Source organism: Scyliorhinus torazame, chromosome 8, assembly GCF_047496885.1.
Source record: "Scyliorhinus torazame isolate Kashiwa2021f chromosome 8, sScyTor2.1, whole genome shotgun sequence".
NCBI classification, from domain to species: Eukaryota; Metazoa; Chordata; class Chondrichthyes; order Carcharhiniformes; family Scyliorhinidae; genus Scyliorhinus; species Scyliorhinus torazame.
In genome coordinates, this window is record NC_092714.1 from 211,936,748 (window position 1) to 211,997,695 (window position 60,948).

The 60,948-nt window shown below is 47.6% G+C and overlaps 1 protein-coding gene across 1 annotated transcript; it reads left to right on the plus strand.

The window, feature by feature from the left end:
• Positions 1–13,674: 13,674 nt before the first annotated feature.
• LOC140428361 (plasmanylethanolamine desaturase 1-like) lies at positions 13,675–47,156 on the plus strand. Its single transcript, XM_072514742.1, has 6 exons — positions 13,675–13,853; positions 25,999–26,118; positions 38,759–38,850; positions 40,723–40,867; positions 44,977–45,189; positions 45,943–47,156. Exons 1-6 carry the CDS (start codon positions 13,709–13,711, stop codon positions 46,062–46,064), a joined length of 837 nt encoding a protein of 278 aa, XP_072370843.1. The 5' UTR covers positions 13,675–13,708; the 3' UTR covers positions 46,065–47,156.
• The last annotated feature ends 13,792 nt before the right edge of the window (positions 47,157–60,948 follow it).

The following is a 60,948-nucleotide window of genomic DNA, read 5'->3' on the forward strand; positions in this document are numbered from 1 at the left end:
GTTTCTCCTTGATCTTCACCACCTGCTCGCCTCCCTGCTCTCCCAGCCACTTATATATATCCCCAATTCTTTCCTCCCCTTCCATTCCGGAAGCAGCAGTCGCTCCAGCAGGGTATATCCCGGCAATCTAGGGAACCCCTTCCAGACCTTTCGTGCAAAACCCTAACCTGTAGATACCTGAACTCTCTACCCCTCGGCAGCTGTACCCTCTCCCTGAGCTCCTCCAGACTGGCGAACCCCTCCTCCAAATACAAATCCCTCACCTTGACCAGTCTCACTTCCCTCCACCTCCTGTATACACTATCCATCCCCCCCCCGGCTCAAACCCATGATTATCGCACAGCGGCGTAGCACCGACATCCCATCCACCCTAAAATGCCTCCTCAGCTGATTCCATATCTTCACCGTGGACTGCACCACTGGGCTCCCTGAATACCTACTCGGAACCGTTGGCAATGCTGCCTAAAAAATACATTTTAAGTGCTCTGACTGAAAATTGAAATGCTACGTTTTGACTATTACATCCAGAGATTCTAAAAATATGTCTACAAATATATATTTTAACCATAGCCTACAAAATACTACTGTTAATATTAGCAGATGTATGCTTACAAAATTCAGAATGACTTTCCTTTCTCTGTTATTTCAGCGAACATTCATCCGTAGTATACTAGGAGTCTACATTCATGGAATGAAACCAGTCAGCTAGCTCAACATGGCTCTGCTGGCAGTTCCCTAGAAATCCTAAACTTATCTTACTGCTCTGCTCCATAGCCCTATAACCTCTTCTCCTCCAAATGTGTATCCACTATGTCCTTAAAGCATACAATGGTAGAGGTGAGTTTACAGTTTATGGGGCCCCACGCTCACCTTTATTTCTGCACCCCGCAATCTCATCCCCCCCCCCCCTCCCCCTCTCCCCGGACCCAAAGGCAGAAGCCACAAAAGTACACAAATTGATCACTGCTTCTTAACTTGTCAAAACATGCCTGTATAAATAATTGATGAATTGAAATCCGAGCTTACCTCTTGTCAGAATGACGGTAAAGATGGCCAATCTTGCAATGTCAATCATGAGGCAAGTAAACGTGGAACTTGCTGATGAACAACACGATGGAAAAATTAGCCAATGCCATCACTGCAGCACAGGCCAGTGCAGGACAGAAAGGGCCAGTTCAGTACAGGAGTAAATCCAAACAACTCCAATCAACAACATGCATACACCGCCATTCAGTATATCTCACAGAGTCTCGTTCAGTCAAAAATAAAGGTTAACTTCCTTACTTCCTCTCACAAAATCAAAGAAATTATTGCCATTAATTCACATGAGTGGAGTGCCCAGTGAGTCCAATATCAGTGGTTTTGTCTGTTCTTTGTCGAAGACTTTCCGAAGGCCTGACTTGATAGCGATGGTGGTTTGAATGATCAGCATATGACCAGCTGCAGCCATTATTTCAGACCAATAACGGCCTATTTTGAAAAACAGAATTCAAACAAAAGATAACCATAAAATAAATGAAATGGGAAATAAGGGAATCAACAGTAAGGGCCCTTACACACTTAATCTTCAAAAATATTTGTGACTATACCCTCCCAGTAAAATTCATTAATTTCTTACTGCAACGGCATTTAGCATTCCTATCCAATCCAAACCTCTGCTGAAAAAAACGCAAAATAAATCAAGTTTCCTTCAGAGATTCACTTCTACTCTGCATTTGCACCTTTAATATGTCAGAAAAACACTGACAGTCTCAACGATGATTTTCTCTTTCTTTTTAAAGTGATTTCATTGTCTTTAGTTTCATCATAAAATAACTTCCTGAGCCTTGTTTGTTTTTCATCATCAGAGGGAACTATATTTGTTGTTAATTTTAGTGCCTCTGCTTCCATCAAGCTATTGTTATTTCGAACATCCATGTCAAAACTTTTAACGGGGCGGCATGTGGCACAGTGGTAGCACTGGGACTGCGGCGCTGAAGACCCGGGTTCGAATCCCGGCCCTGGGTTACTGTCCGTGTGGAGTTTGCACATTTTCCCCATGTCTGTTTGGGTTTCATCCCCACAATCCAAAGTTGTGCAGGTTAGGTAGATTGGCCATGCTAAATTGCCTCTTAATTGGAAAAAAAAATAATTGGGTACTCTAAATTTATTTTTAAAACACTTTTAACTGAGGCTAACAATTGTGCAGCATGCAATAAAGTTGTATCAACATTTTACAGTGATTTGCTGATGGCATTATTTCTTTGAAGTAATGGTTCTACAAAGCATCAAAGACAGCAACTATGTACTTTTCAATCTTCTCTGCTAAGAGTTTTGCTTCAGCTTTCACACGTAGTTTTTCTAAATTTGATGCAACTATGTCTAATAAGGTTTCCTTTATATCAGCAAAGCTGATTCTCAAAGCCAAAGCAACATCTGCAAGAGTGGATTACTGGGGTCACAAATTCCTTTGACTGTCAAATACTTTCCACTTGCCCACTCCCAAGTGTGATTGCAATACATTCCACCGATGCATGGAAAACAAAATAAAAAGGCATAAATGTTTAGAACAAAGTCAAAAAATGTACATCTCCCTCACAGAATTCAGCTGCAGTGTTGCAGATTACATTCAAGGAGTCAGTGGGACATGGGATGAATAATGTGCAAGGGCTTGCATTGTTCAGTCTTGCTTGTAGACCTGAGCATTTTCTTGCCAAACTTGCGGCATTGTCACTGTGGCATTATCAAAACTCTACCCATGACAATTTTTGATGTCCAAACCTAAATTTGCAGTGATTTCCAAAACAGTTCTCTCCAGACATTCAGAAGTGTGGGATTGAAGCTGGACAAAACAAAGAAAACGCTCTGGTCGCATATCTTAAAATTAATGTTATCTACTTGTGAAAATAAGTGATTTTCATTTACATTTCATTTGGACCGCATGACTCACATTTGCTGTTGAATCAACTATTATAAACATAGAACATACAGTGCAGGAGGCCATTCGGCCCATCGAGTCTGCACTGACCCACTTACACCCTCACTTCCACCCTATCCCCGTAACCCAATAACCTCTCCTAATCTTTTTGGTCATTAAGGGCAATTTATTATGGCCAATCCACCTAACCTGCACATCTTTGGACTGTGGGAGGAAACCGGAGCACCTGGAGGAAACCCACGCAGACACGGGGAGAATGTGCAGACTCCACACAGACTGTGACCCAGCAGGGAATCGAACCTGGGATCCTGGTGCTGTGAAACCACAGTGCTATCCACTAGTGCTACCGTGTTGGTAGATTTCTTCCCCCGTTCAACAAAAGAATCAGCAATATTTGTAGTTCCATTGATATTTAAGAGTTCACTTCGTGTTCAACTTTTTCATGCGATATGGTATCTCTGGAAATCAGAAATTCGAAGTCATCAGATAAGTCACCCATACTTTTGGATGAGGAATACTGTGCTGATGGTGCACTGTTCAGTACCCTGACCTTCTTGAAATAAAATGACAAACTGTCTTTTTGCCTGGCTTTATCTTCTTGCCTCGCCTTCAATTTTGTGTTTTAGACTGCCAGATTGATAGTGTCGCTTCATATTGCTAAAAGAGCTGATCTTGGTTCTAATGAAGTGTCTGAAAGAGCTGGTTTGCAGTCAATCCACACATTTTCATCAGCTTCAATTTAACATCTGCAAAAATTGGATTCATCTTTTAATCATGAAGCTGTGATTCTGGATTTCAAACAACACTCACAATATTCTTCTCCTGCCCATTCCTCCCTCACAAAAAAACTCCTGCCTCGTGGACCCCCAACCACATCACAACCTCTCCTTCCCTCCAAAATGCAACCCCGCCCTCACATTCCCTCCCCGCAAGTCTGCAACCCTGCCTATCCCCTTCACACATTCTCCTTCTCCCACACTCAACAATGAGCCTACCAACAGGCAAAAAGAAAAATCAGACTATTAAATTGCATTTTAACTTTCTTTGCTGCAGTGGAAGTAGCCCGAGTACCTTAAGTCTCTCCTGAGAAGTAGCACATTTCCTGGATTTGGCATCCAAATGGCCACTAATCATCTGATCTGTTTTGCATCTGAATAATACTGCAGTTGAATCCCTTTGTGACTATTTGTGTAATTGCACATGACTGTGCCTGTAGGGGGCACAGTAATGTAAATTCAGGCACCTGAATATCATAAACATGTACACTTGGATTTCTGGGATAATTCAGGAGAAAATGGCTTTAAAATGAATCCGTCACTATATCTTCCAAAGATTTTTATATCCACTTTACATTGGGTATGAACATGGTAACTGCATCAACAACCACCTAGCGATGTCATTGTCAGACCTGGTCAATTTCCGTGGTTGCATCTAAGTTAAATAGCACAGACATACGGCCAGGTCTGATCGCACAACCTAAAACGTAGCTCATCAATAGGGAAGGTGGGAAGTCTAATAGAGTATGAACTGATGTGAATTGGAAACAACATCTGAAAAGATTCAAAGTCAATGCAGCCTTTAAGGTTGCAGTGCCCCAAATTTACACAGCAGCTTCTATCTCCTCTTCAGGTGCATGAACTGGACTATTCCAGTAGACATATCATTTTAACCTGCTTATGCCCCATGAAAAGTCTTTCCTCTTGGATTGACTACATCTTTTCATCCTTTACTGTACCCGCTTACACCTTTGGATTTTCTGATGCACTCTTTCCTTCACGTTAATTAATCCAGTTTCCTGATCTTAACTCTCTATCTCCATTTCATTAGGATGTTCAGTTGCTCTACGCCTCTTGAATGACTTTCTGGACCTTCGCTACATTCTTGAACAGCGGCCCAATCAGTCTGAACCTCCCACCACCCTCCATAGCTGACTGAATTTAACCTCCCCTTCAACAGCTTTTCCTTTATCACCATTCACTCTCCTAATGAAAAGGTGCTGCTTTGGAAACCGCCATAGGTTTCAGCAATGCTTTCTTTGTAGGACATGTCGAGCATTCTTTGTTTCATTGTTACTCTATGGTGCTGCTTCTGGTTTTAGCCCTGGTTAGAAAAGGGTCATTATTTTAGTTTTTAACCTTCACATCTCTCTTCCCTCCATGTGGTCCATCCCCATCTCGTCACTTAATTGTCTTGACTTCTCTACTTCTATCACTGATAATACTGTCCAGTGAATGTTAATGGGGCTGGCTGCTCCAAAGCCTCAGCATCTTCTATCGAGTGGGTGGGATGGGTGCCGTCAACATAGAGACACTCAGTAAGTTAGAGAAGGACCCCCAAGAGGGCTCCTCCCTCCCCTGTTGCTGTTCCTCACCCCTAGGTCTCAGTACACCTTCCACCTTGTGATTAAGAAGCAGGTGTGCTGCCACCTGAGCCACAGTTGACAGTCCAAAAGTAAAGTTAAATTACATCTACTGGTAGTAGCATTCATGGAATTTACAGTGCTGAAGGAGACCATTCAGCCCATATTGTCTGCCCTTGGAAAGAGAACCCTGCTCAAGCCACGCCTCCACCCTATCCCCATAACCCCACTTAACCTTTTTGGACACTAAGGGCAATTTAGCACAGCCAATCCACCGAACCAGCACATCTTTGGACGTGTGGGAGGAAACCGGAGGACCGGAGGAAACCCACGCAGACACGGGGTGAACGTGCGGACTCCACACAGACAGTGTCCCAGCCATGAATCAAACCTGGGACCCTGGAGCTGTGAAGCAACCGTGCTAACCACTGTGCTACTGTGCTGCATGATCTGCTACCTCCTCAGATAGTTGAACAAGGTGATGGCAGGCAGTGCTCCATGATGCAGAGCAGACTCCCGCTCCCAGTGCTGCTCTCCCCAGTACTGCCCTCCCCCAGTGCTGCCCTCAGCTCCCCCTCCCCCAGTGCTGACCTCCCCTCCCCCTCAGCCCCCTCCACCTGCCTCCCCTCCCCCTCCCACCCTCCTCTCCCCCACCCCCACTCCTCCTCCCCCTCCCATCCCCCCTTTTCCCCCTCCCCCTTTTCTCCCCCTTCCCCCTTCTGCCCCTCTCCCCCATCCCCCCTATCACCCCTCCACCCCTTTCCCTACCCACCCTTCCCCCCTGTCCCCACATTCCCCCCTCCCCCCCATCGCCCCCTCCCTCCCCTCCCACCTTCCCCCTCCCCCTCTCTCCCACCCCCCTTTCCCCCTTATTTCCCCACCCCTCCCCCCTTTCCCCCTCCCCACCTCCCTTCCCCTCCTCTCCCTTCCCGCCTTCCCCCTACCCCCCCGTTCCCCCCCATCCCCCTACCACCTCCCTCCCCTTTCCACCCCAGCCCCCTTTCACCCCCATTTCAACCCCCCTCTCTTCCTTCCCCCCTCATCCCCGTCCCCCTCCCCTTTCCCCCCTCACCCCTTTCCACCCCCTCCCAACTTCCCCCCTTTCCCTTCCACCCACCTCCCTCCCCTTTCCCCCCCCTTTCCCCCCTCCGCCCCCCTCCCTCCCCCCCTCCCACTCTTCCCCCCCACCTCCCCCTTCCCTTCCCCCCTCCTTGCCTTCTCCCCTCTTTCCCACCCCTCTTCTCCCCCCTCTTTCCCACCCCTCTTCTCCCCCCTCCTCTTTCTCCCCCACCTCCCCCCTTCCCTTTCCCCCTCCCTCTCTTTCCCCCTGCACCCTCTCCTCTTTCCCTCCCATCTCTCGTCCCCCTTTCCACCCCTCCCCCTTCCCGTTACCCGCTCCCTCCCTTTCCCTCTACCTCCCCTGCCCCCTTCCCCTCTTTCCCCCCTGCTCCTCATCCTCCCCCCTCCCCGCACCTCCCCCCTTTCCCCCAGCCACACCCCTTCCTTTCCCCCCTCCCTCCCTCCCTTCCCCCCCTCCCTTCCCCCCTCCCTCACTCCCTTCCCCCCTCTCTCCCTCCCCCCGCTCCCCCTCCCTCTTCCCCCTCCTCATCTTTCCCCCCCTTTCCCCCTCCTCTTCCTACTCCCTCCCCCTCTTCCCCCCTACCCCCTCTTTACCGCCCCTCCCTCCTCTTTCCCCCCTCTCTCCCTCCCCCTCTTTCCCCCCTCCCTCCCCCCTCTTTCCCACCTCCCTCCCCCCTCCCCCCTCCTTCCCCCTCCCTCCCCCTCTTTCCCCCCTCCCCCTTTCCCCCTCCCCCTTTCCCCCCTCCCTCTCTTTCCCCCTCCCTCCTCTTTCCCCACCACCCTCCCCCTCCTTCTCCCCTCCCTCTTTCCCCTCTCCCTCCCCCCTCTTTCCCCCCTCCCTCCCCCCTCTTTCCCCCCTCCCCCTTTCCCCCCTCCCTCCCCCCTCTTTCCCCCCTCCCCCTTTCCCCCCTCCCTCCCCCTCCCCCCTCTTTACCCACCACCCTCCCCCCCTTTCCCCCCTCCTTCTCCCCTCCCTCTCTTTCCCCCCTCCCACCCCCTCTTTCCCCCCTCCCTCCCACCCCCTCTTTCCCCCTCCCTCCTCCCCTCTTCTTCCCCCCTCCCCCCCACCTCCCCCATCATTCCCCCCTCTCCCCCATCATCCCCCCCTCCCCCATCATCCCCCCATCACCCATCCCATCCCCCCAATCCCCCATCCCACCCGCAATCCCCCATCCCACCCCCCCCAATCCCCCCATTATTCCTCCCCCGCCATTATTCCTCCCCCAGCCCCCCCATTATTCTTCCCCCCCATTATTCCTCCCCCCATTATTCCTCCCACATTATTCCTCCCACCCCCAATATTCCTCGCCCCCCCATTATTCCTCCCCCCCATTATTCCTCCCCCCATTATTCCTTCCCCCCTCCTCCCCATTATTCCTCCCCCCATTATTCCTCCCCCTGTTATTCCTCCCACCCCCATTATTCCTCCCCCCAATATTCCTCCACCCCTCCTCCCCCATTATTCCCCCCCATTATTCCTCCCCCATTATTCTTCCTCCCATTATTCCACCCTCCGCCCATTATTCCCCCCCCATTATTCCTCCCCCCCTTATTCCTCCCTCTCATTATTCCTCCCCCCCCATTATTCCTCCCCCCCACTATTCCTCCCCCCATTATTCCTCCCCGCCCCCATTATTCCTTCCCCCCCCATTATTCCTCCCCCCCATTATGCCTCCCCCCCATTATTCCTTGCCCCCCCATTATTCCTTCCCCCCCATTATTCCTTCCCCCCATTATTCCTTCCCCCCCATTATTCCTCCCCCTTATTCCTCCCCCTCCCCCCATTATTCCTCACCCCCATTATTCCTCCCCTCGATTATTCGTCCCCCCCATTATTCCTCCCCCCATTATTCCTTCCCCCCATTATTACTCCCCCCATTATTCCCCCCCATTATTCCTCCACCCATTATTCCTCCCCCCCCATTATTCCTCCCCCCCCACTATTCCTCCCCCCATTATTCCTCCCCGCCCCCATTATTCCTTCCCCCCCCATTATTCCTCCCCCCATTATGCCTCCCCCCCATTATTCCTTGCCCCCCCATTATTCCTTCCCCCCCATTATTCCTTCCCCCCATTATTCCTTCCCCCCCCATTATTCCTCCCCCCTTATTCCTCCCCCTCCCCCCATTATTCCTCACCCCCATTATTCCTCCCCTCCATTATTCCTCCCCCCATTATTCCTCCCCCCATTATTCCTTCCCCCCCATTATTACTCCCCCCATTATTCCCCCCCATTATTCCTCCACCCATTATTCTTCCCCCCCATTATTCCCCCCCATTATTCCTTCCCCCCCATTATTCCTCCCCCTTATTCCCCCTCCCACATTATTCCTCCCCCCATTATTCCTTCCCCCCATTATTCTCCCCCCCCATTATTCCGTCCCCCCATTATTCCTCCCCCATTCCCCCCCATTATTCCTTCCCCCCCATTATTCCTACCCCCCATTATTCCTTCCCCCCATTATTCCTTCCCCCCATTATTCCTCCCCCTCCCCCATTATTCCTCCCCCCCATTATTCCTCCCCCCCATTATTCCTTCCCCCCATTATTCCTTCCCCCCATTATTCCTCCCCCCCATTATTCCTTCCCCCCATTATTCCTTCCCCCCATTATTCCTTCCCCCCCATTATTCCTTCCCCCCATTATTCCTTCCCCCCCATTATTCCTCCCCCTCCCCCCATTATTCCTCACCCCCATTATTCCTCCCCTCCATTATTCCTCCCCCCCATTATTCCTCCCCCATTATTCCTTCCCCCCCATTATTACTCCCCCCATTATTCCCCCCCATTATTCCTCCACCCATTATTCTTCCCCCCCATTATTCCCCCCCATTATTCCTTCCCCCCCATTATTCCTACCCCCCCATTATTCCTCCCCCCCATTATTCCTTCCCCCCATTATTCCTTCCCCCCATTATTCCTCCCCCTCCCCCATTATTCCTCCCCCCCATTATTCCCCCCTCTTTATTCCTTCCCCCCATTATTCCTCCCCCATTATTCCTTCCCCCCCATTATTCCTTCCCCCCATTATTCCTTCCCCCCCATTATTCCTACCCCCATTATTCCTCCCCCCAATTATTCCTTCCCCCCATTATTCCTTCCCATTATTTCTCCCCCTCCCCCATTATTCCTCCCCCCCATTATTCCTCCCCCCCATTATTCCTTCCCCCCCATTATTCCTCCCCCCATTATTCCTTCCCCCCATTATTCCTTCCCCCCATTATTCCTTCCCCCCATTATTCCTTCCCCCCCATTATTCCTCCCCCCTTATTCCTCCCCCATTATTCCTCCCCTCCCCCCATTATTCCTCCCTCCCATTATTCCTCCCCCCCATTATTCCTTCCCCCCCCATTATTCCTCCCCCCATTATTCCTTCCCCCATTATTCCCCCCCCATTATTCTTCCACCCCTCCTCCCCCATTATTCCTCCCCCCATTATTCCACTCTCCGCCCATTATTCCCCCTCATTATTCCTCCCCCATTATTCCTCCCCCCCATTATTCCCCCCCCATTATTCCTTCCCCCCATTATTCCTACCCCCCCCATTATTCCACCCCCATTATTCCTTCCCCCCATTATTCCTTCCCCTCCCCCATTATTCCTCCCCCCCATTATTCCTCCCCCCATTATTCCCCCCCCATTATTCCTTCCCCCCCATTATTCCTCCCCCATTATTCCTTCCCCCCATTATTCCTTCCCCCCCATTATTCCTTCCCCCATTATTCCTCCCCCTTATTACTCCCCCATTATTCCTCCCCCTCCCCCATTATTCCTTCCCCCCCATTATTCCTCCCCCATTATTCCTTCCCCCCCATTATTCCTCCCCCCACTATTGCTTCCCCCCCATTATTCCTCCATTATTCCTCCCCCCATTATTCCTCCCCCCCATTATTCCACACTCCGCCCATTATTCCCCCCCATTATTCCTCCCCCCCATTATTCCTCCCCCATTATTCCTCCCCCCATTATTCCTCCCCCCCATTATCCCTCCCCCCATTATTCCTTCCCCCCATTATTCCTTCCCCCCCATTATTCCTTCCCCCATTATTCCTCCCCCTTATTACTCCCCCATTATTCCTCCCCCTCCCCCATTATTCCTTCCCCCCCATTATTCCTCCCCCATTATTCCTTCCCCCCCATTATTCCTCCCCCCACTATTGCTTCCCCCCCATTATTCCTCCCCCATTATTCCTCCCCCCATTATTCCTCCCCCCCATTATTCCACACTCCGCCCATTATTCCCCCCCATTATTCCTCCCCCCCATTATTCCTCCCCCATTATTCCTCCCCCCATTATTCCTCCCCCCATTATTCCTTCCCCCCATTATTCCTTCCCCCCATTATTCCTTCCCCCCCATTATTCCTTCCCCCCATTATTCCTCCCCCATTATTCCTCCCCTCCCCCCATTATTCCTCACCCCCATTATTCCTCCCCCCCATTATTCCTTCCCCCCCCCATTATTCCTCCCCCCATTATTCCTTCCCCCCCATTATTCCTCCCCCCATTATTCCTTCCCCCATTATTCCCACCCATTATTCCTCCACCCCTCCTCCCCCATTATTCCCCCCCATTATTCCTCCCCCCATTATTCCACTCTCCGCCCATTATTCCCCCCATTATTCCTCCCCCCACTATTCCTCCCCCCCACTATTCCTCCCCCCATTATTCCTCCCTTTATTCCTTCCCCCCCATTATTCCTTCCCCCCCATTATTCCTCCCCCCCATTATTCCTCCTCCCCATTATTCCACACTCCGCCCATTATTCCCCCCATTATTCCTCCCCCCCATTATTCCTCCCCCCATTATTCCTCCCCACCATTATTCCTCCCCCCCATTTTCCCTCCCCCCCATTATCCCCCCCATTATTCCTCCCCCCCATTATTCCCCCCCCCATTATTCCTCCCCCCATTATTCCTCCCCCCCATTATTCCTCCCCCCATTATTCCACTCTCCGCCCATTATTCCCCCCCATTATTCCTCCCACTATTCCCCCCCACTATTCCTCCCCCCCACTATTCCTCCCCCCATTATTCCTCCCCCCTTTATTCCTTCCCCCCCATTATTCCTTCCCCCCCATTATTCCTCCCCCCATTATTCCTCCCCCCCATTATTCCACCCCTCCCATTATTCCACACTCCGCCCATTATTCCCCCCCATTATTCCTCCCCCCCCCATTATTCCTCCCCCCCATTATCCCTCCCCCCCATTATCCCTCCCCCCATTATTCCTTCCCCCCATTATTCCTTCCCCCCATTATTCCTCCCCCTCCCCCATTATTCCTCCCCCCCCATTATTCCTCCCCCCCCCATTATTCCTTCCCCCCCATTATTCCTCCCCCCCATTATTCCTTCCCCCCCATTATTCCTTCCCCCCCATTATTCCTTCCCCCCCATTATTCCTTCCCCCATTATTCCTTCCCCCCATTATTCCTCCCCCCTTATTCCTCCCCCATTATTCCTCCCCCTCCCCCATTATTCCTCACCCCCATTATTCCTCCCCCCATTATTCCTTCCCCCCCATTATTCCTCCCCCCATTATTCCTTCCCCCCCATTATTTCTCCCCCCATTATTCCTTCCCCCATTATTCCCCCCCATTATTCCTCCATCCCTCCTCCCCATTATTCCCCCCCATTATTCCACTCTCCGCCCATTATTCCCCCCCATTATTCCTCCCCCCATTATTTCTCCCCCCCACTATTCCTCCCCCCCACTATTCCCCCCCCCCCACTATTCCTCCCCCCCATTATTCCTCCCCCCTTTATTCCTTCCCCCCATTATTCCTTCCCCCCCATTATTCCTCCCCCCCATTATTCCTCCCCCATTATTCCTCTCCCCCATTATTCTACACTCCGCCCATTATTCCTCCCCCCATTATTCCTCCCCCCCATTATCCCTCCCCCCCATTATTCCTCCCCCCCATTATCCCTCCCCCCCATTATTCCTCCCCCCCATTATTCCCCCCCCATTATTCCTCCCCCCCATTATTCCCCCCCCATTATTCCCCCTCCCCATTATTCCTCCCCCCCATTATTCCTCCCCCTCCCCCATCATTCCCCTCCCCCCATATTATTCCTCCCCCCCATTATTCCTCCCCCCCATTATTCCTCCCCCCCATTATTCCTCCACCCATTATTCCTCCCCCATTATTCTTCCCCCCATTATTCCTCCCCTCCCCCCCATTATTCCTCCCCCCCATTATTCCTCCCCTCCCCCCCATTATTCCTCCCCCCATTATTCCTCCCCTCCCATTATTGCTCCCCCCATTATTCCTCCCCCCCATATTATTCCTCCCCCCCCATATTATTCCTCCCCCCCCATTATTCCTCCCCCCCATTATTCCTCCCCCCCATTATTCCCCCCCCATTATTCCTCCCCCCCATTATTCCTCCCCCCCATTATTCCTCCACCCCCCCATTATTCCTCCCCGCCATGCCATTATTCCCCCCCATTATTCCTCCCCCCCATTATTCCTCCCCCCCCATTATTCCTCCTCCCCCATTATTATTCCTCCCCACCCATTATTCCCCCCCTCCCCATTATTCCTCCCCCCGTTATTCCCCCCCCATTATTCCTCCCCCCCATTATTCCTCCCCCCCCATTATTCCTCCCCCCCGTTATTCCCCCCCCCATTATTCCTCCCCCCCCATTATTCCTCCTCCCCCCCACCCATTATTCCTCCCCCCCCATTATTCCTCCTCCCCCCACCCATTATTCCTCTCCCCCACCCCCACCCCCACCACCCATTATTCCTCCCCCCCATTATTCCTCCCCCCCCATTATTCCTCCCCACCCCCATTATTCCTCCCCACCCCCATTAATCCTCCCACCCCCCACCCACCCCTTATTCCTCCCCCCACCCACCCACCCCTTATTCCTCCCCCCCCACCCACCCCTTATTCCTCCCCCCCCACCCACCCCTTATTCCTCCCCCCCCACCCACCCCTTATTCCTCCCCCCCCACCCATTATTCCTCCCCCCCACCCATTATTCCTCCCCCCCCCATTATTCGTCCCCCTCCCCCCCATTATTCGTCCCCCTCCCCCCCCATTATTCGTCCCCCTCCCCCCCCATTATTCGTCCCCCTCCCCCCCCATTATTCGTCCCCCTCCCCCCCCATTATTCGTCCCCCTCCCCCTCCCCCCTCCCCCCCCCATTATTCCTCCCCTCCCCCTCCCCCCTCCCCCCCCCATTATTCCTCCCCTCCCCCACCCCCCCATTATTCCCCTCCCCCATTGCCTTCGTCCCGCGAACAAAACATTCTGATTGGTTGTGGTGGCTCTGTGACGTTGAGGGACTGCAGCCGCGCTGTGATTGGCTGGAGCCGCGCTTTCGGGAAGTGGGGCTGGTTGAAGATGGCGGGCGGGCTATCCGGGAGTGAGCGCTCCACCGTGCCCGGCCCCGGTGGGGAGAGTTGGCACCAAGACAGCGAGCCGGTTGCGGCCCGCTGGGGTTCTCAGCATCCCGGCGCCAGGGAGCTGGCGCAGCTCTACACCCCCGGTAAGCAAGCGATGGGGGGCGGCGGCTGCGGCTGCGGCAGGAAGCGGAGCGACCTCGGCGAGTCCCTCAATCGGCCGCCTGGTGTGGTGGCATTGTCCACCTTGGGGGCCCGTGGTCCCTGGGCAGAAGTCGATGGGAGTGGGGAGGAGGGAGAAGGAAGTATCTGAAGGGCCGGGAAGGGGAGCTGCTGGCTGGGGAATGAGGTCCTGAGTGGGGAGACGATTGGTGCAATGAGTCGCTCCTCAGAGGGAGGGAGGAATGAATCATCCGAAAGAGCTGATAGTTCTCGCACCGGAGGGGAGGGGAGGGGAGGGGAGGGGAGGGAGGGGGTAAAGCTTCTAAATACTGTAGTAACAATGATGGACGGAAACTTCCTGTAAATGGATGGGGGAGATAAAGACTTCTCAAAGTGGAAATAGGAGTGCGAAAAGTTCCCGTGGTGGTGCTGGGGATAGAGCTGGAGAATCCAGATGAGAAGCGATGTTGTGGGTTAAAGGGGCATGGTCCAATATCCCTTTAACTGCGATTCATTTTTGGAGACATTCTGATCGGTCGGACAGCCAGTCTGCAGCTTTGGGTGCTCCTGCTGATTGCCAGCTGAGCAGGATTCTCCGGCAGACGATTAGGGAGCCAAAGGCGAAGGGTTGGCCCACCTCATGAATAGATCTGGCTATCCTGACACCCTGAAGACTGCATGGCTTCACTCTCATTGTCTCCATCTTTAACATTACCTCAAAAAAGGATGCCCAGAACCCAGCAAGTCTGGGGCAAGACCAGAACATGTGGGCATGTTGCTGGGCCTCCTTGGCACTGTTTGCTTATCCTCCACCTCCGGTAAGAACCTGCTCATTCGGATTCTGGTTAAGTGGGCTCTGTGTACCACTTATAGCTGCATTCGGCTTAGCCTTGTGCATGTGGAGGTGGAGTTGACCCTGTACTGTGCTTCACTCCAGAGTCCCCACCCTATTTCATACCCCAAGTCCTCCTCCCACTTCTCTCTCCCCTGTCCAGTTGGGTGTTAGCCCTCCTTATTAGTCGCCGATACATATTCCAACAGTTCCCTTTCCCTAGGATGTCTTAGTCCAGCAGGTCCTCCAGCAGTGTTTGTTGTGGTGCAGTGGATAGGTCCTTATTTCCCTTTGAAGGAAATTTTAATCTCCAAGTACCTTCGTTTGCCGTCCTCGTCTCCACCCCCTACCCCCCCCCTGGCCCGGGTCAGCTGGAACTTTTCTTTTTAAAGAAAATTTTAAAAAAAAATTCCCGCAAAATATCAACAACAAAATACAGAAAGAAAAGAACAAACCCCCCCCACCCCCCCCAATATACATAAATAATAAATTATCAGCCTTCACCAACACAAAGGCAAAAATACACGCCCACTCAAGAAAAACAGGGGACACCCCTGCTTCGTCCTCCAGTGTAGCCGGAAATACTCTGACCTCCTTCTGTTCGTGGCCACACTCGCCACCGGGGCCTCATACAGCAGCCTCAGCCACCTGACGAACACCTCCCCGAACCCGAACCTTTTCAACACCTCCCACAGGTACCCCCACTCCACCCTATCAAAGGCCTTCTCCGCATCCATCACCGCCGCTATCTCCGCCTCCCCTTCCATCGCCGGCATCATTATAACATTCAAGAGCCTCCGTACATTGGTATTCAACTGCCTCCCTTTCACAAACCCCGTCTGATCCTCATGCATGACCTGCGGCACACAGTCCTCTATTCTCAAGGCCAAAATCTTTGCCAGCAACTTTGCGTCTACATTTAAGAGTGAGATCGGCCTGTATGACCCACACGCTTCAGGATCGGGGAAATCAGCGCTCGAGACACCGTCGGGTGCAAAGCCCGCTCTTCCCTTGCCTCATTAAAGGTCCTTACAAACAGCGGGCCCAGCAGGTCGGCATACTTCTTGTAAAATTCAACCGGGTACCCATCCGGCCCCGGTGCCTTCCCTGCCTGCATGTTCCCTATCCCTTTGACCAATTCCTCCAACCCAACCGGCGCCCCAACCCCGCCACCTGCCCCTCCTCCACCCTCGGAAACCTCAGCCGGTCCAGGAAGCGACCCATCCCTCCCTCTTCCAGTGGGGGCCAGACCGGTACAGTTCCTCGTAGAAGACCCCATTGATACCCACCGCACTTCGCACCGTGTTCCCTCCTCCATCCCTAACTCCCCCGATCTCCCGAGCTGCCTCTCGCTTCCGAAGCTGGTGCGCCAGCATATGACTCGCCTTTTCTCCGTATTCATATACCGCCCCCTGCGCCTTCCTCCACTGCGCCTCCGCCTTCCTGGTGGTCAACAAATTGAACTCAGCCTGGAGGCTACGCCGCTCCCTAAGTAATCACTCCTCCGGGGCCTCCGCGTACCTCCTATCCACCCTCACCATCTCCCCCACCAACCTCTCCCTCTCTCTCCTCCCCCCCCTCTCCTTGTGTGCCCTAATGGAGATCAGCTTTCCTCTGAGCACCACCTTCAGCGGCTCCCAGACCACCCCTACTTGCACCTCCCCATTGTCATTAGCCTCCAGGTACCTCTCTATACACTTCCGGACCCGCCTGCTCACCTCCGCGCCCGCCAGCAACCCCACCTCTAGGCTCCACAGCGGGCGCTGGTCCCTCTCCTCCCCCCAACTCGAGGTCCACCCAGTGCGGAGCATGATCAGAAATGGCTATCGCCGAGTACTCCGTATCCGCCACCCTCGGAATCAGCGCCCTGCTCATGACAAAAAAGTCAATCCGGGAGTAGGACTTGTGAACATGGGAGAAGAATGAAAATTCCTTGGTCCCCGGCCTCGCAAACCTCCATGGATCCACCCCTCCCATCTGGTCCATGAACCCCCTTAGCACCTTGGCCGCCGCTGGCCTCCTGCCCGTCCTAGACCTAGAGTGATCCAATGTCGGATCCAGCACCGCGTTGAAATCCCCCCCCCATTATCAGGCCCCCCGTCTCCAGGTCCGGAATCCGGCCCAGCATACGCCGCATGAACCCCGTATTGTCCCAATTCAGGGCATATACATTGACCAACACCACCCGCTCCCCCTGTAGCTTGCCACTTACCATCACATACCTACCGCCATTGTCTGCCACAATGCTCGACGCCTCGAACGACACTCTCTTCCCCACCAAGATCGCCACCCCCCAATTTTTTGCATCCAAACCCGAATGAAACACCTGCCTTACCCACCCCTTTCTCAACCTTATCTGATCCACCACCCTCATGTGCGTCTCCTGAAGCATGGCCACATCCTTCAGGTGTGCGAACACCCGGTCCCACTTGACCGGCCCATTCAGTCCCCTTACATTCGAGGTTATCAGCTGGATCAGGGGGCTACTCCCCCCTCTCCCCTGCAGACGAGCCGTAGCCCTTCCTAGACCTGCCACGTGCCCGCGCCCCCCCCGCCCAGCCCGTCCCCCACAGCGGCAGACCGCCGCCCCGACCTCCTCCTACCAACTTCAGCTGCCCCTTGGCCATTCCAGCAGGAACCCCCCCCCCCCTGCCTGCCCCAGCTAGGTTCCCCCCCCCCCCCTAGCTGCATTGCTCCCCCATTGCACTCCTGTAAGTCAGCTGACTCCTGATCCCGGCCACTCCCGCCGCTCCATCGGCCCCCCCCCCCCCGGGTCCACCAGCGGGATCTCATCCATTCCACTCCCAGCACGGGAGAAAAAAAACCGTGCTTCCCAGCTCCGGCCCTGCCCCTTCAGCCCTAAACGTGGGGGGAAAAAAGCCCGCGCTTTCCACTCGCCCGGCCTCGCCTCCCCTGGCACAGCTCCCTTTCCAGGCCCGGTCCCACTATCCCCAACTCAGGCCTCTCTCCCCACCCCCCCTTCCGCTGCGGGGCCTCATCTCCCCTACCGACCATCAACCCCCCCATGCAGTTTAACTACCCCCCCCCCCCCACGAGCCTGCCCGGCGGACTTAATTAAAACAATGCCCAATCAACCCCCAAAGAACCCCCCCTCGAAACACAACCCAACAATCCCCAACCATCCCTCCACCGCGACCCCTCATCCCCGACCCTTAGTCTGAGTCCAGTTTTTCGGCCTGAACAAAGGCCCACGCCTCCTCCGGGGACTCAAAATAATGGTGTTGATCCTTATAGATGACCCACAGACGCGCCGGCTGCAGCATACCGAACTTCACCCCTTCCTGTGCAGCACTGCCTTCGCCCGGTTGTAACCGGCCCTCTTCCTCGCCACCTCCGCGCTCCAATCCTGGTAGATCCGGACCTCCGCGTTCTCCCACCTGCTGCTCCGCTCCTTCTTGGCCCACCTTAACACACACTCGATCAGCAAACCGGTGGAACCGCATCAGCACTGCCCGCGGAGGCTCGCTGGGCTTGGCCTCGCCAGCACTCTGTGGGCCCCCTCCAGCTCCAAGGGCCCCTGAAAGGCCCCCGCTCCCATCAGCGAATTCAGCATGGTGACCACGTAGGCCCCCACGTCAGATCCCTCCAGCCCCTCCGGGAGACCCAGGATCCGCAGGTTTTTCCGCCTCGACCGGTTCTCCATCTCCTCGAACCTCGCCTGCCATTTCTTTGGAGTGCCTCGTGCGCCTCCACCTTCACCGCCAGGCCCGGGATCTCGTCCTCGTTCTCCGAGACCTTCTGCTGGACCTCCCGGATTGCCGCCCCTTGGGCCGTCTGGGTCTCCAGCAGCTTATCGATTGAAGCCTTTATTGGCTCCTGCAGCTCTGCTTTCAGTTCCTTAAAGCAGCACTAGAGAAGCTCCTGCTGCTCTTGTGCCCACTGCCTCCACGCTGCCTGGTCTCCGCCTGCCGCCATCTTGGTCCTCCTCCCTCGCACCTTTCTTTGCTGCAATGCCACTTTTAAAATCGCCCCACTCCTGGTCCAATCCATACACTATCGGGGGAATGTTGCTGTCCCCTTCCCACACCGGGAAACATCGAACAAGCGCAGTTGCGGGCCCTGAAAAGAGCCCAAAAGTCCATTTTTAGCGGGAGCTGCCTAACGTGTGACTTAGCTCCGCATAGCCGCAACCGGAAGTTCAGCTGGAACTTTTCTGTTAGTTCCTCGAGCGTTGTCAGTCTGTTGTCAGTGTAGAAGTCCCGAACTGTCAGTGTATCCCCCCCACTGCCCAACCACTTCTCTCCTGTCCTGTCTTCCCCTTTTGAAGGTGCTGTCCACTGTCACTGGCGTGAACCGAGGTTGTTGCAGATGGGAGCCATGTTGGACGTTTCATTTAGCCCTAAGTTATGTCACAGCTGGTTCCAAGATGCCAGTGCTGCTACCACCACTGGGCTTGTTGAATGTTTATTCAGTGGGGATGGGAGTGCCGCTGTGGCTAGGGCCCAGAGGGAGGTCCCTCTGCAGGAGCCCTCCTCCATAAGCACACACCCAGCTTTTGACTCCTTAATCCACCTCTTTACTCATTCTACGGTTGCTGCCCAATGTTAATATTGCATGTAGTGTCAATGTTGGGGATTTCTCCATGGTTTGCTTTATGAACTCCATGTCGTCACAGTTGGGAGCATATATGTTCGCCAGCACTACTGGTGCCCCGTCCAGGACACTGCTGGCCATGACGTACCATCCCCGGGGGTCTGTAACAGTCCTTGTTGCCATGAATGTCGTCCTTTTATTTAACAGTATAGCTACCTCCCTGGCCCTTGTCCCATAGCAGGAATGGTAGGTCTGTCCCACCCATCCCTTTCTTACCAGCAGTCTGTCCTTCTCCCTCAGATGAGCCTATGTCGGCTTTCACAACTTTCCAGGTGAGTGACGACTCTGGATCTTTTCACTGCTGTTAAGTCCTCTGACATTCCAGGTGACTATCTTGATTTGGGGGGGGGGGGGGGGGGGGGGCTTGCTCCGCCCCTCCCTCCCGGTCTTGTGGGATCAGCCATACTTACCTGGTGGATGTGCCCCTGGACTCCAGGGTTTCCCTTTGTTAGGGTGCCGTACAAGATGGCTGTGGGCACTTCTCCCCATGAGGTCGGGTCTCCGCTCTCCGTTTCTCTTTGTCCAGCGGGCACCCAACATGGTCGCCAACTGTGTGTATGCCATGTGGGTGACCCCTTGCACTCTGGGGTTTCCCTTTGTTCAAGGACCCTCCAAAGTGGTTGCTTGCAGCGCCATTTTGTTCCAAGTCACCACGCGTAGCCTGGTGTAGCCAGCCTGACGTACTCTCCCTCCTTTCTTACTTGTATTTCTCTTGTGATGTTCTGTTTCCACCCTCCCTTCTCCCTATGGACTTCCAGAAGGCATTTGGTTGTCCACTTTGGACTTAAAGGATACAAAATGGTACTTTATAAATGGTGAAAAGTCAGAAAAAATTGGAGTTCCAGAGACACGGCGGGGGGCGGGCGGGGGCGGGAGGGTGGGCGGGGGGGGGGGGGGGATCATGGTGGGGGGGAGGGTTGAGTGGTTGAAGACAAGTTAAAATGTCATGAACAGTTAGGCAATAATCAAAGGGTTAATGTAGCGCTGGCCTTCGTATTTAAAGGTATAGGTTACAATAGGTAGAAGTAATACTTCAGCTATACAGAGCCCTGGCTGGACCACACCTGGAGTATTATATCTTGAGAAAGATATATTGACCTTGGGAAGGAATGCAGTGTTGATTTAGTATATTGAAACCTGGGCTCCAAGAGTTTAGCTGCACCGAGATTATGCAAACTAGGGTTGTCTTCCCTGGAATTTAGATGATTAGGGGGTGATTTGATCTAAGTTTTCAAGATATCAAGGGGAAAAAAAGAGAGATCTGGAGAAATGGAGATCTGGAGAAACTATCTCTGTGGACTGCACTAGAGGACATAGCATTAGAGGATATAGTTCAATTAGCTGTCTTTTCAGGAGTGAAATTAGTAAACGCAAGGTGAGAGTGTTTGCAGCTCTCTTAGGCAAGTAGCTGCAATGATGTTAGATCAATTTTTAAATTTAAACTGAGATTTATTCATTTTCTATTGACCAATGGCGATAGGACATAGGAGTTGGGCATGGAGTTAGGTCGCAGATTTACTAAAATGTCATTGAATGACATAGCAGACCTGACGGGTTAAGTGAGCTGTTCCTGTGTTCATGATTGCTGTGTGAAGGTCTTGGTGATATCCCTAAGTGGGATGTGTTCACAAGCGAAGAGCGTTGGCCTCCTTGCAGTACTTGAGCTACTCAACACCATGGAACTGGAAAGCAGCATACAGTCCATTCTTCAGAAGTGGAGGCAAATCATCTAGATCTGAGTGTACTTCTTAAATTGATAAATATGGCCTTTGGTTTGTGGTGATAGAGTAGGTCAAATTTCAGTTTTATTATGTGGGACCTTGCATTTCTTATTGTCGTGAGTATCTATTTGTTTATGTGTGCAATCAGTTAATTTGTGGTAACTAAGTTAAATTTTACTTCTAATATGCAGAGTCATGGGATCTTACTACTGTTTGGCAATTGCATCCAAGTCATTAACTAAATATCTGGGGCATTGCTTGAGCCAACTGTTAGTCAGGCTGCACATTTAGGGAAATTCCCCCAATTTCTGCTTGTGCGTTGTGATAATGAAATGATGATTATAGTTGTAAAACTCATGAAATGTGAGATTAGATTTCTGTAATGATTAAACTAAATTACCTACCTATGATTCAAGTAAAAGTGAACTGTAAAATCTGCAATTGACCTGTCAGAACTTATTTTCTCTTGTCTGTGCCATTATTGAATTTATTTTAGCACAAACCTGTGTTTAGATAGTGCCTTTCATGGCCTCGCTTTATAGCCAGTGAAGTATTTTTCTGAAGTGGAAAAATATTTTAGTTTAAGAAATGCTGCAATCAATTTGTGCACATAAAATCCCACACAGCAATGAGATAAAAATTGAAGCTGTTTAATTTGTGATGTACCTTTTGTTACATCCATGTGGGGAGGGGTGAGATCACTCCCCTATTCTTTTTCTAAATAAATTTAGAGTACCCAATTCATTTTTTCCAATTAAGGGGCAATTTAGTGTGGCCAATTAACCTATCTCGCACATCTTTGGGTTGTGGGGGCGAAACCTATGCAAACACTGGGAGAATGTGCAAACTCCACACAGACAGTGACCCAGAGCCAGCATCGAACCTGGGACCTCGGCGCCGTGAGGCAGAAGTACTAACCACTGCACCACCGTGCTGCCCTCACTCCCCTATTCTACCACTCCAGGTCTGTTGTTTCTTTTTGTGAATTTAGAGAGGTGCTCCATGATTTATGCTTTCAGATTGCAAACAATTACACTCAGAATTTCAGGTTAAACAAAGAACACGATAAGGTTTATTGAAACTATTTCATGGTATGTGGGCGTCGCTGGCTGAGTCAATGTTATTGCCCTTCCCTGAGGGCATTTTAAGACTCAACCACATTACCGTGGTTGTAGACCAAGTAAGGATGGAGGTTTTCCTTCCCTAAAGGACATTAGTGAGCCAGATGGGTCGACAATGGTCATCATTAGACTATTAATTTCAGATTTTAGTAGATTCAAATTTCACTGACTGCCGCGGTGAGGTTCAAACTCTGGTCCCCAGATCATTACCCTGGGTCTTCGGGTTATTAGTTAAGCGACAATATCACTATACGACAGCCTCCCCCGATGGCAGAACAAGAAGATACATTTGAGTTTACAGTTTGTGAAGAAGATAAAACAGAGAAGTATAGTTATCTGTTCTTCGTCTAATCTCAATGTGGTGATTCCACATTGGGGCTGTTTTGTTCGGCTGCCTTCCTGGATGTAGTTGTATGGAGACGATTTCTATTTTATTCCTAAAATATGGAGATGCTGGCACTGGACCGGAGTGGACACAATAAGAAGTCTCACAACACCAGGTTTAAAGACCAACAGGTTTATTTGAAATCACAACCATTCTTCACATTCCAATCTGTAATTATCTTGAAATTGTGTCTCTGCTTATAAATGCTGTGTTTGTGAACCTGCCTCCACTTCACCTGATGAAGGAGCAGTGCTCCGAAAGCTTGTGATTTCAAATAAACCTGTTGGACTTATTCTCAAGAGATCTTGGTTTGGAGTTGATTTCTCTTCTCGGGTTGGTTACTTTAGGGCAGCACGGTAGCGTTGTGGATAGCACAAGTGCTTCACAGCACCAGGGTCCCAGGTTCGATTCCGGCTTGGGTCACTGTGCAGAGTCTGCACCTGAATGAAAATCGCTTGTTGTCACAAGTAGGCTTCAAATGAAGTTACTGTGAAAAGCCCCTAGTCGCCACATTCCGGCGCCTGTTCGGGGAGGCTGATACAGGAATTGAACCGTGCTGCTGGCTTGCCTTGGTCTGCTTTCAAAGCCAGCGATTTAGCCCTGTGCTTAGCAGCCCCTCCTCCCCGTGTGTGCGTGGGTTTCCTCCTGGTGCTCCGGTTTCCTCCCACAGTCCAAAGATGTGCAGGTTAGGTGGATTGGCCATGATAAATTGCCCTTGGTGTCCAAAATTGCCCTTAGTGTTGGGTGGGGTTACTGGGTTATGGGGATAGGGTGGGGGTGTTGAACCTGGGTAGGGTGCTCTTTCCAAGAGCCGGTGCAGACTCGATGGGCCGAATGGCCTCCTTCTCCACTGTAAATTCTATGATTTTGCAAATCCAGGGACTCCAATTCTGGAAGAGGGAGCGAGAGCAAATAGTGTTTTACAGCCTGTTTCAGTGCAGCACTCCTGTCTTTCCTGCTTGGTAAAACAATCTCTTAAAGTACTCTGCTGGCCATACATTCAAGATAAATTGTGTTAGTCCATGTCTGATGCATTCGTCGTTTAAGATGATTTTGACGTCTCGCTCAAATGCATTGGACAAGTTTCAGGATAATGTAAAGCCAACAGATGAGAACTTTCATGCTCCCCAGATGCCCCCCTCACCTGTTGGAATGCAAACTATACATTACAGACGTCTGGCAGTCAGCATTGTCTCTAGGAGGGTTTCCTTTTTTTTTTAAACCATTCAGCCAGAAAAATAAAACTTAACTTTTTTAAAAAGGCCCTCCTTGGACAATATGAGGACCAGAACAGGGTTCAGGACTCTGATATAGCTATATAAGTTTTTTAATGAACATTTTATTGAGGTATTTTTTTTGGCATTGTAACAGCAACAATATAAACAATGTACATGAAAATATAAACACAGTGCAAATACCCCCCCCCCCCCCAAACAGATCCCACCATTAATTAACCCCCTAATCTACGCTAACCTAACCCACCCCCGGGCTGACGATTAATTCTCCGCGAAGAAGTCGATGAATGGTTGCCACCTCCGGGCGAACCCTAGCAGTGACCCTCTCAAGGTGAACTTAATTTTCTCTAAACCGAGAAAGCTAGCCATGTATGATAGCCAGGTCTCCGACTTCGGGGGGGTTTGAGTCCCTCCATGCTAGTAATATCCGCCTCCGGGCTACCAGGGAAGCAAAGGCCAGAACGTCTACCTCTTGGTACTATATAAGTTTAACATAACTTCTTTTCTGAATGTTAATACTTAAGAAATCTACTTCAGTGCATTTTCAATGGCATTGCGATTAACAAATCTGTTCCCCCCTCTCACACCTCTTGTTCCTGCTCTATTTAAATTTTTATTTTCCAAGGATCTGGCTCGTTGGTCTAGGGGTAAGATTCTCGCTTCGGGGTTTGGGCTGCAGGAAAATATGGGAGGTCCCGGGTTCAAATCCCGGACGAGCCCTTTGGGGCAGCACGGTAGCCTTGTGGATAGCACAATTGCTTCACAGCTCCTGGGTCCCAGGTTCGATTCTGGCTTGGGTCACTGTCTGTGCGGAGTCTGCACATCCTCCCCGTGTGTGCGTGGGTTTCCTCCGGGTGCTCCGGTTTCCTCCCACAGTCCAAAGATGTGCAGGTTAGGTGGATTGGCCATGATAAATTGCCCTTAGTGTCCAAAATTGCCCTTAGTGTTGGGTGGGGTTACTGGGATATGGGGATAGGGTGGCGGTGTTGACCTTGGGTAGGGTGCTCTTTCCAAGAGCTGGTGCAGACTCGATGGGCCGGATGGCCTCCTTCTGCACTGTAAATTCTATGATCTCCTTATTGCTCCTACCAAGATGCACCACTTTTCAATCCTCTATATTGAAATTAATTTATCATTTTCACACCTTTTCAGCAACTTTATTAGCCATGTATTCCCTTGGTATTAATTGAGTTTGGTGAGGTCCATATTTTGATATTTCGACATTTTTAAGGTTGTAAAAATGTCTGTTTTAAATAAGTTGTGGCTGGTTACAAAATTGTGATGAACTGTAATGGGTATTGTCATCATTTGCTATTGTGGTTTTCATAGGTGGCCAGTCATGCATATAACCCCTTGCAGTAAAAACAGACAAAGAAACGTTTATACAGACTGTGAGCTTTTCATACAGGGAATATTTCTTGATGTAGGAATGTGTCACAATGTGTAGCCACAGTAGTGGTGCTAGTGGCTTATGCTGGATTGCACTGTGTACTCTTAGGTTTCTTCTCAGCTTTCCTGGAATTCACTAGAGCTCAGTCAGATGTAACTGTCGGAGTTTGAGTAAACGGAACTACATGGTATGACTGGTCTGCACCATCAAAACTGATGCACTTGGTTAGATAATCCTGATCAGCTAGCATTCTGAGCATGTGCTTGATTAAAGTGCAATGTTTAGATGGATTGCATGAGCCAGGGTGCCACCATATTTGTTTGAGTCTTCTACTATTCATAAAATTAAATGGGAAATTGAGCCTAAGCCAGAGGAGATGGACAAGGAAATTGCCTAAACGAGTTAAGCTTGAAAAGGACACCAGTGAAGTTAATCAATCTAGATTCCAGCTACATTTGGATAGATAATCCTTTCAAGGTTTCACACCATATCGCAAAAATAACACTTTCTTTGGTATCACTAGTTTTCATTTACATTTGTGGTCCATGTGTAAACGGTTGAGATATATTCCTTCCAGCCCCTGCCTAAGGAGTTGTGACAATGTGCCCCATGTCACTTACCTGAAAGATTGGCTGAACAGTGCTTTGGGTATTTCAGTCAGGGAAGGTACCTCGTTTAATACTGTAGTATTTCAAAATATGGAACAAATAACACTTGTGCTGAGAAAATAAAAGGTAAATTTCAGATGTCGGATAAAGGAATTTTCAATAAATTTGTATATTTGCTCAGATAAAAATCTAAATAACTTACTGTTTTCTTTTTCTCCCACAGTGAAACGATTTCAGGAATGGGTCTGTGTTATTTTAAACATTGCTCTAATGAACTGCAATTTCTATCATCTGGTCATAAATTTCAGCTGGGACCACATCCATTTGATCCTTATTGGAATTAGTAAGTATAAGTTTCGCAAGTAAATGTTTGATGTGCTGTGCAATGGAATTTTATAGCCCAAAAATGTCCCCTGTTTGATCTCTAATTGAGCTTTGGATCTGTCACAATAATCACCTACTTCCAACTCCATAATATCACTGCCTCTTCCCGCAACAGACATTATGATTGAAGATATTAATAGGAATTGCTTTTACATTTTCATAATCTTATCATTCTTTAGCATAGCATTAAATTACAGTTTGTTACTATTGTAATGTGCAATTGACTCTTGGAGTTAATTGGATACAGCCTTGGATACAGCCTTGGATCCATAAAAAGACAGCAATTCAAGCATCTATGCATTTATCTTGCAAGCTATCTATGCACCTTGTGCTTCATTTACATACAGCTGGCTCTGGCTGCCTCCAGCGGTAGAACTATAATACAGGAGAAACTATGCAAGTACCTTGGCAGGTAGTTTTGTTTTTTATACCTGGTGTCACTAAAGCTAAACAGCTGTCAGTGTGCAAATTCCATCCTAGTAATAGATCGGCTAACATTTCAGGCATGTGCTTTGATCACAGCACAATGTTCAGATGGATTGCATGTTATCTGAGCCTGGATGCCACATGCCACAATCTTTGTTTTGGAGTGCCCATCTAGTATTATTTTTAAAATTAAAACCTGAGGAAATGGACAAGGTAGGTGCCTGACTGTCAGGTTAAAAAGTTAGGCTTTTAAAGGATAGTTGCAAAGTCTCAAGCCCCCAGATTAAGGCAGCAAATGGTGCATCAGAAGGAATAATGCAAATAAATGCAAGACTGAGGTCGCGATTTCACTTTGGAGAGAGGGGTTGAGAGTTCAAGAACACGAGTGGATTAACCAATAATTGTTATAAAAATGCCCACGGTCTTTGACCCTTGACTGTCCAATATTTAGTCACCAGTTTAAACACAATTACTGCTTATTGATAATAACTATAATACATGCAGTAAATACAACTGGTTAACTATAATTTAACTCCTGACTCCCATTTTAACTGTCCCCACTCTATAACCACACACATCAGACAGACAAATATGGGGAGGGGGTAAAAAATAATAAGGATGAAAATCAAGATGTAAAAGTCTTTGCTTCAGGTTGTGGGGTTTTTTCTGTAGCAGCTTTGCTTCAATCCTGGCCTTCAGTTCAAGGCTTGTACTGTGAATTCATTTAGCTATCTGTGCCTTCAAAAATAAACACACAGTCTCTCTGGAGAAAAAGTAGATCCTTGACTTTGTCTACAGCCCATGATGACTTTCCTGTAGACTGATTCGGTCAAGTTTTTTGTAGTGCCTTACTCGGCTTTTCCTGGAGAGGCTCCTCATTTCTCATCAACTGTGTTTTCAGTTTGCGGTTTGTCTTCAGGCCTCTGTAGCTCCAAGAGAGAGTTGATCGGTTCTGGACTTTAATGGTTCTTCTGGACATAGAGTCATCCAGGCTCTCTGCCAGTTCAGAAACACAGCCTTTCTGGAGAAAACCGGAGAGAAGGGGATGACCAGGAGTAAACTTAACTCAAACCTGGGCATGGGATCAGAGCCAATTGCCACCTACTACTGGGCAGAGCACAGCCCTTTGGGCCAATTCATTGGCCACTGGCCAAACCAATCAAACCGAGTCCCACCCATCTCCCTGTCACTGATGCTGGCCAGTCTATAACTCCTAGTTTAAACCAGCACAGCCTTCCAGATACAGGTTTCTTGCCTAAAAGTGGATGTCCATGGATCACAAATATAACGGCAAAAATAAAAGAAAGGGGCAATGAGGGAATAAACAGGGAGGACCCTCACAATCCCCTCATGTCTTGGAGGCATAAATGAGAGGGTGTGAGTTTAACATTTCAGGTGCTGGTGGACTGGGTGCTCATGATTTTTTAAATTAATTCACGGATGTGGGAATCGCTTTCTTGGCCAACATTTATTGCCCATCCCTAATTACCCTTGAGAAGGTGCTGGTGAGCTGCCTGCTTGAACTGTTGCAGACCCTGCGGTGTAGGTACATGCACTGCATTGTGAGGAAGGAAGTTCCAGAATTTGGATCAGAATAGCGATTATATTTCCAAGTCAGGATGGTGAGTGACTTGGAGGAGAACTTCCAGGGTGGTGATGTTCCCATGTGTCTGCTGCCCATGTCCTTCTAGATGGTCATGGGTTTGGAAGGTGCTGTCTAAGGAGCCTTAGTGAGCTGCTGCAGTGCATCTTATAGATGCCACTGGGTATCGGTGGTGGAGGGAGTGAATGTTGGTGGAAGGGGTGCCAATCAAGTGCTTTATGTTGGATGGTGTCAAGCTTCTTGCGTTGTTGGAGCTGCACTCATCCAAGCAAGTGGAGGGTATTCCATCACACTCCTGACTTGTGCCTTGCAGATAGTGGGCAGGCTTTGGGGAGTCAGGAGGTGAGTTACTTACTGCAGAATTCCTAGCTTCTCCTGCTCTTGTAGCCACAGCATTTATATGACTAGTCCAGTTCAGTTTCTGGTCAATGGCAACCCTCAGGATGTTGATAATGGGTGATTCTGCAATGCTAATGTCATTGAATTTCAAGGGCAATGGCTGTTTTATTGGAGATGGTCATTGCCTGGCACCTTTGTGGGACAAATATTTCTGGTCAGTCAAAGACTGGACATTGTTGAGGTCTTGCTACATTAGGACATGGATTGCTTCAGTATCTGTGGAGTGGCAAATGGTACTGAACATTGTGAATTTGTCTCAAAACATCCCCAATCCTGACCCTATTATGGATGGATAGTCTTTGATGAAGCAGCTGAAAATAGTTGGGTGAGGTGAGGAGCTCCTGCAGAGCTTCTGCAGTGATCTCCTAGAACTGAGATGATTGACCTCCAACAACCACAACCATCTTCCTTTGTGCCAGCTATGACTCCAACCAGTGAAGAGTTTCCCCCCGATTCCCATTGTTTTGATCGGGCTCCTTGATGCCAGACTCCATCAAACGCTGCCTTGATGTCAAGGCCAGTCACACTCACTTCCACTCTTTTGTCCATGTTTGAGCCAAGGCTGTTTCGAGCTCAGGAGCTGAGTGACCCCGATGGATCTCAAATGAGCAGGTTATTGCTGAGCAAGTGCTGCTTGATGGCACTGTTGATGACGCCATCCATTACTTAATTTGTTCTTTTTTGCTTTGTACAGGACATACTTGGGCAATTTTCCACATTGCTGGCTAGATGTTGTAACTAGAACAGCTTGGTTTGGGGATAGCAAGTTCTGGAGCAGGTCTTCTGGAATATTGGTCCGATCCATAACCTTTGCACGATCCAGTGCCTTCAGTCGTTTCTGCATGTAGACTGATTCAAATTGGCTCAAGGCTGGCATATGTGATGTTGGGAACTTCTGGGGAGGCAGAGATGGATCACTGATGGATCTCTGTGTCTATTCGGAACTCTGGATATCCGTTGCCCCTTCTCCGTTCCCAAATAACAGAGGTCAAGTCTGTGCTTTTTGGCAAAGTCCACTGCAACTTCATTCGTCAGCTGTGGTGCCCACTGGTAACTTTGTTTTCAATGCAACATTTCGAGAGTTCCGACTAGTCCTTTAGCAAGCTTTGTCAGATTAATTGTCTTTAGCGAATACAGTGGTTGAGCTTTAAAATACAGATCATGGTAATTCTTCAAATCATAATACACAGAATAACATAAGTAAGTGATTTAAACAAAAGAAAGATGGTGAAAACAAAGGCAAGCAGCAAAGACATAGGTTTCAGAAAGAGAGAGAGTGATTCCAGAATGAATTTTTTCCATCCTGGTGAGTTATTCTTGAGGGGATTATTATCTTATGGTCTCACCACCTTTTCACCTCTGATTGGCTTTGACTAATTTATAATTCACTCAATTCGGCCAAACTATCTGCCTATCAATTTTAAGAAATATATGCATTTAAATATATTGGTACAAATTTTCCCATATCATCGCTTGCCAATTTTCATTCAGAAAGTATCTCGAGACTGGCTGTTTCCATAGAGAGGGAACTACCAGTTCTTACTGTATAACAATGGGGCCTTTTAGCTAGTTGACGTCACTGTTCTTACAGTCTCAAGCAACTTTCAAAATATTCCCAGCTATTAAGCTTCCCTTACTCTTATGGTTAAGATGATTATAGTTAATTATTCTTAATGAGTTCTCATTTAAACCTCTTATATCTGACTAGAAAATTAAATTTCTATCAATCGCCCACCCGGCACTTCAGGCTGAAGATTATTGTGAATCTTGTTGAGCTCTTCCATCATTGGGGAGGGGGATATTTGTGATGCTTTTCCTCCAGTGAGTTGTTTACTTGACATCATTCACAGCTGAATGTGACAGAAATGTAGAGAATGGAGTTGATCTATTGGTTGTGGAATCACATTGTTCTGTCTCACTTATGCTGTTTGACATGATGTAATCATGTGTTGTAGTTTCACCAGGTTGACACTTCTATTTAGATATGCCTGGTGTTGCCCTCTTGCAGGTGAACCAGGGTTGACCCCTGGTTTTGTAGGAATGATAGAGTGGGCCATGAGGTTATGAATTGTGGTTAAGTACAATTCTGTCATTGCTGATGGCAACCATGAGGCACTGTGAACCCAGTATTTCATGGCTGGGTCTGTTTGAAATCTATCATATTTAGCATGGTGGTTGTGCCACACAACACAATGGAGGGTATCCTCAATGTGAAGATGGTATTTCTTCTCCACAAGGACTCCGTGGTGGTCAGTCCGACTGATGCTGTCATGGCCAGATGCCTCTGCGGTTGGCAAGTTGGTGCGTGTGTGGTCTAGTATGTTTTTCCATCTTGTTGGCTCCCTCACCACTTGATGCAGATCCAGTCTAGCAGCTATGCCCTTTAACGATGGTACTACCAAGCCACTCCTGATGAACATTGAAGTCCCACACCCAGAGTATATTCTGCACCCTCTGCTTCCTGCAAGTGGTGTTCCAACATGATGGAGCACTGATTCATCAGCTGAGTGGAAGCCGTATTTGATATTCATCAGGAGGTTTCCGTGACCCGTGGTTGACCTGGGTTCTGAGTCTGACCTGGGTTCTGAGTCTATGTTGAAGACTTTCCGGCAACTCCCTTCCAACTGTATGCCACTGTGCTGCCCCTTCTGCTCGGCCTATCCTGCTGGTGAGACAATTAGGGTGCTATCTGGGTGGGACATAAGGTATGATTCTGTGAGTATGACTATCAGGCTCTTGCTTGACTAGTCTGGAAGACAGCTCTCCCAATTTTGGCACAAGCCACCAGATGTTATGAAGGAGGACTTTGCAAGGTTGACATGGTTGCGTTTGCCAGTTGCGATGCCAGGTGGTCTGTGCGGTTTCTTTCCTTTTTATTGACTTTATAGTGGCTTGGTGCTACTGGGTGGGGTTTGCTATGTAGTTTGAGAGTCGGCCACTGTGGATCTGGAATCATATTTAGGCCAGACCATATAAGGGCGGCAGATTTCTTTTCCTACAGGACATTAGTGAACCAGATGGGTTTTCTCAACAATCGCCAATGGTTTCATGGTCATCATTTAGACTCTTAATTCTGGATTTTTATTGAATTCAAATTGACAAGCGGCAGGAGCAGAGAATCCAGGTGCCAGTGAAACATGTGGCTGGTGAACCGGGTGCTGGATACAATATGGGCAGCAAAAGGTTATGGGGGGGGTGCGGGATGGAAGGGCAGCCATCAGGGCATTAGAATAGTCAGATTTGGTGGTGATAAAGATATGCGTGGGTGATTCAGCAGCAGATGGATAGACTGGAGATGGTAGTTGGTAATCTCAGTTTGTAATCTTAGTGATGGTTTGGGTTTAAAAATTCATGCTGGTGTCAAATAGGACACCTATTGTGAACATTTTAGCCTGAGACTAGCAAAAGGAGATAGAATCAGCACGGAAGTGATTAATTTGATCTTCCCAATGGTTTACTGATGGAATTGTATATTATAGCACTACTATTGCAAAGCAATATAACCTGTCCACCATGAATATGTTGCAAGCGACCTGTAACTGTTCGAATTTCACTTCCCTACATTTGTGTCATCAACAAACTGTTCCTTTGGAAAAGCTTGTGACTTTAGTGAACACAAGTGATGCATGAAATAATCTGAGCAAGTGTGCTCTGCTGAATCTGTAGGATATCCATGTCGCTTGACGATGATCAACAAGCATTATTCCAGTTCCTTGTTTAATGGATTGAACTATCAAATTAATTTATTCAGTTTGTCATGTACGACAGCAGATTGTACCCACGAGTCATTCAAGCTGATCCAATATAATGCAGCGGGTTTGAACTGGGTTGCAAAACTTAAATGTAAAATCTCTATTTCAAAACAACAAATGAAAAGTTTCATAGTTGAATAAAGCTTTTCTAGCAGCAATGCCTGATGACCTAACTCTGCCAAGATTATCACTTCCTCTAACTGGTCACGAGTAATGCTTGTAAAATAATCAACTTTGTCAGAGGTGATTCATGTCCTCTGCAGTAACATTTGCATGATCCTCACTTGCTGGAAAGATGTAGGTACTTTGAGAAAGAGTTTCTTGATAGAGATATATAGATTAGGAGTGACACTAATTTGTTGTAAACCAGGTTGAGGAACATAGAACATACAGTGCAGAAGGAGGCCATTCGGCCCATCGAGTCTGCACCGACCCACTTAAGCCCTCACTTCCACCCTATCCCTATAACCCAATAACCCCATCTAACCTTTTTGGTCACTAAGGGCAATTTACCATGGCCAATCTACCTAACCTGCACATCTTTGGACTGTGGGAGGAAACCGGAGCACCCGGAGGAAACCCACGCAGACACTGGGAGAACGTGCAGACTCCGGACAGACAGTGACCCAGCCGGGAATCGAACCTGGGACCCTGGCGCTGTGAAGCCACAGTGCTATCTACTTGTGCTACCGTGATGAATGTTCAAAGTTAACAAATATGGCACCTTTCTACATAATAAAATGTCTTACGATGCTTCACAGACACATTATACAGCTAAATTTAAAACCCAAACCACACTAGGAAAGGCAATATCAGGGCAAGTGGCAAAAGCTTGGTCAGAGATGGATTTTGAGGAGCGTCTTGAAGGAAGAAGGAAATGTAGGTATAGATTTGCAGACTTTACTCTTTCACAGGATGTGAGCATTGCTGGCTAGGCTAGCATTTATTGCCCATGAGCTGGTGGTGGTGAGCTGAGGCCTTGAGTTGCTACAGTCCTTGTGTAGGTACAGACACAGTGCTATTAGGATGGGAGTTCACAGGATTTCGATCCAGCAACAGTGAAGGAATAGCCATATATTTTTAAAAGTCCAGGTGGCGAGTAACGGAGGGGAACCTTCGGGTGATGGTGTTTCCATGTGTCTGCTGCCTTTGACCTTCTAGATGATAGCGGGCACATGTTTGAAAGGTGCTATTGAAGATGAATTGCTGCAGTGCATCTTGCAGATGATATACACTGCTGCCACTTTGCATGGTGGAGGGCTTGGATGTTAAGGTGGTGGAAAGAGTGCCAATTAAGTGGGCTGCTTTGTCCTGGCTTCTTGATGGTTGTTGCAGCTGCACTCAACCAGATAAGTGGAAGATTAATCTATCACAACCCTGACTTGTCTTTGTAGTAGACAGACTTTGGGAAGTTAGGAGGTGAGTTACTCGCTGCAAAATTCCTAGCTTCTGACCTCTTTTAGCCATAGTATCCATATGACTAGTCCAGTTCAGGTTTTGGTCAATGATAACACTCAGCATGCTGATTTGAATATCAAGAAGAGATACTCTCATGTTAAAGATGGTCATTGCCTGGTGCTTGTGTGGCATGAATATAACTTTCCCCATATCAATTCCAACCTGAATGTTACCCAGCTCTTGCTACATATGGACATGGACTGCTTCAGTATCTAACGAGTTGTGAATAGCACTGAACATTGTGCAATCATCAGCGAACATCCCCACTTCTGACCTTGTGATGGAAGGAAGGTCATTGATGAAACACCTGAAGATGATTGGGCTTAGGACACTATCCTGCAGCAATGTCATGGGACGGAGATGATCTCCAATAATCACAGTCATCTTCCTTTGTATTAGGTATGTCTCCAACTAGTGGAGTGTTTCTCCCTGATTCTCATTGACTCAGCTTTGCTAGGTCTCCTTGATGCCACACTGTCAAATGCTGCCTCTATGTCAAGGGCAGTCACTCATCTCACTTCCTCGTGTTCAGCTTTCTTATCTATGTTTGAACCAAGGCTGTAATGAGGCCAGGAGTTTAATGAGCCTGGCTGAACCCAAACTGAGCGGCAGTGAGCAGGTTATTGGTGAGTAAATAGCCCTGTTGATGATCCCTTTCATTATTTTGATGATTGACAGTAGTCTGATGGGGTGGTAATTGGCTGACCCTAGGGCCTTTGCATCTGAAAGCGCGGCCACCAATTGTGCAACAATTAAAATTAAGGATGCTTGTGAAACTAGAATAATCAAGAACGCCTGAACAAGGCTTCAGAAACATGTGTTTAAATCCTACCGCAGCAGCTTGGGAATTTCAATTTCAATTAATTAATAAATCTGCAATAACAAGCTGGTATTACTAACGGTGACCATGAAGCTACCACATTGTTGTAAAAACTCATCCGCTTCACTATAAGTCCTTTTAAGGAAGGGAGTCTGCTTTCCTTGACCAGTCTGGCCAATGTGTGACAGAAATATAGTTGATTTCCTCTGAAGTGCCCATCGCACAAGCCACTTGGTTGTATCTACTGCTATGAAAAAAGTAAAAAGAATAAAACTGGATTGACCACTTAGCATTGAATTTGGCACTTGGGCCCTACAGAATCCTGGGGCGGGATTCTCCGTTTTGCCGGAGCCTGGTGGTTTCCCGACGCCGTGGGGCTGCCCCATAATGGGAAACCCCATTGACCGGCTGGCATAACGGAGAATCCCGCCGGTGGGTAGGGCAGAAATGTGGCGGGGTGGAGAATCCAGCCCTTGATCTTTGCCATCTGGAAACTTGAGCCAAAATTGGGAGAGCTACCCCACAACTCGTCAAATTACAGCTCAGTATATTCATACACTTTGAATTGTAGCTTTCAACCAAATCCCAGATTTTTCCCTCATCCTATCCCACAGGCAAGACAGATGTGATGGCACAATGCTATACAATTCAGCGGTAGTTGCCTTGGGAATCCTCAACATTGACTCCAGACCCCATAAATTCTTATGATATCAGGCCAAACATAGGCAAGGAAACCTCCTACTGATTGCCACCTGTCACCCTTCCCTTGGCCAGTGAATGAATACTCCACCATGTTGAACAACAATTGGAAGAAGCACAGCACTAAGGATAGTAAGGATACAGAATGTAGTCTAGGTGGGGGACTTCAATGCCCAACACTGCGTGACGATGTACCACGGTGGCACAATGGTTAGCTCTGCGGTCTCTCAGTGCCAAGGACCTGGGATCAATTCCGGCCTTGGATGACTGCCTGTGTGGAGTTTGCATGATCTCCCTTCTTCCTGGTGCTCCAGTTTCCTCCCACAGTCCAAAGATGTGCAGATTAGGTAGATTGACCATGATTCTTCGATTTCATTCTCAAACAGAAACTTGGAAAGTTGAGGGATGAAGTTGTAGTTAACTTCATATTGCTCTCCGTGGATGCTGTGATTCTACCACTCAGTTGAATAATGTTTGTTCCATACATATTTGAATCCCATTCATTTATTTTCCCAATTATGTTTGTGACATAAGCAAAGAGGCAAATCTTCTTTTGGCCAAAGATTAAATCAACCATTTTTGTAGACCATTCCAAATGGAAGCAGCTGGTCCTTTGATTCCAAAAACCTTGCAGTAACCTTCCTCTTGACAGCCAGATCTCAGTGTGATGTGAAACAAGAACATAATCATGATCAGGCCCCATATCTTCACACAGCGTTACAAACCGATGAGTACAAAATTGATGAGGTTTAGTTTTTTTAAATTATTCTTCATATGATGTGGGTGTTGCTAACTGGGCCAGCGTTTATTGCTTGTCCCTGAGAGCATTTAAGAGTCAACCACATTGCTGTGGGTCTGGAGTCAACTTGTCTGCCAGACTAGGTAAAGACGACAGAGTTCCATCCCTAAAGGACATTAGTGAACCAGATGGGGTTTATTTTACGACAATTGACGATGGTTTCATGGTCTTTAAATTCCAGTTTTTTAAAATTGATTTCAAATTTCACCATCTGCCCTGTTGAGATTCAAACCCAGGCACCAGTCCATTACCCTAGGTCTCTAGATTACTAGTCCAGCGACAATACCACCCCACCATGCCTTCCCAAAGTGTAGTTTATATGACCTGCAGCAATACTCACTTAGTGCTCCGTTCTTTATTTGTACAGTTGTTCCCTGTGAATCATGCAGAGAGCTCAAACAATAGATAGAGCAGCTCTCTTCACTTGATGCAGGTGGGCTTAACTTGTGGCCTGTCATAGATGAAGCACCATCAGTACAAAATGTAACCATGTAATTTCAGGCAATCTCTTTGTCCTCCATGTTCCTCTGTTAACATGCTGATATTCACTGTGCTGTTTTGTAGTCAAGTGAGAGGTGGTGCAGAAAGCTATTCTCCCGCATGAACTGCATAAAAACCAATATAAGGCAGAGTGCCCCTCTGTGCTCGCATCAATTTGAAGAGCAAAAGCAAGCGTGCATTTCAGGCGTTCCACCAATCTGATTTCCTGATCAACTACTATTGTCACAATTTTCCACTTCACAATGTTGTTTGAGAGAGCTGTTGGCGTATTTGCCTCCACCACCCCACCCTTTATCTTAACGGTAACAATTGCGGCAGGTGAAATCAACATTTTTTTTTTGTGTGGAGCTGCTTTGCCTGTGCAATTGGATAGCTTTCCCCAAAAGTTACTCTTTGTGCTTGTTTGAAGATGGTTGTGGTCCAAATTAGCTGAACTGTTGCTGTAAAAGTTCCTCTTTTTCAATGTTGGAAAAATGATTGTGATTCTTGATGTATTCCTTGTGAACAGTCTCCGCAAGTGTAGCTTAAGCTTATTTGGCTTTATTCTTTCCCTAGATAGCACTTGGGAACAAATGAGCATTTTGGCTTTTCTTTGGATTTGACAAAAACACTGGAGCATTCAAGAAAACGTAATCGTATTTATGAATACATTTCTTACCACCTTGTTTTTCTGACAGTTTGCTGGTTGGAGGTAGAAGTTCTGCATAAAACTTTGCCCCTGATGTTAGAAGCAAGGTGCTTTGAATGACTCTCCGTGCAGCTGTTGAGCTAGAGAGAGAAGAGCACAAGGTGGACTGGGAGCTCTAGAACTTTCTGCAGTGGCATCTTCCAGGCCACATCTTTTCACCTCAACCCTCCAGCCATGAGTTCCCTTCTGTTTCCCCATTTGATTTGGATCTTGGATTTGTTTATTGTCACGTGTACCGAGGTACAGTGAAAAGTATTTTTCCGCGAGCCGCTCAAACAGATCATTTAGTGCATGAAAAGAAAAATCAAAATACATAATAGGGCAACACAAAGTACAAAATGGAAATACACAGACACCGGCATCGGGTGAAGCATACAGGAGATGTGTGCTGCCTGCCCTCCTCGCTGCGACTCTGATATTTGCCGAAGCCCTTGAGTACCCCGCATAGTAATGGAAGCAATGCATTGCAGCAAAGGGACAGTTACTGGCCTCGGGGCTCATGACTCCTATCCTCTTCTGGGACCTGAAATGGAGTTGTGACCCAAGGTTTGGGAACAGCTGGTATAGACCTCTGGAACAACACCTCTCCTATTCTTGTGCTTAAATCCTTTTGTGGGATTGCCTTCCTTTTATGCCATTAACCCTCTGCAGCCATGCCGAGTCCTGAGGACTCTGCACTTTTGTTTTCAACTTGTGCTGGTGTGTACATACCTGACTTCCTTCGCCCAAATACCTTCACCCTTCTCAGTTTTAGGACCCTCCCTGAAATATGTCCTAATCTTTAATCAAGCTTTTCTCATCCCTCCGAGTATCGCCTTTGTTTCAGAATCTACCCTTTGTTTCGGAATCTACTTTTGTTAAGCACCTTCAGGATTGTTTTTGGAATATTTTTCTACATTACAGGTGTTATATAAATGCAAGTTATTAAACTAAATTAATCTTAAAAATTACAGTGCCGAAGGAGGCCATTCGGCCCATTGAGTCTGCACCGGCCCTTGGAAAGAGCACCCCACTCAAGCACACACCTCCACCCCATCCCCTTGACCCAGTAACCACAATTAACCTTTTTGGACACAAGGGCAATTTAGCAGAGCCAATCCACCTAACCCGCACATCTTTGGACTGTGGGAGGAAACCGGAGCACCCGGAGGAAACCCACTCTCACATGGGGTGAATGTGCAGACTCCACACAGGCAGTGACCCAAGCCAGGAATCAAACTTGGGACCCTGGAGCTGTGAAGCAACTGTGCTAACCACTATGCTACCGTGCTACCCACAAATCACTGCCCACTAATCATTGCTGTAAATTTGGTAGCTAATGTAATAGACAGCTTTGGGATTGATTTTGTTTGCCATTTAATGTGTGTGTACACATCTTATATAGTCTTGTATATGTTCTGAATGTCCAAGTCATAAAGGCAGTATATGTTCTAATTGTTTTTATTTTAATCTAGTTGGAGGTATGATTACTGCTGATTTTGCTTCTGGATTAGTCCATTGGGGAGCGGACACATGGGGTTCTGTTGACCTGCCCATACTTGGCAAGGTACGTAATACTGTATACCTCAGGCTTTCCTCGTATGCTGGAATTTCTCATTAGTATATGTCATAATATTAAATTTGTTATTCAGACTTGAATGCCATATGCTTAGATTGGTGTTTCTAGCTTGCTTAATGGGATGGTGTCAATCTTGGTGACAGTCCATAAGCTCCTCATATCTGGGTCATGTGTGATGGTAGTAAATGGAAAGCCTAATTGAACTGGTCATGGTGAAATGGAAAACTGAAACTGCATTTGGATTTTGCTCAAGACTCTTTACCCTTGTTTCCGACTCTCTCCCCTTCTCAGCTGCTCACTCAGGCTGAGCATGATAGCGTGCAGTTCAGTGTTCTAATCAGTGAATTTGCCTTCAGACTTTATATGTTGTCAAAACAATAAGTTCTGCAACGTCTTGTCTTCTTTGTAGCTATCCGATTACCTCTGTTAATGATTCTTACCTTTATTTTTCTTGGACTTCTTTTTAAAATAACTCTTTCAGCTTCCTAAACTGTTTTTAAGTAGTCTACGTATCCAAAACTCCAACAACAACTTTGTCCTGGCTGTTTCACTCATCACCCGTCTCACTGACCTTGACGCTCTCTTTTTCCCCAGTATTACAAATGGTGCATGGCCTCAGACCAGCTGTACCTTTAACTTTCTCCAGTCCTATATCCCAGCCAATGTTTAACAGGCCTCTAAATCTGAGCTTTTGTGCATCTGCTCCTTCCCAGGGTTTTTTTAAATTACCAGCTAAACTTTCATCTTAAAATCTGTCTACTTTATTTCCCTCCTGAATCAACAATGGCTAGTTTTATTTTTATCTGCAGTGAAGTGCATCGGTCTATGACATTAAGGATACTATTAAAGTAGTGTTTTTACCATGGTGCCAGTCTCGATCACCAACTACTTGTCAGTATGGTTATGGGTATATTGTCTGCATGCCTTTATAAAAAAAATAAAAAATAAAAAAAAACTTCCTTGCACTGGTGTGGTCACTATTAGCTGGCTACACTGCTTCGATATAATGTTCTCTTCTTGCATGAAGGGTGGTAGCTTACAGTCTGCAGCAGTAACCTCCACCAGTTGTTTCTGGTAGTTGATGGAAATAGCTTGCAGTCTATCTTTTTGGTCCACTTTAAGAATCTTTGGCTCCTTCCACATGTCTGAAAAGCAGCTGGTTGGACACATGCACCACACTCATCTTTTTCTACTTCTTCCGCCTTCGAAAAATCGTCTTTCTAATCAATTAGAAATTATGAATCTGGATGATAAGCTAACTGTGATTTTGGCAAAAATGATAGGCTTAGCCTATGAGTGCTAATGCTAGATTGTATTGATATTCAAATTGATCCACATTTGATGCACATTTATAGATGTTGAAAAAACTGGATTTTGTTAGCTATTGAATTTGCAGATAAATTGTCAATCGTAACAGATGCATACAAATATCTGGGTAGAGTTCTCTTTCAGAGGGTCGATGTAGACTCTCTGGGCCAAATGGCGGCCTCTTGCACTTGGGGATTCTGTGCACCCTGGAACATTTTTTTTGTTTGTGGAATGTAAACGTTACTGACCTGGCCAGCATTGGTCACTCATCCCTAATTGCCCATGAGATGGTGTTGGTGAGCTGCTCCTTGAACCACTGCAGTGTGTACTCTGGAAGTTGCTGTCTGATTTATCAGATGAAAGCGAAGCGCTGATTGGAATACAGTTCTAGATCTTTATGCGCTGTGTGCACATATTTTATTGCAATATTGAAATTGAGCACTGTTAAAATGGAGATATTATCTTGTGATTATAGGTGCACTTTTCGTGCCAAAAATGTTCATAAGCTGCTGGCACTTTTTTTTCCTGTAATTATGTTTCCCTCTCTTCCAGGCTTTCATTAGGCCATTCCGAGAACATCATATTGACCCCACTGCTATAACGAGGCATGACTTCATAGAAACAAATGGCGATAACTGTATGCTCACTGTGATTCCTCTGGCTAACATGGCATACACATTTATTTCTGTATCCCCAGGTATGTTGATCCGAAGCATTGATTACAAGTGCAGTATGACCGGTGAAAAGAATTGGTGTGGGTTTAATCAGGATTAGTTTATTGTTTTAAAGGCTCCCCAACTGGGTAAGGGAGCAGATGAGCCATTCACAACTAAATAAAGATGTTTGACCCGCCACTGAGGAGTGCAGATGTTTGCACCAGAAGGGAATATTTGTACGACGCATTGATTCTAGTCTCATACACTCCAGCTGGAGTCAACCCAGGCCATGACATGTTCAAAATCGTGATTGCTACAGACCAACAATGGGGGTGGAAACTGCAGTGTGAAGCCAACTTTTGTAAGATGTATAGATCTACCATTAGTAAGAATCATAAAATTTACAGTGCAGAAGGAAACCATTTGACCCGTTGAGTCTGACCCGTCGAGTCTGCACCGGCTCTTGGAAAGAGCGCCCTAATTCAGCCCACACCTCCACCGTACCCCACGTAACCTTTTTTTTTTTTTTTGGACACAGTAGGCAATTTATCATGGCCACTCCACCTAACCTGCACATCTTTGGACTGTGGGAGGAAACCGGAGCACCCGGAGAAAACCCCGGCAGTCACGGAGAGAACGTGCAGACTCTGCACAGACAGTGATCCAAGCCAGGAATCGACCGTGGGATCCTGGAGCTGTGAAGCAACTGTGCTAACCACTGTGCTACCATGCTGCCTTTAAGGCAGAAGAAAATGTGTAAATGCTTACAAAAAGATTTAGCAGGTGGATGAAGAATGAACAAATGGAGTGCTTTGTTACCTCTAACTCTTCAAGCAATGTCACTCACAGGAGTCTGCGTTCTCCTGCCATCTGCAAATTAAACAAATTGGGGGTGAACTGCATCAGGTTGGCATACATTATTTAACTTGGAGGACAACATTTGAATGTAATCCATACGGTGTGGTGTGGGAATGAACATGGATGGCATGGTGGTACAGTGGTTAGCACTGCTGCCTCACAGCTCCAGGGATCCGGGTTCAATTCCAGCCTTGGGTGACACTGCAGAGCTTGCACTTTCTCCCCCTGTCTGCGTGGGTTTCCTCCGGGTGCTCCGGTTTCCTCCCATAGTCCAAAGATGGGCAGGTAGGTGGATTGGCCATGCTAAGTTGCCCTCAAGTGTCCAAAAAGGTTAGGTTGGAGGTAATGGATTAAGTAGGGTGCTCTTTCCAAGAGCTGATGCAGACTCGAAGGGCCGAATGGCCTCCTACACTGTAAATTCTATCTATTCTATCTTCTATCCAAACGTGACAGTGCAAGCTATTGTAATGGCTTTTTACGTAACTATTTGCAATCTCCAGGGTAAATGTCAAAGTATCTGTACATGCAACACTTTTCATGCGCACTTTACTTGTGATGTACAAATATAATTAAGATTGACTATTGATTATGAAGTCATTAGTGCCTGTGTGCTTCTCAGATGAAAGATTTAATAGCTTTTTTATAGAAATCTGGTAAACGTCCTACCTGTAAAGCAGGTTTTTCATTTGCTTGTAGCCTTTTTCTAATTTCTCCATTCCTTTTTCATTAAAATGTTGTTTTCCGGTTTCTGAACAGGAAACTGCATTCTACATTTTCTCCCAAAACATCATTTTAAAGTGACTTACTCTACTATCTTTTCTTTTAATTGGATTATAAAGAACTACTGTCTCATTTGAACTCAACCCAATGTTCTTGGTGAGTTGGAGGCCAGTAAGCAGTGCCCCTTCATTCCCTAAAATACAAATGTCAAACTGCTTGCCCCCATTGCACAGCATTGAGAGCATCCATTATGATTGCAGTTCCTTGCTAGTTTTTGAAATGCAATGTTTGGGACATGTTTAATCAACTTTAGATATCATCCCATTTAATTAAATGTTCAATTTAATTATAATGGATGTCATTTTGAAGATTCTCTTCTACCTCTCTCATTTCACAAGAGGAGAAATTGCTGAAGAGCACCACCTACAGGGTTATTGGAGTTTCAAGGCAAAGTGAATCTTTGTGGTGCATTAATGAAATAACGAGTAAAGTCACTTCCGAGTTTATTGGGATAATCTTTTGGCGATTCAAGAGAAATTTGCTTTTTAAAAAGGAAAACCTAGCAACATTTAAGATTTGGTTATTAAATGTATATTTTCTACGACCAAGAACTGTTCTGAAGCTGTGAAATATGTTTGGTTTTATAGGCATTAAATTTGTATTTGAATCAAAATCAATTAAGTTTTTAGTTTGAACACTTTTATGCAACTAAAATATATTTCTCGCGGTGGCTAGAATGTGACTTAGAATTTGGATGGAGTGATGTGATGGAAAGCTGGTCTTGCAGCAACAAGGTAGAAAACCCGTTTCATGAGAGTGGAGATAGAGACATAGGTGGAGGAGGACTGCGACGGAATTTGTAGGTGGGAATATCTTCGTCTGGGATGCTTAGAACCTTAGTTAGGCCACACTTGGAGTATAGTGTTCAATTCTGGTCGCCACACTACCAGAAGGATGTGGAGGCTTTAGAGAGGGTGCAGAAGAGATTTACCAGAATGTTGCCTGGTATGGAGGGCATAAGCTATGAGGAGCGATTGAATAAACTCGGTTTGTTCTCACTGGAACGAAGGAGGTTGAGGGGCGACCTGATAGAGGTATACAAAATTATGAGGGGCATAGACAGAGTGGATAGTCAGAGGCTTTTCCCCAGGGTAGAGGGGTCAATTACTAGGGGGCATAGGTTTAAGGTGAGAGGGGCAAGGTTTAGAGTAGATGTACGAGGCAAGTTTTTTACGCAGAGGGTAGTGGGTGCCTGGAACTCACTACCGGAGGAGGTAGTGGAAGCAGGGACGATAGGGACATTTAAGGGGCATCTTGACAAATATATGAATAGGATGGGAATAGAAGGATACGGACCCAGGAAGTGTAGAAGATTGTAGTTTAGTCGGGCAGTATGGTCGGCACTGGCTTGGAGGGCCGAAGGGCCTGTTCCTGTGCTGTACATTTCTTTGTTCTTTGTTTGTTCTTTGATAGTGAGGAGAGTTGAAGATGTCAGTAAATGAAGCATTGCAGTAACCTAAGTATTTGAGTGGGGTGGTGACTTGAGTAGGTAATGTTCAAGAAGTTGGAAAATAAAGTAACTTTAGTGATGAAATTCAGCTTGCACTCTAACAAAACACCAAGCATGCGTTCAGCCTGAGCAAACCAGTGAGCTTCATGGAATAGAAGTCTTTCAAGGTTGAGAGACAGAGTTTTGATCTGTAAGGGAATCAAAGGTTTTGGGGATAAGGTGGGAAAGTGGAGTTGAGTATTATATCAGATCAGTCATGATTTTGTTGAATGGTAGAGCAAACTCAATGGGCTAACTTCTTAATCTTCCTTTGTCATTTCTGGAACCATTCTTGTTAATCTTTGCTGAATTCACTCTAATGCCTTCACATACTTTCTAAATATATATATATATATAATAAAGTCCTGACACCAATCCCGGAGGAGCTCCACTATCAACCTTCCTTCAGTCCAAAAAGAACTGTTCACCACTGCTTTGTTTCTTGTCACTCAGTCAATTTTGTCAGCCAATTTTGTATCCATGTTGTTATGTCTGTTGTGTAGCAGTTTATCAAATGCTTTTTGTAAGTCCATGTACACCACATCAACTGTACACCCTCATCAATCTTCTTGGATTTTCTCATCAAAACACTCAAGAAAGTCAGTTAAACATGATTATCCCTATACAAATCCATGCCGGCTTTCCTTAATTAACCTGAAAAAGGGTGACATTTGCAGTTCTCCAGTTAAGTTTTGCACTGATGATATTAGCTGTACCTTGTTTTGCATTTTCATTGTAGCTCTTCCAAATGCAAACGTTGGTATGCTTTTGATCAAGAGCTGTATTTTGTGCCCGGTGAGGCTGTTTAATAATATTATTATGGAAGTAGTTCCAAAGCTCCAGGGTGAACCAGATTAATGTTGATTTACAGTAATCTTTAAACTGGTTGTTTAAAGTAAATGCCGACTTATAAATCAAAATTCATGTTGAGTAATGGTGTGGTATGCATATGTACTTGAAAATAATGGTAGCTAGTGTCTTTCAGCTTGTATGCTGCTAATGAAGAAATGTTTCCTTCTACAGAGGCCATGAATGATATATATCCTTGGGAGTGCTATGTCTTTTCTCTTGGGTTATTTGTGACACTGACCAACCAGATTCACAAATGGTCTCATACGTATTTTGGACTTCCATCATGGGTCTGCTTTTTACAGGACTGGCATATTATTCTACCCCGAAAACATCATCGTATTCACCACGTATGTCCACATGAAACCTACTTCTGTATTACCACAGGTCAGCAATTTATTTAAAGTTTCCTCATTATTACTTTGTACAACCAAAATTCAGATCGGCTTTCTGATGTAATCTGACAATCCACTTTTGGAGGGAAGGAAACTGGGGTGATCATTCATTGGCATAATTAATGCTAGATTTCTCAAATTCAATTTTAAAATTCTATTGCGATTTGACTGTCAATGCAATGTCAAAGCATTTTTAGATTTGCGAAGGTATGGCAAAGCCAAATTCACCGGTAGGACCTCTGCTTCTTATTTTGTAGGATTAGTCAAGGCACCATTAGTGCAAAAAAAAAACAAGCATTTATTTCATGCCTTGGGAAAGCAGGAAAAGAGTTCATTTCTGTGATTGGCGATATCTTGACTTCGGGGTGCTTAATGAAGCCTCCGTGATTTTTTTTGTGTTAGGTCCCCTTCTGTACTCAACATTGGCACGTCTTGAAGCCTGGAAACGGGCTACCTGACAGAACTTTAAACCTTGCATATGGTGTTGGGAGTGTTTGAAGTGTAGGGAAAATGCAGATTATTATGTAAAATACATCTGTAGCTTTTTTAGTATTTTACTAAGAAGCCAGATGTGAAATAAATACAGTTTGAAGCTAAGTGTATATGATCCAGGCTCTAGCTAAATGTCATATTTGAAGGAAAATAGTTTTTTTTTTAAATTAAAGATGCCACTTAACTGTATATGGTATTTATGGTGGTCCTTTTAAAATTCAGTGGACTAATATTTATGTTTTAATTTTTTAAGGTTGGCTTAACTATCCCCTGGAGAAAATAGGATTCTGGAAAACGCTGGAGGGTATCATCCAAGCATTAACTGGAAATAAACCCAGAGTAGATGATTTCAAGTGGACTCAGAAAACAAAGTAACCTTTTGCCAATGTTTTGACTTTTTAAAACTACTTTTTGCCAACTAATTGCACCAGCCAAATATCTGAATGCAGTCTGAAAATGATGCACGCTGGAAGCGCATTCAACTCCAAAAATGAGGACTCTTGGAAATCTGAAGATGTTTGAAAGAACTTTAAAGCATTTGAATAGTGACCATTTTATGTAGCCATGCCTGTTTTTCAAATTAACATTCACATAATGTAACATGAACACAATGTGTGTTGTACTTGACATTTCAAGAGGTCAATGGAAATATGTTCTAGGGACACAATTGTATAGCTGTGGATACTGGAATTTCATCTTGGGGATGGAATTGCTACAAAATTGCAATGTCCAAATGGTGCTTGCTTGTTTTGTCCATTATAACACTGACAAAGGCCTTAAAATAACTTGTTTGCCAGAAATATTTAACTTTATTATTTTGAATGTGTGTATATATTATATAGATATATATATATATAATATATATAGTTAAAATGTAAAACTGCTGCATACTATTATTGTTGAATTTAAAGTCATACTTTACAAATGTTAGTAATTTGGCCTATGATCTTTTTTATCATAGCTGCTTAAAATACAAGTAGGATTTAACTTTCATTGAGGATTGGCTCAATATTTCTAATGTCTCCATTCTGCTGTCCAGTATTTTACAATTTAGAACTATTGTGGAAGCTTTAAGGTTTTAAAGCACCTTGCCACAGGGTTCCAACGCTTTATAAGATCTAGGAATATAAAATACTTTGCACATCATCAGAAATTTAACTTTGTTTGATTTTTAGTACCTGTTGACAAAATGACTTCATGTAGTTTTATGGCTTCAAATACAATTGCCAAATAGCAAATTAAGCCATTCGTGATATTTGTAAATTATTTTTGAATCCAGGTTCTAGAATGAAGGAATATTTGCATTTTACTGGAAAATTGTCTGAATATTTTGATACCACTCAAATACTTGTGTAACTACTGTAAATAAAGCCAAGTCCAACAATAATGACAACTTGGAGCCTGCCTCATTAGCGATGTTACCATGATTTGAACTAATAAAGTATCTCCAGTCTGAGAACTAGCAAATTTGCATAATCAAGTTCTTGGGTTTACTCACTTCAACCACAGTGAGGGAATTCTTGTTTTTAGAACATCCCACATTCTCAGCTCTTTTAATTAAAAATATACAATTTATCATATTTGTATCTATTGCATATAGTTTTTGACTCGCACTCCAGGCTTGAGTCAGTTCCTACTGTCTCTATTTTTCTTTCTTGCCTTGCCTCCCCTCAGGCCCTGCTCTCCTGTTCCCTTCCCTTGAAGTCAGCATTTATTTCTCTACTTTTGGTTTATTTGCTTTTCTACCATGTCACAATTCCAGCTTACAGTTTCCTTCTGTGTCTCTCTTGGCACACTGAAGTTTGAGACGCCTATCAAGGCCTTATGAGCAGCTGCCCAACCACACCTTACTCTATCTTCCTATCAAGGAATAACCTTGTAGTCCTTCCCATCTCATCCACTATCATCACTTTGGACTCTTGTCAGTGGACCAGCAATCACACCTCACATTCTCTTCCATAATGTCCATTCACTCAACTGATTCCTTGACATCTACGACCATATTGTGCATAATTGTACTGTACTGGAATTCTACCTTTTACTGAAACTTCCATTGTGCTAAAGTCGCCACCCCTAGCTAAAGTCTCAATCATTGCCCCACCTAGCATGTGACAGTGAGTCCTTTATCAAATTGCACTTTGGCCTCTTATTTTTCACCTGAAGTCCATTTTATTTTGCCTCTTTTTAGAATCCTCATTGGCTACTGCTCTTCCCCAGTTTAATCACCAATGGATTCTCCCACCTTTCTTCCCTTAGCACTCATTTTTGACTCCTCCTCAATGCATGTGATTTTCAACTTGGCTTCCCTCTCTTACATTCACAAGCTCCTGTGGTCCCTAAATCACCCTCCATAGAAATTCTCCTGTCAATATAGTTGCACCTCGCCTGGCCTCGCAACACTTATGATATTGATCATAGTACAATCCAACGTTGACCATTTATTTGTATCCTTCACCTCGCATCCCTTAAACTCTTCCTACTTGTCATCATCCCTGGAGCAAAGGAACACCAATGCACTTCCTAAATTTGAACTGCCTCACCATTTGGTCCTCCTTTCACTATTCTGCTCAATCACACCTTCGCATCCAACTTAAGTGCCTGGTTCACAGCACAATTTTTGGTCTTTTCCATTCTAGTTGATACCAATGCCATGGCCCTAATCTTTGCACCCTCAAGCGCAAGGAATACAATTGGCATATATCCAATAAACCACTGTTGTACCATTCATCACCAGATCTAACTAGATTGTTAAATACTGATGGACCTTATTTCCTTTGTCATAATCTCCCTCTATCCCAGGGTTGTCCTGGACAGCAAAGAAAGCCCAGGTTATTTTCTCAACCACCAACCGTTTGCCAAAATCCTCCACGACCAGCTCCGTTCTCCTTCCAAACCAAAATCACATTCTGATTCCTCTCTACCCTAACAATTAACATGAATCTTTCTTTCTTTCCTAGCCCCTTCATACTCTTTGTGAAGTCCTGTTGCCCAAGGGATTCCTTACATTCAGCTTCACTTCCACTAAACTACTGTCCACGAATTCCCTTTCTGGCCTGCATGCAGCTGACATTGCAAATGGTTTCCTTCTTTCAAAACTGGCATTAGCATTTCTCCCCTGAGGAGACAAAATACTCACTACTCTTATCCATTGACACTAGAGAAAATAGATTAAAGGGAGTAAAGTCGTTATATAGGTCATCCGCTGCTTTGCAAAACAATGCCTATCTTGCCTTCAATGTCATGTTTGAATATCCCCAATCCGATTCTGCCACACTACACAAAACAGCGTTAAACAAAAGTCGCAATGTTGTATTATCCCTCTCTACACCTTCTGGAACCATCACCTTTGGTCCCTGACACGCATACTGTACCGTTACCACCTCATCAACTTTGTCTCCTGCCCTGGCTATTGCCTTAAATTGAATTAGACTGCTATCAATCTGTCTTATTCCATCAGAGCTATATTTATCTTCAACGTCACCTCTGCCTCAAGTTATCCACTGCTAAAACCCTGATGCCTTTGTCACCACCAGACTCTACTATTCCAGTCTTTCCAGGCCAGAGTTCCATCCTTCAAGCCATAAACTTCAACTCGCCCAAAAGACACCTGCCCACATCTTATCAACCGTAACCTCTATTTTCTTTTCTTGGAGTGCATGAGCAGTTTGTTTAACTATGTGGCTCCTTAAGTTTATTTTTGCAGATGTGCATTAACTTGTGCGCAGCCTGCATTGTAACTTTCAGCCTGGTCTGTGCAAGCCATGCAGCTTACAGGGAGCATCTAATCGTACATCAGACCCAGCTCATCTACCATCACCATGTTGTTGGCCCCCAATCTTCCAATTTAAATTCTTAATGTCTTGTTAAAATCCCTTCATAGCCGTGCCAATTTGTCTAAACTTCTCTCGTCTAAAATGTTTCTCAACAACTCTGGTTCGTGCCTTTTATGTATTCCGCCCTCAGTACTTTTGCCCCACCATTGATGACTGCTTCAGCTATCCAGACCTCATGCTTGGAAGTCCCTTCCTAAACCCGTCTACTTCTCTACCTCGTTTCCCCTGCCGCTCCCCTCCCCCATTTTACGAACTTCCTTACAACCCACCTCCTTGATCAAGTGTTTGGTGAGCCATATTATCTCCTCCTTTGGCTTGGCTCTGAAGGGCCTTGGTAGTGTTTCTATGTAAAACGTGCTATACAAATTGTTGAACATTTGCTCATTTTCTGGTGAGCAAACATGTCATTTTTATTATTAAATTAAATATATGGCCAACAGTGGATGAGGGATTTAAAATTTGTATAATATTTATCACTGCTATCATACATTTAAACTTTTATGTTTTTGAAAGAACATTTAATGCAGTCTTTCAGTTTTGTTTTGCTAGCTTATCTTCCCAAGTTTTAGCAGAACTTAATAGATAAACTTGAATGTCTTGTATCACTGTATTCTAATTCCCCTTCTCACTCTTCCTGATTATTTGTAATTTTTTATTCATTTTTCTAGTGAGTATGATGGTTACCAGCAATATATTTAAATAAAATTAATTAAATACGACTCTTGTTTACGGTCTGCAATATACAGAACCAGTATGTAAATCAACGTTAAAGGTTATCGAACAAATATTTAAAGAAGTAACACTTGCACACTTCACAAAGCTAGAATAAAAGCTGGCATGATATTCAAGGTATATTTCACTGACTGTTTAAATTGAAATGATTAGGTTTCCTTTTTTTTTTCTAATGAGCACATGAGCTAATGCAATGTATACGGCAAATCAGCATTTACTATGCAGAGTCTGTGATTTTATTATATTTGGAAGAAGAATTTTCATGGCATGTTTTGATTTTAAAAACATTTTTAATATTACAGTTGGGAACAAAGCTGAGGACCCTGCTAGCCATGAAAAAGCTGTGTACTTCGTCATTTATTGGGACCATTCCACTGGCCCTGATTATGCTTACTTTAATTCAGCACCAATGTCAAAATTCTGAAGCTTTATTACATGTGTTGAGAGCTCTGATTTTTTTTTTCCACCTCCAAAAGGATTTGCTACAGCTATATTTTTAGGCTAGTAGAACCTGCTCCTCCTGATATGCATTATGCTCACCATTAGCTTCAGAGTGTATACTATAAATGTGACACTTGTGAGAAAATCTACTGTAATTTTATAATTTGTGAAGTAAACTTAATTGGAAAAAATTAAAATGTCTGCAATGAAATGCAAACGGTGTCCAGTGACTTTACTCACAGGAGGAGGGATGTGTCGTTCTTAAAAAATAACTTTATTTACTATGAATTGGATTCCAATACACCTACTTTAGGGCACTATTTTGTGCACCTAAATAGAATAAATTCTATAAGTATTTGATAGCCAAAGTTAATTTAAGTTGGAAGGTTTCCAAGAACAAATGTTTGAATCCACAATATCTTAAAAGCAGATTTGTACTGCAGACCAATTTGTGTTGTGGCCACCATCTCTGATGCTTTACACATCATACCTGTGTTGGTGTGATATAATTCATACCTGTGTTCGTGTGATTATAATTGTAATGTTTCAGTTTTGCCCATGGCCTCCTCTATCAATTCGAGTCACATAATTGCAGGTCAGATATCCAGAAACCGAAAACCTATCTCCGTGGGACTTCCGGTGGCGGCTATGAGGGAGTAAGTCGCGCATTTGGTGGCTCCCGCTCTGGCTGGACTTTTGGACCTTTCCCCCTGACCTTTTTGCATTTTTGAGCGCTGGCTTTGAAGGTGAAGTCAATCTGGCACTAGTTCCACACATTGGTGTATGGAAAGAAGAACCCCAAGGGATCGAAAAGAGAAATAAGACGAGCAAGGGCTGGGTGGAGGTTGCAGCAGAAGACAATATGACTGATGTTCGGACCCCTGCTGTGACGGCCCAACCATCAATGGCGGAGTTGATGCAGCTCATTCAAGAGGGCTTTGCTAGACAGAAACGGGACTGTCTTGATCCGATAAAGGAATCGATCGATCGACTGGATGCCCAGGATCGGACGATTCCGAAGCTGGAGAAAGCGCTAGCGGACCAGGAGGAGCACCAAACAGTGGTTGAGCTGGAGGTGGGGATGCTGAAGGATCAGCAAAAAAGGCTGCTGGAGAAGACCTGGAGAATAGGGCCCGCCGGCAGAACTTAAGAATTGTCGGTCTCCCTGAGGGGGCTGATGCTGGAGCGTTTGTGGCGACTATGTTTCAGAAGCTTCTGGGGGAGGGGGCTTTTTCCCAACCGTTGGAGGTGGACAGGGCGTACAGAGGACCCCCCCCCCCCCCCCCAAGGGTGATGGTGGTCCGGTTCCACAGGTCCCTAGACAAGGAGTCTGTTCTCCAGTGGGCCAAGCGTACGCGGAGCTGCAAATGGGACAACAGCATTTTGCGTGTTTACCAGGATCTGAGCGTGCAGGTGGCCAAAAGGAGGGCAAGCTTTAACCAAGTTAAGGCAATCCTGTTCCAAGAAGCAGGTGAAATTTGGACTGTTATACCTGGCGCGTCTTTGGGTTACGCACGAGGACCAGCACCATTAATTTGAATCGCCCGAAGATGCGAAGGACTTGGCCAAGAGGAAAGGGCTGGTGTTGAACTGAGAACTTTTTGTTTTAAGTTGCAACTTTTTGAGTGATCTTCATATGTTTCTATTGTCGTTTCTCTTCTGTATTTGAGTTTGGTTGAAGGGGGAAGTAAAAGTTATTCCGTTTCTGTGGGTTTTCAGTGTTTTGGTGGGGGTGGCTGGTGGTAACACTAGTAACAAAGTAACACTACTTTGTGTTACTTTGATTTACACTATTGGGGTTTTCTGTGTGTTTTTCTTTTTGGGTTGTCTCTTATGTTAATTGGGCGATTGTTTGGGGTCGGTTTGATGAGGGAAGTGGTTTCGATGGGTGGGGGGAGTGAGGGAACAATAGGTGGGAGACTTTTTGGCGCCGGAGGCGAGGGACACCAGGTTGCGATTTTGATCAACAAGCGGGTGCAATTTCAGGTAGGTCGTATGGTGTTGGACGGTGGGGTCCGTTATGCCTTGGTTAGCGGTAAGCTGGAGGGGAGGAAGGTAGTCTTGGTTAATGTGTATGTGCCAAATTGATTGATGTGGAATTTATAAAGAGGTTGCTGGGGTAGATACCTGAACTGGACTCGCACAAGCTGGTTATGGGAGGGGATTTTAATACAGTCATCGACGTCCTGGACGGGTCGTATTCAAAAACAGGGAGGGTGCCAGCAATGGCAAAGGAACTAATAGGGTTCATGGAGCAGGGGTCGACCCATGGAGGTTTAGGCAGCCGACGGGGAAGGAGTTTTCTTTTTATTCGCATGTTCACAAGGTTTATTCCAGGATAGACTTTTTCATTTTGAGCAGGGATTTACTGGCAGGGGTGGTGGACATGGGGTATTAGGCCATCGCTATTTCGGATCATGCCCCACACTGGGTGGAACTGCAGGTTAGGGAGGAGAGCTTCCAGCGCCCGCAATGGAGGTTAGAGGTGGGGTTGTTGGCGGACAAGGCGGTGTGCGAGAGGCTAAGGAAGTGCATGCAGAATTACGTGCTGGTTAATGACACGGGGGAAGTCTCGGCAGCGGTGGTGAGACGGGAGCTGATTTCGATCCGAGCTGATAGGGACAGGACGGATAGGGCAGAAACGGACTGACTGGTTAAGGAGATCTTACAGATAGACAGGAGGTATGCGGTGACTCCGGGTGAAGCTCTTAAGGGAACGTCGGAGGCTGCAGGCTGAGCTCGGGGCGTTGTCCACAGGCAAGGCAGTGGTGCAGTTTAGAAAGGCGAGGGGCGCGTTTTACAAACATGGGAAGAAGGCCAGCAGAATGCTTGCACAGCAGCTTAGGAAGAGGGAGGCGGCCAGAGAAATAGAAAGGGTGGTGGATGGGGATGGGAATTTGGTAGGGGACTCGGCAGGGTTAAACGGGGCATTCAGGGACTTTTACAGCAGACTGTCTCGCGGAACCCCCGCGGGGCCAGAGGGGATGAGACGCTTTTTGGACGGACTGACCTTCCCAAGGGTGGGCAAGGAGCTTGTGGATGGGCTGGGGGCCCCGATGTGGGCCGAAAAAATAATCGAGGGCTTGAAGGCAATGCAGTCGGGTAAAGCCCCGGGGCTGGATGGGTACCCGGTGCAGTTCTATAAAAAGTTCTTGGGGATTTTAGGGCCGTTGCTGGTCAAAGTTTTCAATGAGGCGAGGGACAGAGGGGTGCTGCCCCCGACGATGTCACAGGCCACTATTTTGTTGATATTGAAGCAGGACAAGAACCCGGAGCTACTCGGGTCATATAGGCCAATCTCTCTGCTTGTGCCAAGTTGATGGCCAAAATTATGGCCTCCAGGATTGAAGATTGAGTACTGGATGTGATTATGGAGGATCAAACCGGGTTTGTCAAGGGCAGGCATTTGGTGGCCAATATAAGAAGGCTGCTCAATGTGATCCTGATGCCCTCGGAGAGTAGGGAGCTTGAGGTAGTTGTGGCAATGGATGCGGAAAAGGGGTTTGATCGGGTGGAATGGGACTATCTATGAGAGGTGCTGTGACGATTTGGGATCGGTAAGGGCTTTATCGACGGTCAGGCTGCTGTACCAGGCCCCGGAGGCTAGTGTAAGGACGAATAGGACGACCTTGGACTATTTTAGACCGTACCGGGGGACAAGACAGGGTTGCTCCCTCTCCCCACTGTTGTTTGTGTTAGCTCTCGAGCCGCTGGCAATTGTTCTGAGAGCTTCAAGGGGCTGGAAGGTGCGGTGGGGTGGGGTTTGGGGGGGTGGAACATAGAGTCTCGCTGTACGTGGACGACCTGCTCTTGTACGTATCAGATCCAGGGGCGAAATTATGGTGATTTGGGGGGGATTTGGCCCATTTTCGGGGTATAAACTGAATATGACAAGGAATGAGATGTTTGTAGTCCAGGCAAGGGGTAGGGAGGGTCGGCCGAGGGAGTTACCGTTTAGGTTAGTAGGGGACAATTTCAGGTACTTAGGGATACAAGTGGCGCGTGACTGGGGCTGGTTACACAAGTTGAACTTGTCCCGGTTGGTTGAACAGATGAAGGACAAGTTCCGGAGATGGGATGTGCTCCCGCTGTCGTTAGCTGGGACAGTGTAGACGGTCAAAATGACGGTGCTACTGCGATTTCTGTTCGTATATCAGTGTCTCCCAATTTTCATCCCTTGGTCCTTTTTTAAGAGGGTTAATAAAATCATCCTGGGCTTTGTGTGGGCAGGTATGTCCCCACGAGTGAAGAAGGTGATGCTTGAGCGGAATCTGGGAGAAGGGGCTTGCCCTGCCAAATTTTAGTAATTATTACTGGGTGGCTAACATAGCCATGATAAGGAAGTGGGTGGTGGGGGCGGGGTCAGTTTGGGAGCGGATGGAGGCAGCTTCATGTAGGGGCACCAGTCTGGGGGCGTTGATAACGGCACCTCTGCCGTTCCCGCCGGCGAGATACTCCACCAGCCCCGTAGTGGTGGCGGCCTTGAGGATCTGGGGTCAGTGGAGGAGGTACGCTGGAGTAGTGGGAGCATCGGTCTGGTCCCCAATATGTGACAATCACCGGTTTGCCCCGGGGAGCTTGGATGGGGTGTTCCGCGTATGGCGAAGGGTGGGAACTGAGAAGATAGGGGACTTGTTTTTAGAGGGGAGCTTCCCTAGCTTGACGGTGCTGGAGGAGAAGTTTTGGTTAGTCAAGGGGGAACAAATTTAGATATTTACAGGTGCGGGACTTTCTGCGTAGGCAGGTATCATCCTTCCCACTCCTGCCACTAAGGGGGATCCTGGACAGGGTAGTGTCTAGGGGATGGGTGGGAGAGGGGTGCCACTTAAGGGGGATCCTGGACAGGGTAGTGTCTCGGGGATGGGTGGGAGAGGGGTGCATCTCGGACATCTAAAAAGAACTCATGGGAGCGGAGGAGACGCAGACCGAGGAGCTTAAGCGGGAGGAGGAGCATGGTAGTGAGATGGAGGATGGCTTCTGGGCGGACGCGTTGAGCAAAGTCAATTCGACCGCAACATGCGCCAGACTCAGCTTGATCCAATTCAAGGTGGTCCACTGGGCCCACATGACACAGGCCCGGATGAGTAGATTCTTTGGGGTGGAGGACAGGTGTGTAAAATATGCGGGAGAACCAGCGAACCATGTTCACATGTTCCAGGCGTGCCCAAAACTTAGGGGATATTGGCAGGGATTTGCGGATGTCATGTCCAGAGTATTGAAAACAAGGGTGGCAATGAGTCCAGAGGTGGCGATTTTTGGGGTGTCGGAAGACACGGGAGTCCAGGAGGAGAAAGAGGCAGATGTTCTGGCCTTTGCTTCCCTGGTAGCCCGGAGACGGATACTGCTAGCTTGGAGGGACTCAAAGCCCGTGAAGTCGGAGACCTGGAAAAGATTAAGTTCGCCTTGAGAGGATCATTGCTAGGGTTTGCCCGGACGTGGCAACCATTCATTGACTTCTTCACGGAGAATTAATCGTCAGCGAGGAGGAGGGGGGGTTAGGGTAGAGTAGAATAGGGGGTCAATTAGGCGGTTCTTGGCGGGATGGGAGTTGGCAATTGCACTGTGTCTATTGTTCTTTGTACATTGTTCTTATACTGTTGCTGTTTGTAATGCCAAAAATACCTCATTAAAATTGTTTATTAAAAAAAAAAGTTATCTCCGTGTCTGTGATCTTACCTTCGAATTCAGGCAAGAATTCTTTTTTTAAAAAATATTTTTTATTAAGGTTTTTTAACAACACAATTTTTTCCCCTTACAAACAATTAACCGCCGCCCCCCCCCTCCCCCGGAACAAAATAACGCAAAATCTCCCTGAGCAAGATATATACATGGCAAGATGGTATATTTACATAGCTTTATACACTGGCTCTTGGCCGCACGTACCGTTTCTCCCCACCCTCCATGCCATCTCCCGCTCGTCCATCCCCTCAAACAATCTCTCGTGTCCCCCCCCCCCGCCCCCCAGGGTTGCTGCTGCTGCTGACCGACCTTCTTCTAACCCTCCACAAGATATTCTAGGAACGGTTGCCACCGCCTGTAAAATCCCTGTGCAGACCCTCTCAAAGCAAACTTCATTCTCTCTAATTTTATGAACCCCGCCATGTCGTTAATCCAGGCCTCCAGGCTAGGGGGCTTCGCCTCCTTCCACAATAGCAAGACCCTTCGCCGGGCTACTAGGGACGCAAAGGCCAGAATTCCGGCCTCTTTCGCCTCCTGCACTCCCGGCTCATCCACTACTCCAAATATTGCTAGTCCCCAGCTTGGTTTGACCCGGACATTCACCACCTGGGATATTACTCCCTGGCACACGAGGAGGAGGTATTAACCCTACCCAGGGCATCAGCCCATAGCCCTTCCTCAATCTCCTCCCCCAGCTCCTCCCATTTACCTTTCAATTCTTCTACTAGGGCTTCCCCCTCTTTCATCTCTTGGTATATTTCCGACACCTTGCCCTCCCCGCCCCATACCCCCGAGATCACCCTATCTTGAACTTCTTGTGCCGGGAGCAACGGAAATTCCCTCACCTGTCGCCTCACAAAAGCCCTCACCTGCATATATCTAAATGCATTTCCTGGGGGTAACTCAAACTTCTCCTCTAGTGCCCCTAGGCTCGCAAATGTCCCGTCAATGAACAGGTCCCGCATTCTTCTTATCCCCGCCCGCTTTGGAACCCCCCCGTCCATCTTCCGCGGGACAAACCGGTGGTTACCCCTGATCGGGGACCACACCGATGCTCCCATTGCACCCCTGTGCCTTCTCCACTGGCCCCAGATCCTTAGTGTTGCCGCCACCACCGGGCTTGTGGTGTATTTTGTCGGCGAGAGCGGCAGCGGTGCCGTTACCAACGCCCCCAGGCTCGTTCCTTTACAGGACGCCATCTCCATCCTCTTCCATGCCGCCCCCTCTCCCTCCATGACCCACTTGTGGATCATCGCCACGTTTGTTGCCCAGTAGTAACTCCCTAGGTTTGGCAAAGCCAACCCTCCTCGGTCCCTGTTGCATTCCAAGAACCCTCTCCTAACCCTCGGGGTCTTATTTGCCCACACAAACCCCATAATACTCCTACCTACTCTCTTGAAAAAGCCCTTGGTGATCACGATGGGGAGGCACTGAAACACAAACAAAAACCTCGGAAGGACCACCATTTTGACCGACTGCACCCTACCCGCCAGCGAGAGCGGGAGCATGTCCCATCTTTTAAAATCCTCCTCCATTTGCTCCACCACCCTCGTCAAATTCAGTTTATGTAGGGCTCCCCAACTTCTGGCTATCTGGATCCCCAGATACCGAAAACTCCTCTCCGCCCTCCTCAGCGGTAGGTCACCTATCCCTCTTTCTTGGTCCCCTGCCTGTAATACAAAAAGCTCACACTTCTCTACATTAAGCTTGTAGCCCGAGAACTCTCCAAACTCCTTCAGAGTCTGCATGACCTCCACCATCCCCTCCATTGGATCCGCCACGTATAGCAGCAGGTCATCCGCATATAGCGATACCCGATGCTCCTCTCCCCCGCGGACTATCCCCCTCCATTTCTTAGACTCCCTAAGTGATATGGCCAAGGGTTCGATCGCCAATGCAAACAACAGGGGGGGACAGGGGGCACCCCTGCCTCGTCCCTCGGTACAGCCAAAAGTACTCCGACCTCTGCCGGTTCGTCACTACACTCGCCACCGGGGCGCTGTAAAGGAGCTTAACCCATCTAATAAACCCTCCCCCGAACCCAAACCTGCGCAATACCTCCCAGAGGTACTCCCACTCTACTCGGTCAAAGGCTTTTTCCGCGTCCATAGCTGCCATTATCTCCGTCTCTCCCTCCTCCGATGTCATCATTATCACGTTTAAGAGCCGCCGCACATTGGTATTTAACTGCCTGCCCTTTACGAATCCCGTTTGGTCCTCGTGAATCACCCCCGGGACACAGTCCTCAATCCTAGTGGCCAGTACCTTCGCCAATAGCTTAGCACCACATTGAGGAGCGAAATCGGCCTGTACGATCCACATTGTAGTGGATCCTTGTCTCGCTTTAGAATCAAGGAGATTGTCACCTCCGACATTGTCTGGGGCAGGGTTCCCTCCTCTCTTGCCTCGTTGAAGGTCCTCACCAGTAGCGGGGCCAGCAGGTCCACATATTTTCTATAGAACTCCACCGGGAACCCGTCCGGCCCCGGGGCCTTCCCCGCCTCCATGCTCCCCAAACCCTTACTCAACTCCTCCAACCCAATTGGTGCCCCCAAACCAACCGCCTCCTGCTCCTCCACCCTCGGGAACCCCAGCTGGTCCAGGAATCGCCTCATTCCCCCCTTCCCCCCCTGGGGGCTGGGATCTGTACAGCTCTTCATAGAAGGCCTTGAATACCTTATTTATTTTCGTTGCACTTCGAACCGTGGCTCCCCTTCCATCTTTGATTCCCCCTATTTCCCTCGCTGCCATCCTCTTACGGAGCTGGTGCGCCAGCATCCGACTAGCCTTTTCCCCGTACTCGTAGGTCGCCCCTTGCGCCTTCCTCCACTGTGCCTCCGCCTTGCCCGTGGTCAGCAGGTCAAACTCCGTCTGGAGCCGTCGCCTTTCCCCAAGTAATCTTTCCTCTGGGGCCTCTGCGTATCTCCTGTCCACGCGCAAGATCTCCCCCACTAACCTCTCCCTTTCCATTCCCTCTGTCTTCTCCCTATGAGCCCTGATGGAGATCAGCTCTCCCCTGATCACCGCCTTCAACACCTCCCATACCACCCCCACTCGCACCTCCCCGTTGTCGTTGGCCTCCAAGTACCTTTCAATACACCCCCTCACCTTCCCACACACCACCTCATCAGCCAGCAGTCCCACATCCAGCCGCCACAGCGGGCGTTGGCCCCTCTCCTCTCCCAGCTCCAGTTCCACCCAGTGCGGGGCATGGTCCGAAACGGCTATGGCCGAATACTCCGTCCCCTCCACTCTCGGGATGAGCGCCCTGCCCAGAACAAAGAACTCTATCCAGGAGTAAGCCTTATGTACGTGGGAGAAAAAAGAAAATTCCCTGGCCTGCGGTCTTGCAAACCTCCATGGGTCCACTCCCCCCCCCCCCCCCCCATCTGATCCATAAAACCCCTGAGCACCTTGGCCGCTGCCGGCCTCCTTCCCGTCCTTGATCTGGAGCGGTCCAGTGCTGGGTCCAGCACCGTATTGAAGTCCCCTCCCATTATCAGTCCTCCTACCTCCAGGTCCAGAATGCGCCCCAACATGCGCTTCATAAATCCAGCATCATCCCAGTTCGGGGCGTATACATTTACCACCACCCATGTCCCTTGCAACCTACCACTCACCATCACATATCTCCCTCCATTATCCGCTACAATAGCCTTGGCCTCAAATGACACCCGCTTTCCCACCAATATTGCCACCCCTCTATTTTTCGCGTCCAATCCCGAGTGAAATACCTGTCCTACCCATCTCTTTCTTAACCTGACCTGGTCCGCCACCTTCAGGTGTGTCTCTTGGAGCATTGCCACGTCTGCCTTCAGCCCTTCAAGTGCGCGAACACTCGAGCCCGCTTCACCAGCCCATTCAGGCCCCTCACGTTCCACGTTATCAGCCGGATTGGAGGGACTCTCACCCTCCCCCCCCCCCCCCCCCCCCCCCCCCCCCGCCGACTAGCCATCTCCTTTTCTGGGCCAGTCCCTTGTCCGCGTCTCCCTCACTCTCCAGTCCCCCAGCCGGGGGACCCCCGTCCCAGCCACCTCTTCTGTGTCCCGTTCTCTTTCGGCCAGTGCAGCAGCAACCCTTTTCCCCCCTCCCTCCTCTTCCCCCCCCCCCCTTCGCCCCCGCTAGATCCCCGTCTAGCTTTTTTGCTCCCCCCATATCCCTCCCGTAAGTCAGCTGACACCTGCTGACCCCGGCTTCCCCCGCCATCCCTTTGACCCCCCCGTGTGGGAATCTCCCAATCAATGTACATTCCTTTGTTCCCCTTCCCGCCTTTCTTGCCGCGCACGGGAAAGAAAACCCCGCGCTTTCCAAAGCCTGCCCCGCCCCCCATGGCGCAGCTCCTGTCGTGGTCTTGTCCCTCTCCCCCAGCCCATATAGCATTTCCTGCGTGTGGTTGACCCCCTATGTACAACAATCATCGTACTTCAACCCTCAAACACCCCCCTCCCATACAAACCCTCAATTAGAGTCCAATTTTTCAGGTAGTATAAAGGTCCACGCCTCTTCGGGCGTTTCGAAGTAGTGGTGTTGGCCATTATGTGTAACCCACAGTCGCGCTGGCTGCAACATTCCAA

What these genes read in the sequence shown, in the direction of transcription:
- LOC140428361 (XM_072514742.1), top strand. Translation starts at nt 13,709, where the DNA reads ATGGCGGGCGGGCTATCCGGGAGTGAGCGCTCCACCGTGCCCGGCCCC. An exon ending in ATTTATTTCTGTATCCCCAG is followed by an intron (nt 40,868 to 44,976) that starts GTATGTTGATCC and finishes TTCCTTCTACAG; the next exon opens with AGGCCATGAATGATATATAT. An exon ending in CTACTTCTGTATTACCACAG is followed by an intron (nt 45,190 to 45,942) that starts GTCAGCAATTTA and finishes TAATTTTTTAAG; the next exon opens with GTTGGCTTAACTATCCCCTG.